Source organism: Diadema antillarum, unplaced genomic scaffold (assembly GCF_040938485.1).
Source record: "Diadema antillarum isolate AM-2024a unplaced genomic scaffold, OU_Dant_1.0 seq00000367_RagTag, whole genome shotgun sequence".
NCBI classification, from domain to species: Eukaryota; Metazoa; Echinodermata; class Echinoidea; order Diadematoida; family Diadematidae; genus Diadema; species Diadema antillarum.
In genome coordinates, this window is record NW_027271368.1 from 1,045,494 (window position 1) to 1,106,441 (window position 60,948).

Sequence of the window (60,948 nt, forward strand, 5' to 3'; positions counted from 1 at the left end):
GTGATCCTAACAGTCGAACTCGGTCTCGGTATGTGCATTATCGCAACATTCTTACATCATCCATACGTTTAGCCAAACGAATGTATTTTTCAAAGCAATTTATCAAGCATAAAAATGACATCAAGAGTACGTGGAAGGTGATAAATGAAGCGCTGAACACTAAAAATAACATCGAACCACCTAGGCATATTATTAATAATGATAAGTACATTGGAGATGAAGCTGATGTGGCAGAAGTATTCAATGAATACTTTGTAAGCATAGGACCTAATCTTGCCAGCAGTATTCCGCATTCAAATACTGATTTTTATTACTTTCTAAAAGACCAGAATCAGCAGTCTCTTTTTTTCGAACCTGTCATTGAAGAAGAAATCAAAGATATCGTGCAAAACTTGAACACTAAGAAAAGCTCTGGATGTGATGGAATCACCAATTTTCTCCTTAAAAACATCATTAATGAAATAGTTATACCATTAACACACATTTTTAATTTATCGTTATCTACTGGCATAGTTCCACAAAAAATGAAAATAGCTAAAGTAGTACCAATTTTTAAAAAAGGACAAAAAGAATCTGTGACAAATTATCGCCCTATATCTTTGTTAACTTCATTTTCAAAACTTCTCGAAAGGTTGGTATATACGCGCACACACAAATTTCTCGAAAAGTGTTAAGTTTTTTGTAACTCCCAGTTTGGTTTTAGGGAAAACCACAGTATACGACCCATGCCTTACTCACTTTTATCCATAAAGTTGCTCATGCTATAGATGATGTCTCCCACACTATTGGAGTTTTTCTTGATTTTTCGAAGGCCTTCGACACAATTGACCACGATATTTTGATTTACAAGCTACGACATTATGGTATACGTGGGAAGGCTTTGGACTGGTTTCGAGATTATTTATCAAACAGAAAACAATTTGTGAGTATAAATGGCCGTGATTCTCAGTTAAAGTTAATTTCATGTGGTGTTCCACAGGGCTCCTTACTAGGCCCACTATTGTTCATTTTGTACATTAACGATCTTCCTAGTTCCTCGCCAGTTCTTTCCTTTATATGTTTTGCTGACGACTCCAATTTGTTTTTTACACACAGAGATCCTTATACTCTTGTTAACACAGTGAATAAAGAACTTAAATCTGTGCAATCTTGGATATACGCCAACAAATTGTCACTTAATATTGATAAAACTCATTGTATGCTTTTTAGCAATAGTCTTAAAACCCTTCCTTTTCATATTAAGTTTAATGAAACTGAATTAAATCAAGTCAATAGTATAAAATTTTTAGGGCTTTTTATTGATAGTGATTTATCTTGGAAATCCCACGTTAGTTATTTAAGTAATATTCTTTCTAAAAATACGGGTGTTCTTAATAAACTTAAGAGTGTTTTTCCAAGTCAAATTCTGCTTAATCTTTATTCTACTTTGATTACTCCGTACCTTATATATTATGGTATTCTTGTGTGGGGGAATGCAACTAGAAATCTTCTTGATATACTGTTCCGTATTCAAAAACGTGCCATCAGAAATATCAACCATGTCGGATATTTGTCCCACACGAATGATTTATTTTTGAAAAATAAAATACTGAAAATATCAGATCTGTTCAGTTACAACGTCGGCATATTCATGTACAAATTTTCTGCCAACGAGTTACCGGATGTTTTTACTAGCATGTTCAGAAAAAACTATTTGATTCATAATTATCCTACCCGCCAAAGTGACGCATTTCACCTTCCACGTACTCGAACAATTTTCGCTAAAAAAAACACAATAATCTATACGGGCCCTAGATACTGGAATGACCTCTCCCCCGAAACAACAAGCTGCTCGTCTTTATATTCCTTTAAACGTAAATTAAAAGAGTTTTTATTGAGTGCATATTTTGCAGACACTGAACAGTCGTAATGTCTTATGTAATACTGTGGTATGTTATTGTCCAATCAAACATTTTGTCAACACGTTGCAGATTCCTTTTAGGGTCTTGCCATCGGGCTCTCTGAATTCATCATTAGCAATTCCACATTCTACTTCGTTTCCCTCTCTTCCTCTTTCCCTCTACCCCTCTCTAACCTTCTACGCAGAGCTTGACGGCAGGCACCAAATGGCTTAATAGTTGTACATGTTACTTTTTGTGTCTTACTGATCATATCCTGGTGAAAGTTTTAATGCAACAATAGTTTATAGTAGATATACAAAAGTAGGCTGTATAATAACGATGGCTCGGTCACAGTAAGTTCATATTAATGTATAGTTTGTTTGTTTTTCTTCTTCTTTTTCTTCTTCTTTTTTATTACATAAAATTTGGCAACCTTACATCATCATTCTGGTCTTATCTTCCATCCGTTCTCCGTTTCTTTTTCACAAACACTGATTACTCGGGGCTTACAGCCAAACAAGCTAGCTTTCATGTAGGTCCCGTCATACTTCTCTTTGATCATATCATATTGTCATATCATGACAATATCCTTCAACAATTGAGCGTTTTGTGTTACTGGACTAAGCATTCAAATGCGTAGAATTGAGGAGGAAAACATAGTAAAATGTCCTAGAGGAATTCCAAGGCATATAGCTGAAAACGTCAAATGAGCAGTGGAATGAAAGGCTCCGGGGAAAATCCCCAGTAGTTACTAACGATGTTGGCAATGGCAAGGGAGCTGTCTCAATCCAGCGAAGGAGCCCCGTTCACTCTTGACAAACTTGGACTTAATCTCTAAGCAAAAATAAAGGAGGCTTTGTGTTGTGATGACGTGCTGGACTCGCTGATTCTCAAGTTGGGCACCTGCATCGAGTCCAAAACTCCTGCGCAACGCTTATCTGTAACAAACCCAGGTTCTCAAGAAGTATTCCTCTTCTGAGAGACCTACACTGGCTTCTGATTTGTAAACGAATATTGTTAAAGGTTTTGCTGTAATCGTATATAAGTCACTTATCAGCCAAGCCCGCAATTGTTATATTTTGAGATTTTGACATAAAATGCATTTTTTTCACACCAATAATGATATCTGGTGGAAATGATATGCCATTCATGTTATGAGTAATAAAATTCCCTATCCATTCCCGTTTGAATTATGAAAATCCGTAAAATACTTTTTGAGATATATCCAAAAATGTTAGGGGGAACTTACTTTTTTTGCTGAGTGTATATCTGAATTATTAGTTGTTAAATCTCATAGATATACTCATTATTTGCGCAGTTTCATGGACATTCTTCTCTTACAAATTCAAACAAAAGTAACATTGGGAGACAGAGCAGTTGCCCTTGCCTGTGCAGCTCCCAAACTCTGGAATGATCTACCATTAGAAGTCCGGATATCCCCAACTGTGGCACTTTTTAAACCACGACTCCAAACACTTTCTTTTCAATAAACTGTTCATTATCATTAAGTACATCAGAAGCTTTTGCGGCGCAGAAGAATATAGCTATATGTCCATTGGTTTTGCGCTTTATAAATATATTATTATCAAATGTATTGTATTATCAAAAGGACTGGATTTGGAAACAGCTCCATTTTACATCGGATGAAACCCCCACGTATCCTGATTCTTCAGTCAGCAAATCGCCAGTTGTCCATATGGAGTGCCTATTATCTATGCTTGATATGCTTCTTGAACAAATTCAAACTTCGAAACAATTATGCCAAGGTCTGAAAATAATTCATTTCAACTGCTTGTCACTTACAAAGAATATAGATGAATTGCGTCACATTATGATGACAGATTTCGACATTATTAACGGTATGTGAAGCTCATTTCAATGACACCATAATGATAAATTGACGATAACGAATTGAATATTGATTCATAAAACTTTCTTAGGAATGATAGAAACCGCTCAGGCATATGTCAGATGTCAGAGTACCTGTGTATCTAAAATGTAATATTGTTTTTAAAGAACATCTGATTTAAAGAGGAAGATCTTGAAATCATTGTTGCTCTAAATGTTAAGCCATTGTTTAAAGTAGTATATTTGGTATTACCACCCATAAAACGACCTCCGCGGATTTTCAGCTTTTTGAGGCATTTTTACAGAAAATATGTCATACTGGTACGGATTACCTTATATTAAGTGATATGAATTATTGTGATATGCTTAGTACCCAGTCATGGCACACGAGAAGATTTTGTGACATAACACAAAATGTCGGTCTTGTGCGATGTGTAAAAACACCAACAAAAGTAACTTCAGTGACAAGTACCTTGGTAGATGTAACATTAACAAGTAATATAGATAGCATAAAACATGTAACAGTGTTATCAGTGCGAACATTATTTGATCAAATCATCGTTTCCTTTATTTTCAATATCCTCTAATCAGCTGCTAATGTTTTAAGGGTATATGATAATGCCAGCATTGTCTGCGTTTAATGACGTACGACACTAAAGCCCCTTTTACACTTTCACGGATTGCTTCACGGATGACCACGAGTTCGTCATCCGTATGGTGTTCCGGTATGCAAAATATCGATTTTCTAATCAATGCCAGTGTTAATACGAGCCCAACTGGGTGTCTACTCGGACAAGTATACGAAGTCTACGCGGCCAAGTACGTTACCTATACACGGACAGACAAGGAATGAACGCGCACCACAGCGGAAACGATACGGAACTAACACGGATATCAAGGATTGAGCACGGATGCAACTAGGTGTCTTCGCGGTCTTTACACGGATATCCCCAAAATGTTGACAGATGACATTTGCTTTTGCTTTTGATACTTTATCATTCTTGGATGACATGCTTCCAGAGCTAAGTACAGTATAAAAGGTACTCCAGAAAATCTACAGCAGCCTACATACGCCTCTAGTTGTCGACATCATAAAGGCAAATCTCTTTGTCACGTTTGTTGCAAACTCTCATTTTACGGGAACATCATGACATAAACAAAATGAAACAAAACAAAACAAATCAGACACACACATAAAAAAAAAAACAGCGAGGAGATGTGTGTGGGTCACTGGCGCTTCTCAGGCGACCACTATACGAATAGTATGAGGGGATGATGGCTGTACTGATTGGGAAAGATCTGAGCAAATTTCATGAACTTTATAAGCTCGTATGGCAAAATACACGAATTTTTCATCCCGGATGGAGCCGATGCTAATACGGACGTCCCGATGTCTTCACGGACTGTCCCGGAATGAGTACGGCGGCAACACGGAATAGTCGGTGCCTACAAGGAAGGAATACGGAGGCTACACGGGGTAGACGGTGTCAACAAGGAAGAGTTCGTATTGATTTCCATCCGTGATATCCGTGATGAAAAATTAAGCAAGCTTAATTTTTTCCGCGGACATGCCGGATGATCAAGGATAATGCCGGATGACTTCACGGAGTCAACACGGCCATGCCGGAAACAGTACGGATGATCCCGGATCGACGATCCGTGGTCATGAAATTTAAGCTGAATTATGTATTTATTTTGGAGCAAGCGCCATGAGCGCCTGACTTGGCGGATACCGGCGCTATACAAGACTTCATCATCATCATCATCATCATCCGTGATGCGATCCGTGAAAGTGTAAAAGGGGCTTAGGACAGCATGGGAGGTCATTCATTCTTATTGAGCCGTATCCGTATCCGAGCCGTATCCGGGCAATCACCCCAAGAGGGCAATTACCCCTCGGCTAAATACTGGTTGGTGGTAAGGTTAGAGTAAAGATTAGGGTTAGGGTTAGGTTTAGGGTTAGGAGTTTGAGTTAGGGTTAGGGTTGGATTCAGGATTAGGGCCACGGGAAGGGTCGATCTGATCCGGGGTAATTGCCATGGGGTATAAATTGCCAAATTCCAAAACAACAACAGTCGACCCCTGTGGCATCCGGACTAAACAAGTTATGGGGTAACAGATTCAACACCATAATAAAAAAAATAGTGCCTGATCACGTAAGTAGCTTCCAAACCATTTACAAGTGTGATCGTCTAGCCCATTCAGTTGTATAAAGCATCGAGAGGTAAACCGTGTCAATCGCTTTTTGAAAGTCGATTGTAACCATATCAAATACTAACATTGATTATGTCGTCATGCAAAACAAAAACATTAATTTATACAATTGACTGAAAATTAGTAATAAGATGAACACCATCATAGATATGAGAAGGTCATTAAAAACTTAAAGAGAAGCTTATTAAAAGCTGAAAGAGAAGAAGAAAATAAGGCCAAATAAGGGTATTGAGTTTTATTAGTAATTCACGTGAATTTGATATTAAGACTAACTTTAAAATAAGAGAATACAATTTCATCATGATAGAATCAAGTTGAAGATATCAGTAGTAGATTTGACTCTTGGAATTACTGTAAGGAAGTATATCTATCATTTTGGGCAATTTTACAATCATACAACTTTACATGCATTGTTCAAAGTGTTGAGGCAAATGAGGCATAGGATAACGGACTTGAAAAAGCGCTTTGAGGACTAGTCAACCGAAATCACGAATCTGCTCAAATCTCTTGACAAGGAACGTAATCTCGTTCAGAGCATTCAGCGAGGTGTCTGCGCACAAGAGCAATACTCAATACGTTATTGTCTGAGATTCTATGGCGTGGAGGAGTCAAAAGGCGAGAACACCGATGATCAAGTTTGCCACATTGTGAACGAGATCCTCAGAATACCTGTCACAAAGAATGACATCGAAAGATCTTACCGCATCGGATCCCCTATAGCGATAGTAAAAGCCCGTACGAATCTATGAGCTGAGTACTCAGTATGTGCAAACAGCATCAGTAATGTGTGTGCCCTCTCAAAAATTCCTCATGATTTATGTGCAGTTTGCCTCGATCGATCGGGTCACACACGCTAGGCATGATGGGATCGCATTAATTTCTCGAGTCGTTTTCACATCATCAAATAGCGCGCTACTACCCCGCTATTTCAGAAATTTCCCGAGTTGGACTCGAGAAATTTTCTCGATCAGAGCGATACAATTAGCGCGCTTATTTGTGTTCACATCATCAAATAGCGCGCTATTTCGTGATTGGGTTAATTTCCCAAGTCAGAAAACAGCGCGCTATTTCGAAACATCGGGCTGATGTGAAAACGCCTATTAGTCTAGCGGATATAGAGCACATATAGGGTGAATCATGCACATTATGGTAAAAGCACCATATTTGGTACACGTGTACATGGTGCCAATACAAGTCATTTCTGATATGGAAGCCACTCTGATTCTCCCTTTGGCGGCCGTGGCCGCCATTTTTCAAAATGGCCGCCATGTGATATAGCAATGCTGTGTATTTTGGAAACTATAAGTCCGATTGTCGTGATTCTTGTAACAAAGTATAGGTTTTGAGGGTCAAGGATTCCAAAAGAATAATTTTTGAGAGGATAAAACCATAGCAGCCTACTTATTGGCGGCCATTTTGAAAAAAATATGGCCACCACGCTAGATATAACATATCCTTAAATCGTATGGACAAAGGGTCATGACTCTGGTACCAACTTATATTTTTTGGCGTCAAGGATTCCGTTAAATTCAACTGTAAGTGAATATGAATCGATTCATCCTACATTTTGGCGGCCATTTTAATAGATATGGCTGCCATACAGCAGATAATGAATATTGTATATCTTCGAACTCAAAAGATATATAATCACGATTCAAGTGTAAAAGTATAGTTTTGGGGTGAAGGTTTGCAATATAATGATGTTACATCCTTTGTTTTGGCGGCCATTTAATAAATATGGCCTCCCTCCAGTAAAACATGGCTACCGCTCTAAATTCTATTCATATATCTTTAAAACCAATGGATGCATCTTCATGATTCTGATACAATACATATTTTTGAAGTTCAATTATTTAAATGGATACATCTTTTCGTGTATACAACCATCACATCCTATGTTTTGGCTGCCATTTTAGAACATAAATAGCCACCACAATATATACTATACTGTACGTCTTTGAAAGTAATTGGGGTCAATGATTTTAAACAAGCATTTGTTGGTGAATAGAACTAACATACTTCATTTTTATGTCCATTTTGATAAATATAACTGCCGCACTACATAGAGTATGCACACACACACACACACACACACACACATTATATACAGTGTGGCCTAGAATTAACGGAAACGCGAGATTTCGCAAATATATGCACATTTGCATTACTTTGATGCCAAAATGAATGACATAGAGTTGTAGAGAATTTATCTAGAAGAAGAATGACATCACAACCATCCGATTTGGTTGAGTAGTTTTCATTCTACAGAATCTGTTTTTGTAAAGACGGGTCGAGCGTAAATTTCTTAGCTCAATTCAACAAATTTCAGCATCGAACAAAAGCCACTGCCTTGGGAGACTAACAAAGAATTTAGGCCGCACATCACAATGTGGAATGCTTGAATAGGATTATTGCCGAAAATCGACCTTCAATTGTTGGGTAGTCTCCGTTGCTGAGCTCTGATAAAATAAAGTAAGAAATTAATGATTAACAAAAACATGTCTAGACAGAAAAGTACTCAACCAAATTGGACAATTTCGTTTTGATTTTGGAAAAATATTCGTTTCCATTTTCTGAGGGGCCACCCTGTATATACACCCTCACTTGCCATATGTATTGTCCCATTGACAAGAATCGTTCACCTATTATTGGTAAATCAACCTCCTCTGTTGTTGCGGCGTTTAGTTCTTTGTTGTTCATTGATTGTTGTTGATTGACCATACATCTATCACATTCACTATTCAAGTAGGTATTGAACATCACATAAGTACAATTGTTGCATACCTGGAATACTAAAGATAATTGTGTTGAATATCAAAGGTAGAATAAAATGGTGAGAATGGAATAGAAGTCTTCCCCCCCCCCCCCCCGATTTTGGATGCATAGACAGGAGAGTACAATTAGTGTACTGTCATAGTTTCCAGCAACAAAGACATGATTATTGCAGTCTTATTAGACCTACTGATTTCTAAAGTTTGTTTTCAGTTCTTGTTCATTATTTCATAGTATGACCTTGTCAAAACTGTTACACAAAATGATAAGAATCATAATTTTATGAAGGAATCGAATTAGCTCTGACAATCCAAAACAATTATTGTTCCTGATCATCCATTGATGAGCGGTGATGAACATGAATGCATATATAGACGCAGGTGCGCTTTAGAGAACGTCTTCAGTATTTTCTACTGGTGCCGGTAAGTAAGATCGATTTACTAAATATTTTGTTCTGCAGTTTTATCTTCCAATAATTATGAACCTAAAAATTTGTATTTCTTTGAGGTTTTCTTTAAATTCATAAATTAGCATAATTTTCTTGAAGTTTATACTTTGCTAGTAGAATCATGTGGAGTTGCAAATGACAATTAGATGTAAACCTATAAATATGTATTGTATAATACCTATTATATTTGCTGGAGACATGATGAACTACAACACCTAACCGCCTTAGGGGTTCCGCTCCGGATTTGGATAAGGTTTACTCCCCAGCCTTTGATTAACCAAAAAACTGCCCGCAAGGCAGCGGGAGACTCGTGGAGGGCGGGGACGTCTCTCTACCCGTAAAGGATCAGAAGGACCTGCCCACTGCCACTATTTACTTTATCGTTTGATGTATAAGATTCAGTGTAGTTATAAGTATCAGAACAGTCTGGTCAATCATGGATTTTTATAGACATACATATAGTGTGTTTACATTTGATGTAAGTGACCCAAGAAGTTTTAGAAGTTTTCTCACACTTTAATAGTGTCATGTTTCCAAAGAAAACAGATGTACTATATTGGTTGGAAACTATGATTTTCATTCCATAGTCCAGGGACCAGAGAAAGCGAGAGTCTATATTTCTAGAAAATGTATAATCTTGCAGACATGAAATTGTAAAGATCATGATTTTCACATACACTGTACACACAGAAATCCTATTAAGGAAGTTGAGCATATTTTCCAAAATGCTTCTACAAAGTTAACTGTGCCCCGATGTTCCACATTAGAATACTAAAAATGAGTGAACAAGTAATTGTTGACCCCTAAAACAAACGTTAACACCAGAATCAATCCACAATGGGCATCCCGCTTTCATAACACTCGTACGCTATTTATTAAATGGCCGCCAAAACAAAGGATGTGATGAACCTATTCACTTTGACAAAACATTATTGAAAACCTTCACCCAAAAACTATAGTTTTACACTTGAATCGCGATTATATATCTTTTGAGTTTGAAGATATGCAATATTCATTATCTGTTGTATGGCAGCCATATTTATTAAAATGGCTGCCAAAACGTAGGATGAAACGATTCATATTCACTTACAGTTGAATTTATCAGAATCCTTGACCCCAAAAACAAAAACAAGTTGGTACCAGAGTCATGACCCTTTGTCCATACGTTTTAAGGATATGTTATATCTAGCGTGGTGGCCATATTTTTTTCAAAATAGCCGCCAATAAGTATGTTGTCATGGTTTTATCCTCTCAAAAATTATTTTATTGGAATCTGTGACCCTCAAAACCTATACTTTGGTACAAGAATCACGACAATCGGACTTGTAGTTTCCAAAATACACAGCATTCCTATATCACATGGCGGCCATTTTGAAAAATGGCGGCCACGGCCGCCAAAGGGAGAATCAGAGAGACTTCCATATCAAAAATGACTTGTATTGGCATCATGTACACGTGTACCAAATATGGTGCTTTTACCATAAAGTGCATGATTTTTTCTATATCCGCTGGACTAAATAGGCAAAACCAAAGCGTGCCGCAAGGTGCTCTCAGCTTGGACTTCTGATGGAAGAGTGGTTGCCCTGATCCATGGTACTAGCGGGAAAACTATCAAGCGTGTGATAAATTCTGAAAGTGACTTCGATTTGATATGACTCTTTGAATTGACACTATCGTTATGCCAGTTTACATCAGCCCACTCTATTGAAACAGAGTTTGCTTCTCAATGTTACTGATTATGATGCATTCTCAACTCTGTTCTATTTACTCATTCAATTGAATGTTTGTGTTTCTTTTTTTTTCAAATCTTGCGTAACCTCAATCTTTTTTATTTATTTTTTCTTATTCTTATTTCAATCAGATTTCTTAATTCATATATCTTTGCTACATTACTGTGCAATACCCTTGTGTTGTACTTATAAGGCAGTTATAAGCAACCAAAGGAAATTACAATGCACCCAGTGCTCAGCCTGGTCGCATACGGCATGTGCAGGAGTAAGAAAATGAACAATATGGATGTGCAATAAGAATTTTTGGACTGGATGTATAAAAAATGCATTTTTCAATACACCCTTTTTTGCTTATTGTATACCCGATGAGTCAAACACCTCCAGTGAGCTCGAGTTTCGGTAATGAGTATAATAGTTCTGATGTATATCGAACACTTCAAAAATAGCAGCTTTTAAATGTACTCACCTAACTGCTCGTAGTTTATATCATAATGTTGGAGAATAAAGCAAAATGTTTTTATATAATAATGATATTCATGTTTTAGCCTTGAATGAATCACTTTTGGATGATTCTATAAGTGATAATGAAATATGTATTCACTATAACGATATGATTCGTAAACATCAGATTTGTAATGGTGGAGGTGTCGATATTCATATGGATATTCGTAGCTCAATTCCTTATAAAGTGATACATTATGATGTAATTGACTCGCTTGAACTTATTTTGATCAGAGTCCTACCAAAATCTTTTATACCTTTTCTGTATGTGCCCTGGTATTGCCCTCCTGACAGCAAAATTGAAATTATGAAAACATATTGAAATGTTTTAGCTTTTGTTGATACTTTAAGATCAAATATTATTGTGATGGGAGATTAAGTCGAATGTCTTGAAGCGTTTTGAAGAATTAATACATTATTTTCATTGCAGCAAAAAATACCACGCAGTTCACCCGAGTCACGCATAGTACTTGGAGATTAATATGGTGACAAATGCGATTGATTATAGTAAACAATTCATTGAGCAATCAGTGTTGGACTGAGTGATCACATTTTATATTATTTGATTTCGATTTTTTAATCTATGCAAAGTCCTAGGATTATAAGTTATCGAAATCTCACAAATGTGGATTTGGAAGTTTTTCATATTCATCTGTCTAATCATCCTTGGCATGGAATACCTGCAGCCACTAATATTAATGAAGCAATTGATCTTTTGGAAACATATTTACTGGAATCGATTGAAAATGTGCCCTTATTAAAAGGAAACGCGTTTGAAAACACACTGCCCCTTGGATGAACGCAAACATTAAAACGTTTATGAAAAAGAGAGATGATCTCAAACGAGAGGCCTCAAAATGTAACAGGGGCCGCGGAACCGGGGGGGGGGGGGCAGCACCCCCTCCCCCCCCCCACACACACTCTTTGGGTTCGTGAAAAAAAAGAAAAGAAAAGAAAAAAAGAAAGAAAGGGGAAAAATCGGGGAGAAAATCACACTACCCGAATTTCTCACAAAAAGTGTGCTTCAGATCGCTCCATCTTGATTTTGAAAACGAAATAAAAAACGTAAATCGGGGAGAAAATCACACTACCCGAATTTCTCACAAAAAGTGTGCTTCAGATCGCTCCATCTTGATTTTGAAAACGAAATAAAAAACGTAAATCGGGGAGAAAATCACACTACCCGAATTTCTCACAAAAAGTGTGCTTCAGATCGCTCCATCTTGATTTTGAAAACGAAATTAAAAAAAAAACCGTCGAGCGTTAGGGGGATGCCCCCTTTTACCTCATTAGACTTTGTAAGACATACACATAGCTGATGCACACGCGGAATAAGCGCTAAATGCCGTCATTTTGCTATTAACACTTTCCTGAAAAAGAGTCCAAATTATTTCCATTAATATCTTTTTTTTGGGGGGGGGGAGGGTGGGGAGTGGGGGAGCTAGAAAAAAATTCCAAGTATTGCACCAAAAGTTTGAAACAAATCTCTGAATTTCAGGTCTGAAAATGAAAAATCACCTTCGTGTGGGAGGAGAAACATCCCTTATGTAGGCCTACATCCTCGTATGCATACCTTTTGTGTTTGATTGCTTGACAAACAGCATTCATGAAATTCATTGTAACAATAATACAAGAAGTTTATTTACATGCTACCACTTTATAGGCAACTAATATTGTTCATTAACATCCACATCAAAATATCCTGCTACAAGTGGGGCCGTTTCAAGTCGATAAAAGACGCAAAAACATGCATCAATTCGCACCATTCACAGCATCAAAATGCAAAAGGTTCTCACCGTGGGAGGGGGAACACCCCTCTCCCACACCCTTCCCCCCTCCCGTTTCCTCCGCTCGCTCGGGCTCGGTCGCTTCGCTCCCTCGCATAGTAACCGCCGCCCTCCCAATATCACAAGATCATTATCCAGGCTACACCGATGCGTCTAAGCGGGGCATGGGGGGGGGGGGGCGTTTCAAGTCGATAAGAGACGCAAAAATATGCATCAAATTGCACCATTTACAACATCAACATGCAAAAAGTTCTCACGTGGGGGGGGGGGGGGGGGGAACTCCCCCCTCCCGTTCCCTCCGCTCGCTTGGGCTCGGTCGCTTCGCTCCCTCACATGGATACCGCCGCCGCCCTCCCAAGATCACAAGATCATTATTCAGGCTACGCCGGTGCGTCTAAGCGGGGGGGGGGGGGGGGGGGGGGGGAATCGTCGGATCAGATCGTCATACAGATATAATACCCCCCCCCCCCCCCTCCACACATACACACACACACACACACACACTGCAAAATCGTTCCGCGGCCCCGGTGTAATGATGAAAATGTCATGGATATGTATCAGAAAATCAGAAACTTAGTGGCAAAAAAAAAAAATCGTCGAATACAGGGAGTACACTTTTTAGTTCATCAACATCAGTGGAAGCCAATATGGACTACGGTGTTCCGCAAGGTTCGATTTTGGGACCGTTCTTGTTCGTCATTATAATTATTGACAGCATAAAGTTAAACAAGTACATTTTTGTTCAATTCATCTATACGCTGACGATACTGTAATTTATTTCTCACATATAGACATCACTATGATCAAGTCTGTTTTTAATTCTGAGCTACAAAATATTTTCAGTTGGTTGTGCACATCTAATGTTGAGCCTTAATCAAGATAAAACTGTTTGTATGTATTCAGCTCTCATACCTATAGTCTTAAACATGTAATAAGATGCATCTAATGGTAGATGATATCATTCGTCAGGTATAACCTACGAATTATCTTTGCATGATCTTAGATCCAAATTGACAAAATGTGCACTCGAATAAGTAATTTGTCACTGTTGTTATCCCGATCGCGGCATGTTTATCCAATGTAAAACTTGTTTATAATGCAAGTATTCTTCCTATTTCTTATTATGGAGATATCATGGGGCAACAGGTGCTAAACGTACGTGATCACAGAAACTTCAAAACAGAGCATGTCGAATCTATTACATTAGGCGTTTTCACATCAGCCCGATAAAAATCCAAACTCGAGATATTTTTTAATTTCCCAAGTCAGAAAATAGCGCGCTATTTCGAAACATCTGGCTGATGTGAAAACGCCTATTGTATTAGGAATAAGTCCGTATAGACATAGGTCGGTCAGAGAGCTGCATGCACGTCTAGGCTGGAAGTCATTAGCAGCTCGGCGTTGTTGCCACTTGAACACCATTGTTTTTAAGGCATTAAATGACTTTGCACCTCCATATCTAAAAGAACAATTTCCATATTGTTATTCAAATTATTCACTCGGGTCAACCGGTAACTTTACCATTACCTTTAGCATTACCAAAACCTAGGACAGTATTATCATAAAATGACTTTTTATTCAAGTGGTGTTGTGAAAAAGAACAATCTCCCTCCTAATTTAAAGGTTGTCATATACTTTTACTCTACTCTTCTTTGCATGAATTAATAGTGAACAAACAATTAATAGAATAAAATGAAATCAAATAGATGAATATCAGTAGATTGAATTAGTGAAGAAGATTGGAAAGCGGAGACCGGCTTTGAAAAGCAGAACAGAGAAGAATGTACTGTCATTAAACCACATGTAAACCAATCCTAAACTCATGAAAATGTCGGTACTATAGCATAAAGGGATAATCAGTGTTGAATTGGGGTGACAGTCAATTGAGCAAGTCCAAATTAACCTTTCAGTTATTCCGATATTCAAAACTATAATTACTAAAGTGTTATGATATTATTCGTGTTGATGTTAACTCACTCATACTAATAGTCAGTGCGTGCGAGACACCGAGACATGTTCCGAGTGCACCTGGCGTCATATTTAGGTCCCGAATGATGTGAAGCTGGAGCACGGACAGAGATTTTAAGGTACCAACTTCTAGGAAAGTCAGCGTAAATGCTGCTGCAGACATTATCCACTTATTCCTATGCATTTTGAATGGCCTGCAAACAAAAAATTACAATGGACTTCAAAGATTCAGGACGACTCGTGTACAACCACAAACTTCTCATATAGCCGGATAGGATCCGTCGATGCTGGAATACTTGTCTCGTCATTCTCCTGCTGTCACAGTCATCTCATCTTGCATGCTATCCAATAGTGATATTAATTGTTTCCAACGATTTCACGCTGTATGCCAGGCGCCCTGCATGGGCGGCGAGGTGTACAACCAGTTCTGAGACAACCGGTAGTCTTCGTTACTGTCGACACTCAACAGCAGCTCTCCTTGAATAATTGTATGTCTATACCTATAGACACAAAACGGGGCCGTACAACCAGTTCTGAGACAACCTGTATTCTTCGTTACTAGACAGTGACACTCTACTCTCCTAGAATAATTGTATGTGCATCACCTATCTTCAACGAAAACACCAGACACACTGGGAAATTTGAGATTCAATCTGGGCTTTAAAACAATGAACAAAAAAAAAGCTGAGCTGCGTTTGGCGATAATGCGTATTGAAAGAATAAAGCTAATCCGTTGTCTAACGAAGCAAGGTAAACACACACACACACACATAAAAATGGTTACGTCTGGCAAAGACGAAGGCCAGCAGATTTCGCGGCCGAAACGTAGTAATCATTTTCGTGTTTACCTCGCTTTAGTCAAGGCGCTAATTCCTGTATGAGGCTTAATTAAGGAGTTCGTTCAACCCACCCCGCAGAAAAGGTTTGACCAGACAAGGTGGTAGATGGGACCTCTATGAACATCCCCAGGTAGTATGTGGTTCCAAATTGTGGTGTCAGTAGAATATTACTGGCCACTTTTCATCATGATTTGTTGGAACAAACGTAAAAGAGTCTGCGCACGCCAAGACTATTACACGCACCACTAGCACTGCTACAGGCGCCAGTGCCAGTGCTGCGTGTAGTAGTCTTAGCGCGCATATACTTTTTCTTCGATAAACAAGGGTTTTGCCTGCAAACTAACTTTTCACGCCAAGCTGGGTTCGGTGTAGTGTAGTTTCTAGCCGTTTTTATTTCGTCTTTTTTTCAAGAGTTCAAGCAAGCCGAGTGAGCGCGCATACCCGGTGATTGTGACGACCGAATCGCAATCACTGGGTGTGTGCTCTCACTCCACTTAGCGCAATATATACAGCGGGCTTCTGCATAATACACAAGCTGCAACTCAGAGAAATAATGACGAAAAAACGGCTAGAAATTAAGACTAGGGTCGGTAAATGCTTGTCGCTATTTGGGGCACTGAAAACGACAAACTCACACAGTTTTTGCATTTATTTCATGAAGAATTCATCAAAACTGCCTAAAACTATATATGTACATGTTGCTAGAGATGTCATCCATACGGTGGGATTCATTGTAAGTTATAATATTGTGCATGGTTACCATGGTAACCGGATGGCTAAAGGTGACTGGTAACCCCCAAAATGCCTCCTGCTGCTGCAAACATTGGTGTTTTTTTTTAAATCTTATAGATGCAATAAAAAAAACACACACACTTTTTTATTGATTTTCATTAAAAAAGTTTTCCCTGTTGCCATGGCAACCAGCATTATCCAATCAGAATTTAGTTGGCAATAGCTCAAAAACTAAAGCCAATAATTTCAAAAAGCTCAATAAGCATGTCCTTCCTTCTGCATAAAGTGTACGACATATATGTGAAGAATATTTTGAAGCATTCTCAAGTTACAGCAAAATTTGTAAGCAAAGGCATAATAAACGGCCATTGAAAGAAAAATATCATTTTCGAATAATAAAATGCATGAAAAAGTTGCATCCGTCGTACTTTCAACACAAATTTGACTTCAAAGCATAGGCAAATGTATATAGTTTTTAATAATGTATGGACACAAATTTCCCTTAAAAATAAGATGAATACAGAAAGCAAAGCCAATATTCTATAGTAGCTCTTTCGAGTATTTACAGAGCGATGGTTATTCAAAACAATCCTGGAAAAGAGCAGAGGAAAGCAATTGATTGTTTATGTTCTGAAAGGAAGTTTATTCAAGAATACCGATAAATTCCTTTCTAAAGAAGGAATATACACGTGCGCTGGATTATCCATCAAAGAATTAAGCGTACTTTTGTGTTCGTTAGCTATTGTAAAATATATATATATATATATATATATATATATATATATATCATTCTATGTATATATGTATATAGAATGAAATGAAATATCATGATATGTAAATTTTATTCAAAACGTGCAGTAATGAATTAATGCTGAGGAGAGAATGAGGGAAAAATCTTGGGCGTCTTTTCCCTTTTTATCCAGACTAATTTTAGAGTGTAGAGCTCATCTTCAATGAGTGATGTGCACGAAAGGCAAAAGAAACAAACCTGTCTAAATTCCAGATATATTTGGGAGTTACCAATCACCTGTAGGCATCCGGTTACCATGGTAACCATGCACAATATTATACCTTACAATGTATCCCATTGTATTGCTGACATCTCTTGCAACATGCTCATATATAGTTTTAAGGCGTTTCGATGAATCCTTCGTGAAATAAATGCAAAAACTGTGATAATTTTGTCATTTTCAGTGCCCCAATAGCAACAAGCGTTACCGACCCTAGTCTTAATTTCTAGCTGTTTTTATTTCGCCTTTATTTCTCTGAGTTACAGCTTGTGTATTGTGCAGAAGCTCGCTGTATTGCGCTAAGCCGAGTGAGGGTGCATGCTCAATGATTGCCACAAAAAACGGTTCGGGCGTCACAATCGCTGGGTATGCACTCTCACTTGGCTTGCTTCAACTAGGAGAAATAAAGACGAAATAAAAATGTCTGGAAACTACACTACACCGACCCCAGCTTAGCGTGAAGAGTTAGTTTGCAGGCAAAAACCGATGTTTGTCGCGGAAAAAGTCTTTGTACGCTAAGACTATAACACGCACCACTGGCATTGGCGCCTGTAGCAGTGCTAGTGGTACGTGTAGTAGTCTTAGTGTGCGCAGACGCTTCCTCGAAGAATATGGTCATGTCGCAACTAAAATGGCCTGTAAAATTTCATTGATACCACAATTTGATATCACATACTACCTAGGGGTGTTCCAGGGGGTCCAACCGACCACCCCATGCAGTCAAACCTTTTCTGCGGGGTGGGTTGAACGAAGTCATTTTTTCTGGGTCGCTGCGCCTGGACTACTTAGTGAGACAACTGATAAGCTTTATTCTTACAGTTAATATAAGATGATGACTATCTTCCGTAGGCCTACTAATGAGTATTCTCATTGTGCATTACCTCGAGCGTAATAGTCCATGGGCCAAGACCCGAAAAATTGGTTCTTGGTACCACCTGAGGTGGCAAAACCTTTTTGATGTCATTTTGTTTGTCGGACATAGATACGCTTATCAAGCTATGATAGCATTTCCAAATGAGTAGCTTAGTCATAATAAATGAATTTTTAACCAATTTGGTCTCGTTTTTATATCCCTATACTTCTGAATCGAAACTAACCGCTATGCAAAGACGAGCACTGCCTTCTGTATGTCCACAGGTGTTCTGTTGTAAACGCGGTGCGCTTAGTCTTTATTGAAGGCAGCGAAGGGAATATCCAAAGGGTTATGATGTCCACAGCTGTCACGCGGTGCGCTTAGTCTTTATCTAGAACAATGTACCGTAATAATATCTAAAGTTTCTGATAAAAGGGGTTATCTATACTGTTTTAATACCACCCTCTCAACAAATACATCAGTTTTAAACAAAAATCACTCTGTTCATTTACAACATTATTAGTTATAATGTATTGTAGTGTACCGGTACATTGTTTTTGCATAATCTTTCATTGTTGGATGGAAATAAAGCGACATTGGCGTGGAATTAACGTTTTCACAGTAGCGTTTTCACCGGAAAATGATAAATAATTGAAAAATACAGTAAAATTCACTAGGAATTGCTTTTTTGTTGTTGTTTTTAGATAAAGGGATATACACTGTATTATAAGCTTTGGATATTCCCTTCGCCGTCTTGAATATTAGACTAAGCGCTGTGGACATCATAACCCTTGTATATTCCCTTCGCTGCCTTAAATAAAGACTAAGCGCACCGCGTTTACAACAGAACACCTGTGGACATACAGAAAACAGTGCTCTTCTTTGTAAAGCGGTTGGTCTCTATTCAGAAGTACAGGGATATAACAACGAGACCAAATTGGTTTAAAATTCATTTATTATGACTAAGCTACTCATTTGGAAATGCTATCATAGCTTGATAAGCATATCTATGCCCGACAAACAAAATGACACCAAAAAGGTATTGCCACCTCAGGTGGTACCAATATCTGGCCTGGCCCATGGACTAAGTTTATAATTGGGTCTTTAAGAAAAAACAAAACACAAGTTCTTTTGAAGTGGTCTATTTGTGTAACAATATGAAACCTCAAGTTTCGTGAAGCCATATCATGACCGCTTCCCGAATTTTGTTGTAGGCCTATTTCATCATCTTTGCGACAGATGGCTAATTTACATCAATTTATTCATTCATCAAGTCTTATTCTTTACGTAACATGTGGTAGGGTGATTACATTCACAAAACAGAGACATGCTTTCCAGATTATCCCTGTTAATTTTCATCCTAGTTTATCGGGGGGAGGAGGAGATATCTCTCCTTTTTTCCTTTTTTCTAAAAATATATATGAATATGAATTAAAGGTTTATAATAATGGGGTGTCCCCACTCGGGGCTGGGCTTTTTCAGGGTCGCTTCGGTTTCCCGGGGCGGAGTCGTCCCATGCGATATTGATTTATGTAATTTATTGTTATTGTTATGTTAATGGGGCGCGGAATGAATGACCGTGTCTCATTGTGAATGATTTATGCATGCGGAAACGCCGCACTTCATTATATATTGGATTCACTGGAATATAAATTAATGCAAATGTCTGTTAATATTCAATAGGTATGCTAAATGCCGTCAAGAGAAAAGTGTGTCATTTTTGAAGTATGTACTACACTTGTCCTAGTTTTCTTCTTCTTCATGCTATTTTACTTTTCTGCTTTTTCTTTCTTAGTTTCCATTTTCTCTACTCTTAATCTTTCTGTTCTCATTTCTTATCCTTTTGCCTGCTTATACAATATTTTTCACACCTTGAATATGTGTAGGATTCTGTCAAAGTTATGTGCATTTATATTCGTAAATCTTCTGTAACATTGTGTGATATTTATGTATATGCCCTGCTTATTCTGTTTATCCAGTTATGTCCTGGGCTTTTATGTTTTGTATTTATGTATTCCTTTGTTCGATTTGTATATCAATAAAGTGATGAAATATAAATGAAATATTGCAAATTATTCATCATCGATTTTATGCGAACAAAAAGAGAATTAAGAAATTGCCAATAGGCTAGGTCGATGAAGTCACGAAACGAAATTATGCAAGAACATACGACATACTAGATTTACAAAAATAGATCAACAATCATCAACAGGTGTAATATTTGTAGACAGAAAATCAATATATTGTTTGTCATTATGATACACTGATATTAGATTTGCTGATCGAATTTGATCTTTAAACCTTTCGAGACAGAAGTTAGAATGAAACTTGCAAAGGTAACTAGCAAAATAAGAAAACACACGTTTGTTTATTTGTGTATTTTTTTTTTTGGGGGGGGGGGGTTGTGTTTGATATTCGGGGACGAATAATGGAGAAAGGGCATTATCTTGTTTCGTATGTGACTTGACGCCCATTAGTCACGAGGAATGAGGAGCTAATCCGTCGAAAACTTAAAATACTGCGCTATGCAGCATTGATATTTGATGCTTTCTTGTATATTTTGGCACATTAATTTTGACGAATCTTGAATTAATCTGTTAAAATAAGAAGGAGAAAATTGTCTGCCTTCAGTAACAGTCACGCAGATATGTTTAGAAATCATTGTGGTTTGACCAAGTTGCTCTTGGGGCATGAGCCCTGAGTAGTACAACAGTTCTGGACAGCATTGTAAGAAGATGCAAAGACAATTCAACATATCATTTTCACTTTTTAGCATAATAATAGAGTTCTGACTTATCTCTTTCAAAAAGCAGAGGTATAATGTAACATCTAATATCATGTCATTGATAGGTCATTGGAATGAGTACTTGCCATCAAAAAAAAATGTAGAATCATCCTTGTATTTTCTTCAATTTATAGTCATCCAGCATTGACAGCAAGAAAACTGTAAAATTCATCATTTTCTGAAAAGATAGTCCAAGTTCCTCAAAGGTTCACCGATCTGTTCTACTGATATTGCTTTCTCTCAATCTACGATAGTTGAGAATTGGATACCATATTCATCTCTTCATCAGATTTTCACGCTGAGCAATTAAGTCTGATATTTGTGTCCAGAATTGCTTCTAATCATTGGACTGTGGTTCGGAACGTCAACTTCAGAAATCAAGTGCACAGAAAGGTCAAAAGATTCATTTTTATTTTGCTGGCAGCATACCTTCTGACATTGTGAAAGTTGAGACAAAGTTGAAAATGAAAAAGCATTGACAGTAAAAATGAATGCCCTTCTCAGAAAATGTTAGGAGAGTACAATTATTTGAGCTGTGCTGTAACCCCGCATTGGATATTTTTCAGTCACATTAACATATTCCATCCCATTTACAAGCACTTATCGTTCCAAGTATGTTCACAATCCCATTTTATATAATCCCCTCCTTCCCTTCTGTTCTTGTCATCATTGCTATCATCTCAATCATCAAGGTTAATCACCGTTGTCATTATACTTCAAGAAGCTGATTATACCAATATAAACAGTCATAATTTATCGTTGTTGGTATAGGCCTTCAACTCTTCAATCAGGAGCACAAGCAGAACTTGGAGGAGTTCTTCCACTTCCATGGTTTAACAGGTCTCGTATACCAGGCACAGACAGTAATGCATCTATAGCTGTCCCATTTTCATTTAGATCGTCGATAAAGAAGAGACAATGACTTGGCTCACTCCTATTGGAGACAAAGGAACTTGTATGAGAGGTGCTGGTCCACAATGGTAGTGAGAAGTCATTTTAAATGAAATACCTGTATAGATAGTAAAATGTGGTCTTACCATCAAGAATAACACAAATAATGCACTCCCGTTCCAACACGCTTTTAACGAAATTCCGGTTACAGCGAAGTAACAATTCAGGCTCCACATTATCGGCTCTATGGGTGGGGGGTATTCAGATTTTCACCTTGAGCAATAAAGTCTGATATTTGTTTCCAGAATTGCTTTTGATCATTGGATTGTGGTGCGGAATATCGATTTCAGACATCAAGTGCCCATGAAGGCACAGGGTCCATTATATTTTGCTGGCAGCATATATTCTGTCATTGTAAAATTGCGACAGAGTTCAAAAGAGAATAAAAAGCATTGCCAATAAAGTTCCAGTTACAGCGAAGTAAAAATCCAGGCCCAATATATAGATCGATAGGCGTTATTCTGAATTTCTTCCTAGGAAGACTTTCTTCTTATAGGTCAGGATCTTTTACTATATACGTGCGGGCATAAGTTCCGATCTAATTTTCTTTCTATTTTTTCCTATTTATACTTATGAAGAAAGTTAAAAGTCAAATGTGCAAATGAGGAGGAATCAATAATAGGATACGCACATTTCTGACTTAGGAAGAAGTTGGTAATCTAGTGTGCACTCAGGAAAGAATTTTAGGAACATTATTAGGAAAGCCCCAACCCGGTCCTAAAAAAAAAAAAAAAAAAACAAAAAAACAAAAAAAAAAAAAAAAAAAAAAAACGTTGTTGAGATGAACTAGGATACAAAACCTAGTGGCACATCCGCTTCTTAGAATGTCGCCGAGACTTCCAACGGGAAAGATTGTGCGTGGTGAATGTTAAAGAAATTGTAGACCCACCGCCTCCGTTCAGATACTTGAAAGGCTTTGGAGCTGTGCTATACGTATCGATCAACTTATCATGTAAGTTGAACTTCTAGTATAAGGAAGCCAGGATTATTCTCTTAGCGAGAATGTATTATCATAAGCCGTATACTGTTGAATAACAAATACCATACGATACATTACTTTGACAATAAAATGAGACATGACGGTCAATATAAAATCAAAGCAGTAGATTCATAAAGAAATCATCGAACTATTACAAAGTAAGGTCCGTGCTTAGGTGTTTGGTTGAATGTAGAGTTTGAGCAAAGATAATGATTCCAAGCTTCGATGTAATAACTTCAACAGCTTAAATATCCCATACGCCACCAAACGATGAAAAAAACCACTTAAGATAACCAGAGAAATATCTTGTGTAACAAGGACAGTTCATCTTATTTTTGGTTTGCCCAAGTTCCTTCACTCGAATTCCTTCAAGGGATCCTACTCGAAGGTTGTCATCAAAACGGCTGAGTACCAAAATAGTCTGCTCAGCTCACATCACGCATACCAAGGGCGGACCCAAGAATTCCGTAAAGGCGAGGCGCCTTTACAAAATTAAAGGGGGCCCCGTTTTTTTCTTTTGTTTAAACAAAAAATGAAGATGGGGCAAGCGCACCCGGTGACCTCCCCTCTGGAGATTCACCACTGCATACAATTCAAACTTATTGTTAATTTTAGAAAAGCACCTGTACAGCACATGATACAACTGACGAATTAGCAAAAAAAGCAGGTTCTTTTTCACATGAATTATTCGTGTGAGAGGGCGCAACCTCTGTCTCTATGGCAATATTACATTGAAGAAGTAAATACAATGGAAAATGCAACGTGTATTTTTTTTCTCTTTCTCTCTCTCGAATGAGCTAGTGTATAACACTGTTTATAGTGCATTTAGACTGGCTGTATGCACGGCGCGTTTATTCGCGCTCAGAGCCATAATCCAGGCAAAGAATATTGCAGTCATATAGAAGTTCCCCTGGTAACACATGTAGTGATGTAAAATATTGTACGATGAAAGTAGAAGAAAACCACTGACAATGAGCTAAGAAAGGATTTCAGTAGCTTTTAACAGTTGTCAGTGTAAATCACTGACAAAGAGCTTCATGAAACGGTCCCCAGGTTGTGTCAGACATGTCGGGCCGTGATCCGATGAGGGAAGATCGTCCGATGAGGATCACGCGCGATGTGTCTGACACTGACCTGATAGTCGACCAACACAAGTCGGATTTATCAGCCTGTGATGCGATACGCTTCGATGGGTGGCCGGAAGCACAAACTTTGCTTTCGACGAACGGAGTAACCAGTGAGAATTTGACTGAAAAAACAGGTCGCAACAGACGAACACATCAAATGATTCTATTTGTTACATCTGACACCCATGAGAGCATTTTGATCAAACTTTACCAATCTATGAAATGAAATGCATGGAAATATCCGACTCATTGGAAAAAATCATGCATGTAGTAAGGTGTTATTTCTTTGTCATCAGTTCTAGAGCTTTTCAAGATCTTTGATTGATCTGATTTTTACCTTCTTGTCATCCCTGGTCAGTACTGAGATTCGTCCATCGGTAGTCCACACTCTCTTCACCTTCTCATGCTTCCTCGCCATGTAGACCAGGTTGCTCCTCTCTTGTGTGAGATCTTCGTGGATGTACACATTGGAGCCTTTGAGTTTCTGTCTTCCCGTGTACATTTGACGCACGTTAAACCTGGCAAACTTGACGATGATTGGCTTCGGAGCAGGAATTTCGTCGTTTGTGATGCCGTGTTCAGAATGTCGTGGTCTTTCTCTTCGGTCATACGCACGAAGCGGGATACGATGAGATCGATCCAAGTCCGCCGGCCGGATGGCGACGTCCAGTTTCTCGCGAATGATCTTGATGATGACATCGTCAGTTTGTTCTTCGCCGTACATGCCTATGGAAAGTCGTTTCCTTTAATTTTCAAGAAATGTTGTATAAATGATAGACGAGACATTGCTCTACAATTTCTAAATAGTCAAAGGGGCGCACGATTTAAAGACAACCGAGTGGGTTAAAACTTGTGCTAAAAAATCACCCCCACCCCACAGCAATATAGAAAACACGAAATATCACATAAGGCAAATACCTGTATACAGTGTATGTTCCATGGTTCATGCCTTCAGAAAGTCATTCCGGTCGTATAGTAATGACACTTTTTTTCATGAAATGCAATGGAAATAATAGAGGAGACTTTGCCCTACAATATCCATAGTCAAAAGGGTTAAAATAATCCCATCACAAAACCAACAGAAAGTCGCCACACACGGATTTTCAATCAAGGCCATATTCTAAAAGAGCAGACTCTAAGCTATAAAATAATGTATAACTCAGGATATGGATTTACAAACCTAATGGAAAGGATGCAAGCACTCTGTAAAAGTGTCCACTGCAAAAAAAAAAAAAAGACAAAAAAGGGGGAAAAGGCTTTGAAGGTAAGGGTTCGTTTACCAAGCGCATATCTCACAAAGCTGTGCTCTGTGCACAAACAAAAGCAGGAAGTAAAATTCCACAGCAACCACAATGAAAGGATTATCAGATTAAGCTAAAATGTAGCACACTTTAATGTAATCTATTTACAACTTACTAGTACATTGTAAAGGCCCCACTAACTTTCACAACAGCTATGTACAGCACCATCCTACCAATTTGCTTATCGTATGGCGTCTTATAAAAACCTAATGATGGTTGTAAGGTTGATCATAATTATGTTCTTTTATTTTTACTATTCCGTTTTGTGTTATTTAATTTTTCTTTTTTTTTCATTTTTTGTTTCATGATTTTCCTCTTGTTTTTGTCGCTCATAGGTAATCTGATTTGTCTACAGAGTAACGATATCATCAAAATCTCGATACCTCCTAGTAGTTTAACCTCTCGCGTATCAGCATTAGCTTACAAATTTGCATAATGCTTTTTCACTTCTGTTTAATCGTTGACTGCCCTGGGGAGGAGATGGGGTGAGATGTGTATCTGATAATAGGGAGCTTTAGATTTTAGACGCGCGGACGTTCAAAGGGGAAAAAAATGATCTGAGCGTGCGCAGAAGCGCGGGTCAAGTTGACGTGCGCTACTGCGCACGCTCAGATCATGTTTTTTCCCTCTGAACGTCCGCGCGTCTAAAATCTAAAGCTCCCTATTCTTGTAACTATAGACCGATTCTGTGACGCGCTATGTGTATTTTTGGCATGGGCAGCGCCATTAACGAGGTGTCTCAGCCGACCCCCCCCCCCCTCCTCTTCCCCACCTCCTTCCGCGCGCGGAATGAAAAATTGATGCATGGTCGTTTTAGCCAATAGGCGTCTCGTACTGAGTGCGCGAACGCTTGCTTAGTGCGCGAACCTTTGTTGCAAGTGCGTGATAAACATGTTGCCCGGGGGTGGGGGAGAGCAGGGGGGTCGGCTGAGACACCCACTATGGCTGTTTCCAGTGGCACAAATTGTCTGCTGCCCTCAACGAACCCGAATCGGTCTATACATATATGAGAACACCATTTTCCGTTTGTCCCCTGTAAATGCAAAAAAATAAACATAAATAAATAAATAAATAAATAAATAAAATAAAACATAGACAAGATAGTGCAGTGTTATTTGTATGGGAAGTCCAAATGTGCATATTCTTCCTTTTTACAGTAACAACAAATTTGCATTTTATGCAAATTATATTTTTTGTATGACCAATTCGAATAGGCATCCATCGTGTTTGATGACCTCGCAAAGTTTGAATATTTATACCCTGTTCAAATCGAAGCCGAGATTTATGAATTTTCTCTCATGATATGTGCTAATTTGCATATTATGCAAATGCAAATTTGCAAATGCTGAATTTTGGAGGACTTTTAGTATAGTGTACAGTGACACAAACACTTGCACTGCAGTTGAATTCCTACTGTCGCATTTAGTGGAGGGCTGTTAGCTCCTAACATTGGAAGATTGACTGAACTACAGTACTTGATTTATATTCTGGGAAAATAGTTTAGGAATTTAGAGTGATGGGATAAGGAAGAAGACTTTTTCAAAATTCAGAACAAATCACAATGAACAGGGATGACATGGCAGCTTCCCTATAAGAATGCATGAGAGGGGGCTCAAGGAAGCAGAAAAAGAGAAGAAAGCATGCACAAAGTCCACACAGGTTACCTCATTGTTAAGCAAGCAAGGTACTGTAACGATTGCATTGCTAATACATGAACATTTCTTATATCATAATGTGAACCTGATACTCGTGCATTCTCATGGTGAAGCTGCTACCTTTTTCAATGTTGTAATTTGTTATTTTTATTATTATTATTGTCATTGTTATCATAGTTGTCATCATTATTATCTTTATTATCATTGTTATTATTATCATTTTTACAATTATTATCATCATTAGTATTATCATTTCGACATTTGCAAGACAACACAAGTGAATGATTCAACAGCAGACAAACAAACAAAACAAGTGTAATACAAGGGTACAAGATGTCATGCTTTCTCTGATGTACTTCCCTTATATAGTTGTCGGGTAAGAAAAAAAACAACAACAATCAAAATCACTCTGGCCCTCGGGTCTCCCCAACTACTGTAACTGAAAGAAGCACATCAGGGAAAAGCTAAAGCACACACAATATGTTTAGGGTTTTCTGAGTATTGTTTTCTCTGCTCAAAGACCACAATTAATTCCACGGATCTCACTTCGAGCTGTCAATTTATGCACTACATGATGTGAAATTAGAAGATTCGTCTGGAATGCCCTTTCATAATGATGTGTGTCAAACTAGTTGGTCCTCAAGGTATGTCCTACATACTCCAATCATCGCGTGGGTATTTCAGGTGCATGTACACATCGCACATTTAGTTATCTCTATTGGGATTGATTTAAAGTCAACTGTGCTTTTAGCATACTTTTATTCCTTTTTGTCATTTTTTTTTCAGTCGAATTACGTCAGGGAATGATCTCATTAATAGATCACTCTAAATCACCTGTGCACAGACAAGTTCACATTAGGCGTTTTCACATCAGCCCGATAAAAATCCAAGCTCGAGATATTTTTTAATTTCCCAAGTCAGAAAATAGCGCGCTATTTCGAAACATCGGGCCGATGTGAAAACGCCTATTGTTAAAGGAAACTCAAAACCCAAAGAGAAATGTAGATTGAGTGAAAGCAGCACATTAGTGGAACATATCAGTGAAAGTTTAAGGAAAATCGGACAATCGATGCAAAAGTGAGGAATTTTTAAAATTTTGGTGTTGGAACAGCTAGACGAGGAGACTACTAGAGATTATGACGTATGGAGCTGATTAATGTCTTTTTTATTTTCATTACGAATCTCATGAAAGACAAATCAGAAGATGAAATCCGTCTTCTAATCAAAACAGCAGCCGGTAAACTTCTTGGACAAGACAGCTATGATGTTGAGGAAACTTGCTAGGTTTTATATGTCGGTCTTCCTCGTTCTCCAAGTGAATGCTCAGGAGATGAGTGGACACGGACAAGACCTAATACATATTTTTAAGCACAAGTAAAACTGATACTGTACATGTATTTTGATATGACGTGTACAGGAGACCTGGGGCCCGTTTCATAAAACTTACCATTGAATTTCAATGGTTACTGTACCGTCAAAATTAGGCGTCACAGCCAATCAGCATCAAGGATTATAAAATTTACCGCTGATTTGAAGACTTACTGCTAGAAAGGAGCGGTAAGTCCAGCGGTAAGGATTTTATGCAACAGGGCTCTGGTTTAGTGATGATAATGTTGTGCAGATTCGAAATTATATTTGCTTGTTTGTTTAAAAATCGAACAACACAAATCAGAGGAGGATGTTGTTTCTACTGTACATGATTTGGTATAATGTACTATGATTACAAAGGCTCCGAGAATGAATTTGAAATGCTATAGGGTTAGGGTTAGTGATTGATTTTTTTTTTTTTTTTTTGGTAAGTCTTTTCTTACTGTAGGCAATTACTAGAACCCATGAAAAGAGATAAGCCGAGATAAGGTAGATTTAATAATACGTAAAGATAAAGATTCTGCCAAATTGTTGATTGTAAGTGATTTTAATGCTCATAATCCTCTTTCGGGCAGAGATAAAATGGATAGAAAATGGTAAAGTGAATGAGCAATTTGTTTTACAGAATGATTTAGTCATATGACGGATCTGAGACTTGACCCCCATTCAGGAAAAATATCCTGTTTGGATCCGTCTTTGATTTCATCTCAGTTACCACCCAAGTAAGTGCACTTGGAACGTCAAGCCATATAGGCAGTGAAGGCATTTTCCTATTTGCATTGAGTTGTTAGTGCAGGGAGGAAAGTTCATACGAGGAACGAGCAATGTAAACAATAGATGGAATTTAAAGAGTATGAACTGGCAAAACTTTGCTCAGCTATGTGAAAACGTCATAAACATAGATGATATAAATATGGACACAAACATATTTTATGAGATTTTTATGCCACAGATTGCAGAGGTACTTGAAGACACAGAAGGAGTAAAAGAAGGAAAAATAGACATCGAAAACCACAGTCTTGGTGGACAAAGGAATGTTCTTTACAAATTAAAGAAAGAAACAAACTGAAAAATAAACTTACTCGATGTTCGTCTGAAGAAAACTTGCCCAGGTATAAAATGAAGAAAGCAGAAACGAAGAGAACGATAAGGCAGGCAAGAACTAGATTTTGACAAGCCTTTTGTGCAAGTTTTAATCGATCTACGTCTGTCTCGGCGATGTGGGATTTTTTTAAGAGTATAAACGGTATTTCTCGTAATAAAACCCGTAATATTTCTGTGTTATAAGTGGGTGAAAGTATTATTGTTGATGATAAAGACAAAGCTAATGAATTTGGTAAATATTTTAAGTCTATAGAGAAAGAGAATGTGAAAAGTAAAAACAAAGAGATAGAGGAAGAATTTGATGTTATTCAGGTTCAGCCAGAGGAAGGCTTACAATTAGTCATAAACGAGCCTTTTTTGATGAGTGAATTGGAAAGAGTTTTACAAGATAAAAAGGCTTCAATACTGGGAGAAGATAAGATAGGATACGAAGTACACAAATATTTACCAGAGTCAGAAAAGAAGACATCACTGAAATTGTACAACCAAACTGGAGATATTCCAGATCCATGCAAACACTCGATTTTGATTCCTGTGCTCAAGCATGATGGTAAGGACCCCCACCATTTGTGCTCTTCTCGCCCAATAGCGTTGACATCATGTTTCATGAAAATAATGGAAACTCTGGTGAAATTACATTACAATATTTTATAGAAAAACATGACCTGCTTGCAAATTTTCAGCATAGTTTTAGAAAAGGCCATTGCACACTTGATAATATTGTACATTTGGAAAGTGAAATACAGAAGAATCTGGAAACTGGTGTGAAGTCCTTAGCAGTGTTCATTGACCTGGAGAAGGCCTATGATACACTCTGGACAAAAGGACTCATACTAAAACTCAGTCGTTTAGGTTTAAGAGGAAATACTTTACAGTTCACACAGAACTCCCTATTACATCGCACTTGCCAGGTCAAAATAGGACATGGAAAATCGGATCTTTTTCATATGGAAAATGGTCTTCCGCAGGGCAGTAGTTTGAGTCCAATATTGTTCAATTTGATGATTTGTGATGTACCTGTAAACAGGTCGAACAATGTTTATAATTTGTTATATGCGGATGATTGCGTTATGTGGACAGGAGGAAATGACATTACAGAGAATGAGTCTCCAAATTCGAACATATTTAGATGTCTTGAATAAATGGTTCACTTTATGGGGACTACAAATATCTCCGTTTAAGACAACTCCAGTTCTTTTCTCTCGTAGAAAAAAAAAGATGAACATGTTGGCCTATTTGGGGGGGGGGAATGAGCTATTGACATGATTGAGGACAACTCCAGTTCTTTTCTTTCGTGAAAAAAAAAAAGATGAACATGTTGGTTTATTTGGGGGAAAAATTAGCTGAAACTTGCTCCTCAGCATAGATACACCTGTATTCAGGATTGATATTTGAAAGAAGGATGACTTGGAGACCACACATGCAAAACGTAGTTCTGCGATGTAAGAAAAGGTTAAATACACTGTATATTGAAAGCCATAGCCCATACATTTTTTTTTTCGAAACATAGAAGAATTGTTGAGCGTATACAGATCTTTAATACGCTCAATGATACATTGTGCTTGTGAGGCTTATGATTCCGCTATTACTAGTGCTAAGAATGCGTTAAACTCTATACAATATCAGGCGTATCCGGGCACTTACCCCCTGGGCAACTACCCTCCGGATAACTACCACCCGGATAATTACCCCCCAGGTCTATTCCCCCTTAGGGCAACAACCCCCCGGACAACTACCCTCCTAGGGCAATCACCCTCCAGGGCCATTACCCCCTAGGACAACTACCACCCGGTCATCTACCCTCCTAGGGCAACTACCCCCAAGGGCAATTACCCTTAGGACATCTACCCCCCGGATAACTACCCCCTGGGTAACTACCCCCTGGATGACTACCCCCCGGATAACTACCCCCCCCCCCCCAGATAACTACCACCCGGATAACTACCCCCTGGATAACTACCCCCCGGAGAACTACCCCATGGGTAACTACCCCCCGGATAACTACCCCCAGGATAACTACCACCCGGATAACTACCCCCCGGATAACTACCACCCGGATTACTACCCCCCCCCCCCCATAACCATACCCCGACCCCCCCCCCCCTCCTGATACTTACCTACTAGACAACCCTCCCTCCCCGCCCCCCGAAAGAAGTACCACCCTTTGTAATTTTTCCATAAGTTCATAACACCATATCAGAAGATGCACCTTTCTCTTACACTGTCATCATTTACTCCTTTGGCTTGTCATTTCTACCGTTATAACACATTAGAAGATAAACATAAGAAAAGGAGAGTTGATTTCACTGCAATTCATATTTCCTTAACATTGGCGAGGGACCCTTCGATATAAAGCCATCATTTCTGATAGGATCCGGGCACGGTTTTATGAAGTCAGTCCTGACAAGCTGTCAGTTCCACACAATTACCAATCGTTGTAGGTCGATCAAAGCAGGTCCATGGTAACAAGTCGGTGACTCGAGCTTATCAATCAAGCAGAACCCATGGTTTTATTGAAATTATTAGAGACTAACAAGATGTCATAACTGGCAACTTTTATCAAACGGTGCCCTAATCTGTCATAAGAGTAAGATTACAGCTTGTTTTACGTACAAGTAGAATTGTGCTAGTTTTCAAATTAAATGTTCTCGACACTTTAAGGGGAAATCCAGTTCAAATATAAGTTAGTCTGATTAAAAAGAGTAAAATATTACGAGTTTAACGGTATTTTTTTTTTACAAAACACCCCTAGTTGTTAACGAAGTCTTTTGTCCTGCACCCTCTTTTTTAATAGATCTATAGAGAGTTGTAGTTGACAGAATCCTTTTTACATTATAGGGCTGCTCTGTTTTATCCCGGCCATTTCAAGAGTATTTTTTTTTCACAAAAACTTGAATCCTTCTTGGAATAACATGATCTTTAATATTTCGTAAGGGGTTTCTAATTTTCTCACCCAAAAGCTGTTTAAAACCTGAAGTTAGGTCTCGACCAAAACCAGACGATATGTAGTGAAAAAATGTTTTTTTTTTTTTTTCAATTCAAATAGCAAACGTTGTTCGAAAATAACAATGAGAAACGTAATTTTCTGGGGGAGAGTTATTGTAAGAGGGGTGACTGTTTGGAGCCTAATTTTAATAAGGAGTAATTGTCAAGGGAGGTAATGCTCTGCGGTGATCATACCAAGGAGGTGACAATCTCTTCCCACATTCTTGATATACTAGTTGTTAACGCCCAATGATGCAGTAGGGCAATTCTGAAATGAGCGTTAACGGTATAACAGTAAAATAGTTACAAAATTGATGAAACAATGCAAAGAGAGGAAATTAAGACAGAGACGAAGAACACAAATAAAGATACAGTGCACTCCCGTTACAACGAACACGGTTATAACGAAATTTCGTTATAATGAAGCAAAACTTCTGGTCCCAAAATTATCGCCATTAAAGTCTATGGTACAAAGTTTGCTTATAACGACGACGGTTAGAACAAAATTTTCGTTATCACGAAGTATTTTCTGAGCACCACTGACAAAGAAAAATAAAGGAAATGTGTTCCGTTATAACGAAATGCGGATCGCATTCGAAAATGCGTAGCGGAACAAGCATTTTTAAAGCGTCTCTGCATGAGCGAACGCATCATTGAATGTTCACTCCGTGTATCACGCACAGTTTCCGAGGGGAACTTGCATTATTGTAATACAATAATCTGAATTCAGATAAGGTTTGTTTCATTGTTAGGAAGTCCTTTAATACAAAACACACATATTCTGATACAACTAAATGTCCGTAATAGTTCGGAAAAGAAATATTAAGCACATTTTCGCGTTATTCCATAACAAAGGTTCGTTAATTAGATAATAAAATATGGTCCTTATTCTCATTCTTATACGGTTCGTTAGTCCGAACATGATAGGAATTCAAAACGTTCGTTAATCGGAACATTACAAAAATATCGTTAATCCATGGTGAAAAAAGGAGAGTACACTAACAAAACTTAAGAACTGCAATCCTTATAATCGTCTTAAGATAAATAAATCTTCGAAATAACTAACCTTTCTCATTTTTTTTTCATTAACAAAATTTCTTCGGAATAACGAACCTTATTTCATTTTCGGATGAAAAAGCCTTCGGAACAACGGACTTTCTGAATAGTGAACCTTTCTCACTTGTTGATTTATAAACCTTCAAAATGACGAATCTCGTTTCATTTTCAGATCAACGAACCTTCGGAAAATGAACAATATATTATTTTGATCTAAATCATGAACTTTCGGAATAATGATTCTTCAGAAATGCGAACCTTCAGATAAACAAACCATCGGAATCCCGGGAATGGCGAAACTTCGGAATAAGGAGCCTTCGGAGTAACGTACTTTAGTAAGAAAAGAACCTTTGGAATAGCGAACTGTAGCCAAATCCTACACCGTCATTTTCTAGACATGTGTGACAACACAAACAACTTTATGCTCTTTTTAAAATGTAATATTTAAACGAAATTAAAAAGGTATTTTCCCATCTCACATAGCTTTCCAGCGTATGATGAGGATTCAACAAATAAAATTTTTACGCGTGGTTTCCTTCTTTTCCTTAAACATTGCATATTATATTTGTTCGGTTATAATGAAATTTCGTTAAAACAAAAAAACAAAAAACTGCCGGTCCTGAGCATTTCGTTTTAACGGGAGTGCATTGCACATGAACACACACGAGATAAATTCCTTGTAATGAGAGAAAGAGGACAGGTGAGTACTAGTAATGAATGACAGGAATAGACTACCTGCACGGTGGACAGAGAAAAGCGAGAGGGAAGAGGAAGATGATGGGTCAAAACCAGGGCACGTGAGGCATGAGATATAAGCTCCTCAAAATAAAGAAGTGTTACATGGACTTGTGGTAAATGATAGACGATTGTAGTTAAAAAAATATTGCAAAAAGTATAACTCATTCTGAAGTGTAACATACTGGATTACCGGGTAGGATATATGAAGGGACAGCTTCGTGTTTTATGAGCATAGAGTCAAAATACAGAGGGAGAAATTAAGCTTGTACATAAATTGTCCTAAATGCAAACGATACAAATCGTAAATCCTTAAGATGTTGTTTTCATAAGATGATGTCTAAGTATGGCATCTCCGTGATTCCTGGCAAATAATACAAAGAACTTCGTTTTCTGTAGTAATGATATCCTTTTTATTAAAAGTAAGAGTCGGGGGGGGGGGGGGGGGGGGGAGTGGGGGCAGTGACCCGGGAGGTAGTTACCCAGGGAGTAATTGACGTGGTGCACTGTCCTGGGGGTAATTTTCCTCTTGATAGTTATAAGGGAGGGGAAGTTGTAGGCCTACTTATCCGGGGTAATCATCCATGGGGAGTTATCGGAGGGGTAGTTATCGGGTGGAAGTTATCTGGGGTCTAGTTATCGGACGAGGAGGTAATCAACCTGGGGATAATTATCCTGGTGGTAATTATCGGGGGGGGGGGGGTAGTTATCCGGAGGGTAATTATCCGGGGGGTAATTATCCGGGGGGTAGTTATCCGAGGGGTAGTTATCCGGGGGGTAGTTATCCTGGGGGTAGTTACCCAGGGGGTAGTTCTCCTGGGGTAGTTACCCAGGGGGTAGTTTTCCGGGGGGTAGTTATCCAGGGGGTAGTTTTCCGGGGGGTAATTATCCAGGGGGTACTTATCCGTGGGGGTAGTTATCCAGGGGTAGTTATCCGAGGGGTAGTTATCCAGGGGGTAGATTTCCTAAGGGGGAATTGCCCTGGGGGTGATTGCCCTAGGAGGGTAGTTGTCCGGGGGGTAGTTGTCCTAGGGGGTAATTACCCTGGAGGGTAATTGCCCTTGGAGGGTAGTTGTCCGGGGGGTAGTTGCCCTAGGGGTGAATTGTCCTGGGGGGTAATTATCCGGGTGGTAGTTATCCGGAGGGTGGTTTTCCAGGGGGTACTGTTTCTAGACCCAATATCAGGCTTTCACTATTTGTGCAACCGCAAAGAAAGGGACAAAGGAAAAAGGAATTCTGAGAAATGTCCTTGGTCGGGAGATGCTCTCGGCTAGACTGAAAGCACGTATTGAGAATACCCCAAATCATCCCATGAAAGAAGGGCTTAAAGGGGATGGCTAGTAACCGATCAGTGGGAATCAGTGGGAGTGCTGGGGGATGATTGTTCCAATCCTTGTGGGATTTATTTAAGAGTACATTGTATCTACTGTTGTGTGAAAATTATTTGCTTCAGAACGGTCTCATATTCAAGTAATGTGCAGTTTCATGTTTCCATGTTAGCATGCCTGGTCAGTGACGGGGCATTAATCTGCACATTACTTGAATATCAGACCGTTCTGAAGCAAATAATTTTCACACAACAGTAAATATATAATGTACTCTTAAATGAATCCCAAAAGGATTTGAATAATCATTCCTCAGCATTCCCACTGATTCCCACTGATCAGTTACTAGTCATCCCCTTTAAGAGTTGCTGGCAAATTGAATTATGTAAAAACACCGCCTCAAAAGAACCATTCGGACCAAGGACTCAAAACTCTTTCGACCTTCTAGATTCACAATTGGAACTGTGTGTAAAACCTCCTAACATGTCATTCTGGATGTGGAAGCCTCCGTGTGTATCGACACAATTAATTGAGTGTATATCAAAGACCGGCAACACAGCCTTTCAAAAACAGGCAACTGTTGAAGTGATGTATACCAAATGGCAAAACTATTTGCACAATATACAGATAGCTCTAAATCACTCGAAGGCAAGGCAGCCCCTTCATTTTATGTGCCAGCGTATGAATATGTTCATAATAAAAGAATGCAGACCCAAGCATCTGTTTATAGAGCCGATTTGGCGGCTATCATGTTAGCTCTGTACAACTACTTGATTAATAAATTACCAGAACTTCAAACAGGAGTAGTTAATTTCAGTAACTCATCACTCAGTGCCCTTCAAGCCATGCGATCTCAAAGAGAAGAAAGTTTTGTTACAGAAACATTAAGTTTCTGCCCTAATTTATACTATAAGGGAATATTAATTAGGCAGTTTGGAATGGATTCCTGGACACTAGAATAACAGGGAATGAAGTGGCAGATAAAACCTGTATAATACGACATACATTATGCAGGGCTCGACACTAACGGTGGCCCGGGGCCACCAAAAACGCACGTCGGGCCACCAAACTTTCAGAAATGAAGAATTTGGTGGCCTGATCGGGCCACCAAAAAAGGTCGGATGTTTGCCTTTGGGCCACCAGAAACAAAAGTTAGTGTGGAGCCCAGGATGTGGTTCACATAAAAACGAAGCTGTATTCCTACGCTTTCCACACATTTCACTTAAACAAGAGATTAACAAGTAGAGGTAAGGGAGATGCGTCATGCATCACGTATTGCTCAGTTCAACCTTCTTACCCTCATGCATAAAACGTCACATTCTTATAAAATGGGATACACGCCTACATCGAACAAACACGCATGGAAATTGTGTGGTGTGTAAATTTAACTTATCATATTTAAAGTAGTCGTTCTTTATTCTCACCGAGTGCATATACAACCACTAGCTACTGAACAACAAAATACAGGTTTAGATCATACACAATCACGAAAGAATATAAATCTTTTGGTTTAGATGTGAGTTGTAGAGGGAGACAAATTGAAGAAACTCACATCTGAACCTTCACCCCTCTGAATAATATCTTTCTTTCATTTCTAATATAAATTTTGTCAGTGACTAAGTATACATGTAAATAGGCCTACATTCAAATATTCGCTATTTCATTCACAAACTGCATTGATAGGCCTACATAATAATTTAAATAATCCCAAACTTTGACTGTAATACTGAACACAAAACATGGAGACTGATATTTACCTACAATACAAGCAGCTAGGCTAGTAATATGGACAAATCTACACTTCTTTATCATGAAAATAAAAAATGCATACCCAAGACAAAGCAATCAAGTGAGAGGTTGCTGGTAAATCACGCAACTGTTGATCAATGTTCGTTCAAAATTGTTACCCACCCTCCTTTCACAACTCCCTCCCCCCCCCCTTTCTGTGTGTCTGTCTGTCTGTCTTACTCTCTCTCTCAAATGCACACACACACACACAGACACAAACACACACACACAATTTAGAAATAAGCACCCTCATTATGGTCAAATACATGAGCATTGCAGAGTGAACAAAAATTTAACAAAAATGACCCATCTGTATTACCAAGCTAAACGCCCGCATTCACTGCCTCAACACACGCGCACAGGCACATCCACATACACGCACACACACACACACACACGCCAAATCAACCTCTCATATGTTCTTATTGCACGATTTATTGGCAAATTCTGTCTTCCAAAAGCGTGCTTCTGATTAAATCAGCCAAGGATCACGTGCCAGTGTCTGGGGCAACTGTAAGTTTAGGAGCCTACAGTCTTGCTGAACTGATCGACTTTTATTACTCCAAAATGATACCTATGAGATGTGAAGCAGCTGAAAGCTTCATAAAGCACTCAATTCTTTTCTTAGAGCACTCTTTATGGGTTATCAAAATCTGAAGATGTGTTTGGATTACCAGTAACCCCAAATTGCATATAGACACATTATTAAATGTAATCTAAAGGTTATTATTCAAAACATATTTAACATGTACTTCTGGCTAATGGAAACTGAAACATACAGTGAATATTAAGACTTATTTATAGTGCTCGTTATGGGTAACCTCCATGTAACAAAAAATGCAAGAATTACACGTCCAGGACTGAATGCCAAAGTGGCTGATGTTGAAAAAGAACCCACGATATTGCAAACTACAGCGAATAAATACTACAACACAACTTTAAGTCCTATAACTTGACCAATTTCAAAACCTGTCACACTGTTCAGTTGGTAAAGCTCATATACAAATGAACCTAGATCAATACATGCTGAATCGCATAAATAGGCAGCATGACTGTCACCATGTAATCACACTTATTAAGACATTTATTTTCAAACTTGACTCTCTCACTCTGTAAACTAGAAATGTCGCTACAGCGACTGGTTATACCCCCGCCAAACAACATTTCATAAGCTTTGGTCAAAAAACTGAGGAAGTAGTTAAATCCGCAAGATCTTCCTTGATCTTCTGCCATTAATATGCCGTTACCATGGCAGCGTACTTGCGGGTACTGTCGAAAAATGCGTCTTGCACATCTACAACCAAAGGCACACATCTGTACCAAATTTCATGGAAATTGGGCAAAAACTGAGGAAGTAGTTTGCAACACAAAATTTTCCATCATTTTGGCTCATAATATGTGAGCTGTTACCATGGCAACATACTTTTTGTCACTGTCAAGAAATGTGTCATGCTGACCTATATCCTAAGACAAACATTCAATATGAATTCCATGAGAATTGGAAGAACACTGATGAAGCAGTTTTGCCATGAAGCATTTTGCCCGATATTTTACCAATAACATGCCATTACCATGGCAACGCACTTTTTGCCACTGTGGAAATATGTGTCTTGCACATTAACATATTCAGATGAACATCTGTACCTAATTTCATAAAAATTGATCAAAAACTGTGGGAGGAATTCGCGACGCAAGATTTGTACCCATTTTTGCCCATAATATGCCGTTACCATGGCAACGTACTTTTGGGTACTGTCAAAAAATACGTCTTGCACATCTACAACCCAAGGCACACATCTGTGCCAAGTTTTATGGGAATCGGTTGAAAACTGAGGAAGTAGTTCGCGACGCAAGATTTGCAACGGACCGACCGCCCGACCGCCCGACCGACCGTCCGCTGATTCCTATATACCCCCTTCAAACTTCGTTTGGCGGGGGTATAAAAAGCAGATGGCATATTTCAGACTTTTCTCAGAAAGCTCCTAGCATGCTGCTAACACTGACTTGGCCTTGAAAGAAGCTGGGAGATAAATCATGTATCATGTCATGAAAAATAACGTTTCACACTTGGAGATAATGCACGATTGGGCCTATCAACATTCATAGAATCTTATACAATCATGTTCTTTATGAAAAACATTACCAGTATGTATGCAAAATTGGCCTGATACAAAAACTTGTCAGTTTGCCCTAGAAAACGTTTCCTTATGTATTCACCAAAAATATTGACATTACTAACAGGATGAAATTCATGGCCACAACGAACAGGATAATTACCCATAACTAGCCAGGTGTTAATGAATCCACCACCCTTCACATTCCCCTCCAACTACATCTAGAAGTTGAAAACTATTTGATGGTTGACATCTAACAATACAAGTGAAAGTGTTAGTGCACCTTAACTGTTGGTGGAGGATACAATGTATTTTTATTTGTCATTTATTTTCCTTTTATGGTTTTGTTTCTGTTTTTAGCAGTGAGTGTTAGTATTGATTTTTTTTTTTCAAAATCCAAATTCCCAATTCCATATAGTGCTCATAAAATGTTGATGCTTCAAGAAGCAGATGTCTCTCATAGTCTTAGGCAGGCCAATTTCAATTTCCTCTGCATGCATGGAATCATCACGAAGCTAAAGTCGGAGATCCATCTGGGGCTACGATGGGCCAGGAAGAGGTGAGCAGCTTACAGGCTTGTAGTAAATGTCAGTTTCCTGCTGGTCTTGAGACATCAAACGATACTGGAATTCAGACCTTCACGACGAGAAAGAAAAAAATTGGAACAGAGGTTTTAAAAACACAGTCTAGGTCAGACAGTTGGCATAGATAGGCACATGTGACCGTGCATTACAAAACAAACAAAAAGTTGCACGCACTGATTTTGTGTGAGAGCTGAAAATATGTGAAATAGGTCAACCTAGCCAATCTTGACTTGTTCATATTTTCTGAAAGAGCAAGTCATCTTCTACATTATACTAAAGTTTGGGATCATAAAACGATAAGGAAATTGGGTTTTAAGCAGTTTTTCTGGAACACTTTTTTGGTAGAATAGTGTGATTAGGTGTTTCTCAAAGAGTCCTGTTTTCATTTCTTAAAAACCCTGTCCATGCTCATCACTTTCAACTCCAATATTTTTAGAAGGGATAACGCTGCTGCTTTGAAAGTTGGCATTGATCATCAACAGAATGTTAAAGATTTTCATGTTTTACAAGTAGAATTTGGTATTGATATTAATGATTATCTGAGGTTACAAGGTATTTGGTCGGCTGTTAAAAAAGAACACAGAAATACAGGTTTTATCAGTTGGTGCAGAATTTCAGCAAGTCGTAAAAGACATTGTCGTTCTTCCGGAACGCTTACGTCTGAGTGCCCGATTAAAGAGCAGACATTTTTTTTATGATTTATTAGTAGAACTTAAATATGAAACGCCTGTTAGTACTTTTAGAATGCAGTCTAATTTTCATATGACAGAGCGGGATATAGGTAAAGCACGTAAACTTATAGTGCAAGCGTCAATTGATGCAAGAAGCAGAGAATTTCAGTTTAAGATACTTAATAAAATTACCATTGAATTATAAGTTGTTTAAAATGAAGTTAGTATATTCCCCTTTGTGTTCATTTGGATGTACTGAGAATGAAACGATTGAACACATTATGTGGAACTGTAAGGTGTCACAAACATTTTGGAGGGAAATAACATCTTTTCTTACGATTATAGATTTGTCATCCCTTAATGTGAAGACTGTATTAATTGGAGTTATAGAGATTGATATAAACAAAACACTGGTAAACCATATTTTACTTATAGGAAAAAGATGTATTTATGCAAGCAAATGTAACAATACTTTTCCCAGTTTGTCCTCTTTTAAGGCTATGTTATCAAAATCATAGCGTGAAGAGTGTTATATTGCAAAGAGACAAGGAAAGATTAATGTGCGTATTAAACCGGAAATGGGATCCACTCAGCGGTTAATCGAGCTTTAGTTATTTTTTCACTGAACGTTTACGCCATGGCGTTTTCATGTTGCATTTTTTTTTTCTCTCTCTCTCTGTCGATATGGCATAGATTTCAAATAATTAGATTGTGTACATGCGCCTACCACTCTACATGTCGTTGGCAACCTTCCGGCTATGTCAGCTTTATCATTCCTTTCCATTATAAACCCACACAGACAACAAAATTTAAGAGAAAAATGTGCATGTATAATTAAGAAACTGAAAAAAATGTATTCTTTGTCATATATCTCTCAGCTGTGATTGCTTCAAAAATGTTATATGATGAGTACCAAATAAAACATCACTTGGATATAAAAAAAAAAAAAAATCAACAGAATGTGTTAATAAAGCATATACAAATTCAGCTTTATCTGATAATCCTTTCATTGTTGTTGCTCTGGTGGTTTATCATCCCGTTATTTGTTCCATTCATCGCACAGCTAGCACAGCTTGGTAAAGATTAAGCGCTTGAATAGACCCTGTTCTTCAGAGCTTCTTTTCTCAGTTCACACTTATCAAGAGTGTGTACTTTCTTTCCAATATTTAGATAGGTTAGGAGAGTCCATTTGGATTGAGTTATATATCATTTTAAAGCTTAGAGTCTGCTCTTTCAGAATCTGACCTTAACTAAAAATCCATGTCTGGCAACTTTTTGTTCGTTTAGTGGTGCAGGGTCACATATACAGTGCATTCTATGTAATTCAGTGCAAGAAAGGAGAAAGAAAACAACACACTACATACTGCACTAATGATTTTTAATATTGTTCATTCGAATCTTAACCCGTTCCTTACGGGAACCTGGTTTACCAGGTTCACAAAATGAAGACAAGGGTGCCTGCTTCAGTGGCCTAAATTCATGTTTCTTTGTGTTAAAATGCTCAGAAAAGTGGGTTTGATAAAAAGATCAGAGTTTATTCTATCAGGATTTGTTCTCCTGCTGTTTAAAAAAGGGGGTTTTACAGTATTATGTACCTTTTCCTGATTTAGTTTTTTGCTTGTTCTGCTGTAAACTCGTACGAACATGTACATAATGATCAAGGCTGAGATCAGTTAGAAATGCGGGTTCGCTGACCCCAGTCACCTCATTCAGGTACCTGGTTTTGTGTAGAACAAAAGATTCTGAGAGCTCATCAGCGCACGCTCTATTCATACCTCGCACCCTCTATTCATACCTCGCACCCGATCGATATTTCCATTGTTCACGGGCACATGTAGTTGACCGTAGAAAGGGGGACACAATGAACCGCTTGGCTGCCTTCACACAGCTGGATTTCCAACCTGTGTGCCTCTCTGTCGACGGGCGAAAAGAATCTCGTTTGGGGGCATTAAAGGCACTCAGAGAATTGCGGAAGGAACGGGTTAATGTGACAAATCTTCAATATAATTCACAGCTACACCATTTTCTTTGTTGAAACGAAAATTCCACAATTAGCAAAAGTCTGCAACATTTGATCTTGCAGGATTTTGCTGAAAAAAAATAATAATCAGGGCATCTGACCCTTCAAGTACGTAGCTTACTTGCATCATGTGTACCCCTCCCCCCGGAAAAAAAAAAATCCTTCGTACATATTTTTTGGAATCATGATGAGATTTGGGACAGATGAATGGACAACCTAAAAACATAATTCTTCAGGCCTCTTTTGGGGTGGAGGCCTGAAAATTTCAGCATATCCATACTCACGTGAACTGCATGTAGATCAAATGACTTGGTGTTGCTGTTCCAACACAGTGCGATCTGTAAGAAGAAAGACAAGAATGAACACAACTTTAACAAACTTGATCCTAGCCCATAAACGCTTTATGTGCTGTGATGGAAACCCCTTGGGTACCACATCATTCTGAGTCAATAACGTAGCCATAAATGAAAGGTAGCTTGAAATACTTTGAGAAAACATTCTGTTTTTCAAATCTATGTGACTTTTATAGATTTCTAAACTTGACATGTAGTGAGCAAAGTTGTAAAAAACACGCCAAGTTTTGCTTTCATGGAAATTGTAGGTATGTTTTTCTTTCAAATGACCAGTAGCTACATTACAGCAAAACATGACATCTGTACATGAAATAGTGACAGAAACTTAGAATTTACACACAAATCCAGTAGGGGACACCACTTGCTAGTCTATCACCACATAAAAAGCAAGTTACATATGAGAGGAACGGAATCACATGAAACACTTTCATTGTACTGTGGTATTTGGCGATTTATTGATCGGTTTGGGTGAATTTGTGCGTTTGAGCAGAATATGCGAAGTTGGCACACTGTTAATTGAGTCGGGCATGCGAACGTGGCATATAAAGAGTTAAGAACTAGTTATTTTTATTATACCACACATTTAACATACATACCCGCCAGCAAATACCACGGACTAGTCTTAAATGAGTGAAAAAAAAAGAACAACAACAATCCACGGTAGATGCGAAAAGATTCACAGTGGTTACTGTGCAGTTGGCTATGGCTGATGAAGTGGTAATTACCCACAATAGAATTCTATCTATTTTTTGCTTCTCTAGAACTCATCAGGCATTGTCAAAGGTAGCCTCATGTATAAACATTATTTAAATGAAATAAAACTGGAGTTTGTAAATTCCATAAAACATCAATGGAATAAAAGTCAATGTTTTACATTCCTTCATTTATGGATGCTTAAAGTTAACAATTCATAAGTTTCATCATGGAAATAATTTTGAGATTTTTACTCCTTATATTTTCTGATCTAGACTTGATATTCTCTGTTATGCTCTGTGGGTTCAAGAAACAAAAACAGATTTATATCCCACGATATGATATGCACCTTGATGACACACTCACATAAAGCAGACAAAAATAATGTTTTGGGGAGAGGAATATAGAAGGAAAGACATGCTATTGGGCTAGTGTTCTCCCGATAAGTTCATGCTATGCGCTCTGTCATAGCACACACGTACTGACTTCTAAAGGATAGTTGGATGATTCTTATTAGAACAACATAGCTCAACTATATGATGAAGTCAGGGTGCTGCATAACTTTTTTCTCTTTTTTTTCAACCACTTGACCAGATGGGCGAGTAGATTATCAAATTGTTGCAAAACGCTTGCCTGAACATGAATTTTACTTTCCCAAAATGTCCAAATGTACAGGAAATGATGAAGAAAATCACTTGTAAGTCAAGGACTTAATAAAACCCAATCATTTGAATAAACAGCCCAAGATGATTCACACAATTACAGACACTGGAGTAACAAACTTGATTTGATCAAGTACAGTATTGGGTATTGCACTGCATTGGGGCTTTTTCAAAAAATTGTTGTGATATTTGCTGAAATGAAATTAAAGTGCATTGCATCACTAAACAGTCATTAAGCGCTTAAGCTGCACCTTGATAAAATGTTTCAGAAGAGAGCAATTTGATGCACACAAGCTCTATTTGTCATCCACTGACATTGCAATTGTGCATATCATGTGAGTCGGTGAGGGGCATCATTGACTCTTATGAACTAGTGGTGCCATGCGCACCCAGCAGAGCCCCTGAAAACAGAAAATGGCACTTGATCAAGTTTCAGAGGAAAGTCCCAAGTTCCTGTATGCCCCTCATATCTCTGTTGACCCAACCTATGACATGCTCTTGGGCAATGACACTCTGATGTGCTGGTCATTTAAGGGTTAATCTTGAGAGTTCTTGGAGGGACTTGATTGGACTGTGAAGTTAAGTTTGTGCAAGGTTAGCTGACATGCATACACCTGTAGCACTGCCAGTGGCAGCTTTAAAGAGAGCAGACGTACATGGTGCACAAAATGTATTATGCTTTAAAATGAATTTCTCGACCAACACTTCTAGATATTGATACCGTCACACAGCAAGTGTCTGTATTGAGTGCATGCTACATTTTCTTTGAAAACATCAAGGTATTAGCGGTCATGAGGAATACTGGAAAACCATACATTTTTGCATGCATAAAATTTTTGAGATTTTCACAATGAGCCAAGATTCGTGAAAGCAAAATGCATACAAAAGTTTTTGTCCACACTATCGTATGCATTGAATGCCAGTGACAATTTGCAAAAATTTCATGCCATGAAAAAGGTCACTGGCTCTAATTCACAACAAGGCAAGTGCCAAATTGTGTCTCGCCCATTTGCATATAAGAAATTAATGTTTTCTAATTCCCCGAAGTTCATTGACCCGCCTATGACCTTTGACCTTGTGGTGACCTTCAACTCCCTAAGGGACATTTACCATCCAGGTTTGGTCACTAACGGACATAGGGATCAAAAGTTATCATTCATAATCGAAACGCGCCATAAAAACTTAGCATTGGGCCCTAAAAGTTTGTTGACCCCTGCCTGTGACCTTTGACCTTGTGATGGCATTCAACTCCCCAAGGGAAATCTACCATCCAAGTTTGGTCACTAAAGGACATAGGGATCAAAAGTTATCATTCATAATCGAAACGCGCCGTAAAAACTTAACATTGGGCCCTAAAAGTTTGTTGTCCCCTGTCTGTGACCTTTGACCTTGTGGTAACCTTCAACTCCCCAAGGGACATCTACCATCCAAGTTTGGTCACAAACGGACATAGGGATCAAAAGTTATGAACCATAATCGAAACGCGCCATAAAAACTTAACAATGGACCCTTAAAGTTCGTTGACCCCTGTCTGTGACCTTTGACCTTATGGTGACCTTTAACTTCCCAAGGGACATGTACCATCTGAGTTTGGTCACAAACGGACATATACATCAAAATTTATGAGCCATAATAGAAATGTGCCGTAAAAACTTAACATTGGGCCCTAAAGTCCATTGACCTCTGCCTGTAACCTTTGACCTTGAGGTGACCTTCATGTTTGGTACAATGTGTAACTTTGTATAACCACTCTTCCCTCCAAGTTTGATTGAAATTGATATCCTCAGTAGAGAGTTATTCAAGTTTTTGTAGCGTCACGGACAGATGACGGACGGACGAAGGACGGACAGACGCCGCAGGCTATCCCTTAGTCTCCGCACACCTTCGGTGGGCTCGACAAAAATCTAATGTTGTGAATATTTCTGGTTTTACAGTAATCCATCTTAAAGCCCATCGAAGACAAAATATACTCTGATACTTACACTAAGACACTCTCTGTTATTGTAACTGTCACATTGGCTGAAAACTGTAAGACAAGGGTAGATACAAATGGACAGTTAATTTTATTTTTCAACTGCCGTGACAAATCACAAACCAAATTTATGAAGTGAGACCAAAGTACACAGCAATAACATCAATATAACAAAAGGAATTATCTTTGATACACAAGATTGTTCATCACATTGAAGTCAGTTGCTACTGAAGAAAATTCCCTGATACAATGGGGAGTGCTTTTCACTAAATAGATTTTACATCATTTTCATTCCTGTAACAAAGAAAAAATAAAGATAGAAACAGGACAAATCATATCACTTTACATGAGACAAAACAAATCCTATTATTTGAATGAAAACAATGTTATTCTTCCCTGGCTCAAAAGATGTGGAAATATGGTAGGTTCATTTCTAAATTTCTGATCAAAGGTTGTTGCCTGTATCTTTTTTATGTGAAGAGTTTGGTCAAGATTATGTACATTCACAAGCTACAGGAAAATTATAATATAATAATATAACAAGGTCACCTGGACTACAGATTTTACTGTGCTATAACGGGTGCCATGAAAACGTACTAAAAAGAGAATAGGTAAAAAGAAAAATGGAAAATCAGGGCTGCAAAATACGCTCTGTTGAAAGTGGTACTTCGTAAGCAAACTTGTTAAAACAGGGCTTCCTGTACACGAGAATGACATTTAAAAAAAAAGAAGAAATGACATAAAAACGAAGAAACCAAAGCCACACATACGGAACAGAAAAAAAAAATCCTTTCCTCAAAATTTGATAAGAAATGAGAAAGTTATTGTACACAACAGAACACGAACACACCTTTTGCCAATCTTCTCCTTTCACTGGACTGATACGTTGGCAATTATGGTATGATAGGCGAGGGAATGATGTCATTCTAGCACAAGTCTTGTACATGTGTTGGCTAACACACACTAGAAAACAAATTTATATACATGTATTTAGCAATCCATAATCTTTAGTTGGGGGAGGGGCTTTCCCACCACAATTACACAAAATGTGCCATGTTTCACTGTTCTGTGGGTCTTTATTTGCGCTTTGTTTTCTGTCGAGGTATTAAACTCAACTCTCCCTTCACATGCATGATTTGTTCCTTGAATTAGGTTGCTCCTTCTTCAAGAAGTAAGACCACAGGAAAGACAAGGAGAAGGTGCACAACATACCTGATGACTCTGCCTACCACCGGTGGTGGCGTTCAGCACAGTGACATTTGTTCCAATCGCTTGCTCACTCCATCTGGCCATGATTGACATCGACTGCTCAGTGAGCGAAAAGAAGTTGTAGTTGTACACCTCAAAGTCCGTCTGGTAAACACAAAAATGATCACTTTCATAATTTCATTCAAAACATGTTCTGACTCATTTTCTGTAAACCTTAATGTGTTAATGTGCAAAATTTGCAATTCATCATCTGTCAATACTGCTGTGACTTGGCTTTACAGGCAATTTTCTTCTTTTATGATCTGTCTTTATATGGGTAAGCCAAGGTAAAGCCATATAATGTATGAAAAAAGTAATCATCATTTGTGTGTTTTGGTTTGGGTGTTGTTTTTGTTTGTTTGTTTGTTTGTTGTTGTTTTTTTTTTTGGGGGGGGGGAGGGAGTTTGACAGATATGAGTTTACCAGATGCTAAGTTCCAAATCGCCACATAACTTGCCATACTTTATTGAAGGCAAATAACCCCAAAAGAAGTTAGAAAGATGTGCAAGTTTATTGCCAAAATTGTCAGCTTTCCATGCTTTTTCTTTTTTATGATCTAACACTTTATGCAGGTAATGTGATGATGCAATGTGTTGCATCACACAACACATTCCCATCCTCCCACACCTACTGCTGACCTGGTACTGGTCCTAGTCACATACCCTGTATTGGACAAAGATCTATTCTTGAAGCTGGGCATTCACAACTACATACATCTACCTCCGCCAAGGAAGGAGGTTATGTGATCATTGACGTTGGTTTGTCTGTTTGCAAAATAATTCAAAAAGTTGTGAACGGATTCGAGTGAAACTTGCACGAAAAGTTGATAATGACACAAGGAATAGATGATTAAATTTTGGTAGTGATCTAGATATTTTTATGGATTTTTTAAAGGATTTTTTAATCTTTTGGCATATAAGGTCAATGAACTTGGGGGTTCACACTGCACACACTGGAGGTTTAGATACGCGCACTACTAAAAGTGCATGCTCGGGAGCCGTGCAGCTGGAAGCTGATGATGTAAACAAACAGCTTCTATATTTTGTGAAATTGCATGCGTGTATGGACGGAAATGAGTTGCTGGCTTGGCAGAGGTCTGAGCTCTCCAAGTGTCTTAACCCTAAAAAGACTGGGGGGGGGGCCTAAAAGGCCCCCCCCCTCGACATTTCGCGCGATATCTCTGCAACACGCAATGCTCTCGCCGCGATGCTTTATGACTTTTTTCTTTCAAGTTTCCCGCACATTTTGACACCAAATTTGTGACGCCCGGGGGTACGGTTCTGAAGTTACATAACATTTTGTACATGCATGTGAGGCCGAAAATGGCTCAAAAATGTGATTTTGTGCACAAAGTCAATGCAAATTGAGTTTTTTCACATGGTTCATATAAATATGCTTATTTTTACTCTCAATGGCTAAAATTAATTTGTTTTAGGAGTATTATGCTTCAAAAAGTGTCCGCCACAAATTTTGTTAAAAAAAACAACAAAAACAAAAGGTCGAAAAAACAAAGAAATACATAAGAAATTCATGAAACAATAAAATAAATAAGAAATTAATTTTGATACCGAATTTTTTTTCAAGTGCATTTGCTAAGAATGCCACAAAGAATAATTAGACCAAAAATGAGCACTTTTGGAGCTTTGTTTACTGATTTAGATCAAAGAGTGTGATTTCTCGCATAAATTAGCATATTTAATCAAAATAAAATAAAAGAAGACTATTTTGGAAAATTTAAATATACGATCTTGTAGACTACATCGCACGCTACCATTGTGCAAATTTTCGCGGCGATCGCGCGATCCACGGCCGAGATCATAAGGGGGGGCCCTTTAGGCCCCCCCCCCCCCCCCCCCAGTCTTTCGAGCTACCAAAATAGCCCAGTCTTTTTAGGGTTAATAGTTAGATCCCCTATTAATAGTACAGCATGTTGCACAATGCTATTAAAAGTTTTCATCGTTTGATCAATCCAAGTTGCAGAGAGTTTGGGGATTATACTGAACAGCACTCTGAGGAAATTTGAATAAGGACATTCATTTTACGATGAATCTGCATCTTGAAAGTACAATAGCAGGTAATTATCCTTTCACCACAATTTGAAGTAATCTCGCTTATGTGCTACAGGAACTGGTACACGCATCTATGTATAGGTATGTGACTTTGCAACACATATCAGATACATGTAGTACATGGGTTCCCCTAACACTATGACAAGTACAAAACAAATCGAAATTTAAAATTAATTTGTACTTGACATGCTTATGAACTCATGCTCAGGTAATCATACTACTATCATCAAAACAGATATAAAATGAATTAATAAAAAGTCATGTACTATGCTTCTGCAAACATGTATGTTTGTGTCCATGAATGCAAACACAAAAAGATGTATAATTTATAAATTTTCCAGTGCGTGTGTGTGTGTGTGTGTGTATGTGTATGTGTGCATTCACAGGAAGGGTGGGGCAGATGCAGGATAGGAGAAAGGGGACTAGAGGATAGAAAATAGGACATTTTATATTTTGGATCAAAAATCTATCCTCTGGTGATTGGTTGAAAGAGCTTCACGTGATTACAGGTATTTTCAGCTATGTCAGAAAGTTGACACTCCATAAAGTACTATTTGCAAAATTACATCACTTCTATGTCGACATTTTGCAAATAGTATACTATTTGCAAAATGATGTCACAAAGCAATTCTGAAATTGTGCACAGCTTTGTACCCGTCACTCTCTAAAATGTAACAATTTCTATTAAAACAATTGTGACGTCACAAAGCAATTTTGACATTGCGCACTGCTCGTATCGTCACTCTGTGAAATGTATCAATTTCTAACAAAACAATTGTGATGCAACAAAAACAATTCTGACATTGCACATCGCTTCACACCGTGCGTCACAATTAAAATGTAACATTTTTAACTAATATCACAAAGCATGCAGTTCTGACATCGTGTGCTGCTGCATGCTTCTTATGGTCAATGTAGGATCCCTTCACAACATTGCACCCACCATACAACTTCTCGTTTTGCATTTCCCCCCATTTCCCCTTCTTTTGTTTGAATTTTTGATCCAAAATATAAAACAAATATACTTTGCCTAATTTCGAGTTTCTTGTTCAAACTATAGGCCTCGGTGCACCTATCCTATAGTTTTTAACAAGAAACCCTCAAGGCAAAGTATATTTGTGTATTAAATTATGTTGGGAAGGTGGCTGTAGGAAGTTAATTTAGGTTTATGGGTTAAACGTTATCTAAGGTTCAGACGAGAGCAGGGGGAAACTTGCCATGGGGAGAGGGGAAAGGGGTATGGGCTTGTTAGGTTTTCCATTTTGATAAGAAGGTTCCTTTTGTCTTTACTTTGTTTTTTATAATTTTGGTGGGTTTTTTTTTTTGTGACAGCAGTACAAAATTCAAAGAAACAAAGTTTTTTAATTTTCTTCTTCTTTTTTCCTTTGCTATGTTATGGTAATAATTAAATTCTGTATAATTGTTACCATGCTCAGTACAACCTGATGCAGAGACTCCAACCCAAAGCACCTTCTGATCTGGAGATTCTCCCGCCTGAAACCCCTAGCAGACGGGAGATTCCAAGTGATGGGTGCGAAGCGCGAAATTCCCAGGTTCTAGATGCTCTCTAGTGCTAGCTAAGGCTTATTTTTTCAACATATGATAGCAATAAGTAAGAAATCCTTTCCAACGGGAGACACAGAGCCAGGGCGGGAGAAATTAAATCATAACCGGGAGAACGGGAGATTTTGCAAAAATGGGTTTTCGGCGGGAGATCTACCGTCAAAAACGGGAGAGTTGGAGTCTCTGCTGATGATGTTACTATTCTATGTAATCATTGCCTGGAACTTTACCAAAAAAAAAAGAAAAAAAGAAAAAAAGTGGTGTACAAGTGCACATTACTCTACCTGCAGAGTGAGCTTCATTTCAGGTTTGGAGGTGTTGTACCAGGTGGCCACTGTCTGGACGTCCCCAAGCTGCTGTAGAAGAATCGGCCGGGGTATGAGGAAGGCTACGAGGATGCCAGCAACCACAGCACAGGCAAGTATGGAGAGGAAGACATACAGCCACCTGCATAGGGAAAACACACAGGGTGCATTCGAGTGCTCTACAGCAAACCAAAGCATACTGAACTGTACTGTGTCAGACTTGGAGCGTTCGAGCACCTGTGGAGAAAGCATACCTCATGAGTTACTTTTAGAGGGGGTCACAAATTTTTTATCAAGAGGGTCATTCACTTGGTGCGCTTAACTACTTACAGATGTCCCAAACACAGAGAATGAACTCTCTGCATTATGACATACAGTATAATACTTGTATGTGCATGTTACGCACATTCTTCACATACAAACTTTTGGTACCGTACCCTTTTGGAGCACACCAGGAAGTGGTCCACTTTTGGCTTGGTTCAGTTTGGTGTGTTCTTTAGGAGCATTCGAGTGCTCCTCTGGCGTGGATTCAATACGATTCAGTTCGCTTGAGGAGAGTGCTCAAATCTTCGCACCCACAGTCACACAAGACAATACGCTTATTTCACGCTTATTTCAGACCATCCATGGTCTTAATTTCTACAATGGTCTAAGTTTAAACCACCTTTGTGAAATCGGGCCTTTTAGTTCCCCTATGACTTTCTTCAGTACTTATCTGTTGTTCTGTTACGATTTCATTCAATCCCCCATCACCTTTGCACAAAACTGATAAGGCACGTATGTGTATTTATCTTTATGTATAATATAAATATATCTCATATGAATCTTGAATTGCACTGATGCACTACCTCTGTTGTTAATGGTGTTGATATTCTTAGTTTGTTTGTTTGTTTGTTTGTTTGTTTGCATTTTGTTTGAACACATAAATATAATGCTTCATTTCCCTGGCAAGAATGCTTTGGAGGCAAAGCAATTCTGCTGTGAACGATGCACCAAACATACAGTGAACATGTTTGTGTACTGGAGCACTGGCATCCACCTGGTAGAATGTATGACAAGTTAAGATCCACAAGTAGGAAGAAGACTGTTCTATACGTATGATAAGATCTGCCTCACTCACAGCACAAGTGTGTTTCTCTTTCTCCTACTCAAAAGTGACCTTTACACGTACAATAAAATCTTAAGCCATCAAAAGTACATTGTATGTGAAACTAGTCACATTATATTTACGTGCCAATCTATGGAACTCTCCCCGACTCACGTTCTCCTCGGTTTCAATCTGTCATCAGTGAATGGAATCAAGGCTACCAGGTCGTCTTCTCTTCCTGATGTATGGAGAAACATGGACAGAGAGTGATAGGAGAACCATTACCTCAATTTATCACAGAAATACAGAACAGTCACGAGTGTGTTAAGGCAACAGAGCACATTATGCATGGTGATAAGAGAACCATTACCTCCATTCAACACAGATATAAACTTAAGAACAGTTATGAGTGTGCTACTTAAGGAAACAGAGCACACCATGCAAGGGTAGTTACAGGTAAGTGTTTTGCATCAGTACTTACATCACAGGTAACAATTCAAATTGTCCATGATTTTATTCAGAACACAGTTCAGTCAGGGTGAAACACATCTGACACTAGTAACCATGGTCAACAAGATATTTCATCCCAAACTTGTAAACCAATTTTCCTTAACTTCACCTAGATGTGTTCTACTAATATTGCTGCATTCACTCAATCCACATACATTTTGGCATCATTCCCCCTTTAAATGCAAGAGAGATAGCGATGAATAAATGGTGATTACAAAGGCCTTTCTCTTCTGCTTCAATATGAACTCAGGGCACAGGAACAGGCATATAAACACAATACAATCTTGTAACAATTGGCTGAACAGAGCTGCAGAGAGAATTCATTGCAAAAAAAAAAAATGCAATGAAACCACTGCAATAAATCTGTTACAAATCCATTAAATCCTTAAATAAAAAAAAATATATGGATGCATGAATACTGTTTATGACTACCTTGCTTTCCATGGGCCCCTTGAAAATTGGCTGAGTTTAACTGAGATGTGACTTTTTGAGAATTGTCATTCATTACGCTAGAGAAATGTCACAATTGGCACACTTACTTATGTAACCTTATCAGGTGATGTTTATTCCAAAGGTTTGTTAATCTTAAAAGGAATAAGGTTTGTCATTCTAAGCATTTGTGCCATTATGCCACAGATTCAATATTCGACGGTTCCTACTTCCAAAGATGAAATAAAGTTTGTTATTCCGAAAGTCTGTCAATCCGAAAAGGAAATAAGGTTTGTTGAGCACTCTGAAGGTTCATCATTTAAAAACACACAAATTCCCAATACCTCGAGGTTTGTGAATCCGAAAATGAAAAAAAAAAAAAGGGTTTCTTAAATTAAACATTTGTGCCGTATTCTGCAGGTTTGTAATTCCAAAGGTTCACACTTCCAGAGATGAAATAAGATTTGTTACTCCAGAGGTTTGTCAATTGGAAAAATGAAATAAAGTTTGTTGGTCTTTAGGTTTGTTATTCTAAAAAAAAAATCAGGTTCATTGTTCTGAAAGTTCATTTATCAAAAAAATGAAACAAGGTTTGTTAATCAGAAAATATACTGTGCAAACTAACAAACCTTCAGAATTCTGAACCTTGTTTCGCTTTTGGATTAAATGTTTAAAAGATATGTTCTAGATGTTAAATGAGCTGCTCAAAATAAAAACCCTATTGCACTTTAACCACTTACTCTAAGGAGTTGTTACAAAGATTACACTTTCCAGCAACAATAAAATAGAACAATTTTCAAGCCAGCCATGTCACGGTTAGGTAACCAACAGATAATTTTTTACAGGGCTGCCAACACTGGAAACTAGTTGAGAGTGAGACTCCCATAGGCCAATGCTGTAATTTAGAAGTCAAAATGAGTGAGATCAATAGAAATGCATGCAAATGAAATAAAGTTTAGAGTGAGAAAGGACCAAAAGGAGTGAGTCTCACTCTCAATGAGTGAGAGTTGGCAGCCCTGTTTTTAGCTAAAGGACAGTATCTTCACTCAAAGTTTTGTTCTTTTCCCATTGTTTCTCCCTATCAAATTTTTTAAATCTATTGTTTGATATCACTAATTTCAGGCAGGGGAACCTTCCTTCTGAAGATTAAAGGTATTTACCAAAATCAGAAAAAACAAGCCAAAGAAAATAAATATGTGGGGGCAAATGCAGGTAAAACAAGAAAACAACTTCCATACAAATTATAATCATTTGTAACAATAAATTATAATAACACTATAATAACTATGTTAATATAGATATTATAGAGAAGATAATGTATTTGAAGATGAATGATAAGTTGTAAATGAAGGAAAATAATGTTGATTAGAAGTGGGAGATTTGTTGAAAGTTGAATTTTTTATGATAATTATAACAATTATGGAATTTATTTAAATTGATTAATTGAATGAAATATTAATATAATATGCATTATGAATTATATAACGGTTATTATCTTTATTTTCTGCAACAAGTATTGCAAAACATTTTTCATGTTATTCGTAATTTGTGACGCATATATATGTTCTTCTTTTGAAAATTGTTATCTGTTTGTATCTCTTGTATGTACTGTATCGCTGGTGGAAGGCGCATTTCCACCTTCACATTGTGGACAATAAAACAATCAATTCAATTCAATTCAATTCAATTCAATTCAATTAAAAACAACAGAGCACCCTTAATAGTTTCTACTGGAGCAGGAAGTACAAAGTACACTATATTTCACATGACTTCACAGTACTTTGATGAACATCATCTGATAAATCCTGGGGCAAACAGGGTTTATTTTGATGGTAGATCCTATATTTTCACCATGAATCAATACCATCAGATGGCAAATGACATCACATACCATTCTAGAAAGTTCTTCCTCTTCTTCTTCTTTTTCTTTTTTCTTTTCTTCTTTTTCTTCTTCTTCTTCTATGATACTGTCAAACACCCCTAAGTAGGGGCCAACCGGACAGGGGGTGCGCTGGTGTTTATTGCGCGGACAGAGAGGTTTAGAAACTAGTTGCTTTGCTCTTGGATGTAATGAAGGATTACTGCTTTGAATGAGTCTTTGTTTGTGATGCCTGTGACTGTCGGTGGGAGCGCGTTCCAATCTGTGATAGTTCCTGGGATGAATGAGTACTTAGCAGTTTTTGTTTGTGGCGATTGGGATATAACTTGTAGATGATGACTTCTGGAGAACCCTTTTGATCGGACGCAGGGCTTTACAAACTGGGATAGATAGGCGACCCGCAGGCGCTTTAAGGAATGTGTTGATGCATCCTACTCTGCGTCGGTGTTTCAGCAGTTCCCAGCCAAGCTCATGCTTCATATTTGTTATGCTACTGTGCCTAGAGTAGTCACCTCTACCAAATCGTGCTGCTCTGTTTTGCACAGTTTCCAACCTCTACAAATACACTTGCCTGACACTCAAATTACAATCCATATTTTTTCAACATTGGTGGTATATTTGAATACCTGGGGCATACAATGCATTGCAACCAAGGTATTTGTGTTCTAACGCTATTCTGGAATAGTTGGTACCAGTATCAACTTTATTATCTCAAAGTATGCCCTCTGATGGATACAGGAGATTCCTCCTTGACACCTGGTCCCTGATTTGAGTTAGCATGAGAACTATATCAAGCCAAACATTGAACCTAAGTTGAGACAGATTCAGATCAGATGTAATTGAAAAGGACGGTGACACAATGCTTGCTCCTGTGACAATTGCTATGGTTTTATTTTCTCCCAGGACTTAGGGTTAGAGTTAGGGTTGTGATATGGTTTTAGGTTTAGTTTGATGTGAGGATTAAGCTTAAGGTTAGGGTTTATATTTATATTGGATAGAATTTTAATATGTTTAGCTTAGCATTCATATGAAGAGTTTATTCGTAAAAACCGATAAGTCCATTTTTGAAGATTTTGAAGTATGGTCTCTGTCATAAAGTACAAAATAATACCTTTTAAATGATATATTGGTCACTACATATAAAGGTACATTTTTGAAGTTATGGTCAAAAGAAGCAAAAAAATTCTTATTATTCTCTTTATTTTTCTTGACCTTTAATCGCAAATATCTCCATTTGGCAAATATGGACTTATCGGTTTTTGCGAACAAACTCTTCATATATTTCATTGGAGCAATTGTCGCAGGAGCAAATGTCATGGAGCCAAGAAGGACACACAGACATTCAAAACATATTCTACAAAATGGCATAGCAGTCCTGAGCAAAATATTCTTGCTCCCAAATAGCTTATAAAAGTGAAACAGTTCCTATGAAATCTAGAAAGTATGAGGACTGACAGATCCAACAGTTGTCTCTAGGATCAGTTGAACTGAATTTGGTGTAGGATTGATTTTAGAGCTTCTTAAAGGGAACATAAACCCCGAGAGCAATGTGGGTTGAGTGAAAGCAGTAACATTAGTAAAACACATCAGTGAAAGTTTGAGGAAAATCGAGCAATCGATGCAAAAGTTATGAATTTTTAAAGTTTTGGTGTTGGAACTGCTGGGTAAGGAGACTACTAGAGGTTATGACGTATGAGTGGACTACAATATAAAGAAAATATAAAGGGAATGTAATAAAAATTCATTTTTCATGAAAATTACACAGTCCATCAACTTGATACTGACATACTATATGTTAGGGGTAGCAATTATTCTCCCTGCTTTCTGGAAGCGGTTTGTCAAGTACTCTTTCATTTTGCTAGAAAAGTTAATTTTTGTGGAATTCCTTTTATATTTTCTTTATATTGTTGTCCACTCATACGTCATAGCCTCTAGTAGTCTCCTCATCCAGCGGTTCCAACACCAAAATGTTAAAAATTCATAACTCCTGCATCGATCGTCCGATTTTCCTCAAACTTTCACTGATGTGTTCTACTAATGTTAATGCTTTTACTCAATCCACATTGCTCTTTGGGTTTGCGTTCCCTTTAAGTGAAACAGCCCCCTGGACAGGGCAGAACCAGGTCATGATCTCACCTCTGGGAATCTTTCCCGTCCCTTCGCAGGTTGGACAGGTCATGCCATTGCTCAACTCCTCATAGGTGAAGTTTGAAGTGCTGTTGGTGGAGGTAGACCCCCGTTTAAAGTCCTTGTCCGCAGATGCAGGGTCCATGGTGGCCTTGGGGGGTTACTCCGCCTGACCCAGTCAACTCAAGAGTGATGTCCAGTCATCTGTCCATAAATCGTGGACTACTGCAACATCTGCATTAATTGATTTCAGCATCAACTAAAGTTTGCAAACCAAATTTCTAATTTTCAACAAGGTTTTCATCAGGACATTGATGTAATCAATTCAAATTGGTTTTTGGTAGAACTTTCTACAAAGCAATTAGAAACCATGTTCTAGCTGATTGTTAATAAACCTGTCCTGAAGATGACAATAAATATATGGGAAGGGTTGGATGTTTTCAAAGCCTAGACATGGTTCTCAATATGTAATAGTTTACTTGTCTAACAAAACAATAATTAACTTGCCTATCTTTTAATTTTATGATCGCACATAAGATAGAATACAAAAGATATCCATCTTTTTTAGTTTTATTTTACCTTTTTCCCCGTTTTGTTTCCGTTTAGTTTTTTCTCTAATTAAATCATACTTAACTCTTAACATGCCATGGTCGGCGACCTTAGTCCTGACGTGCCATGGTCGCCGATCGGCGACTAAGAAGAGCGCGAAAAACATCGGTCATTTAAGTTCTTGTGGTACCATAATTTGTTACACCACGAAACTGCCACTGATATGCACTGGTAGCTGATTAGCATAGCCATTGTTTCCGCAAAAAATATGAGTATACTTACATAGGAAAATTTTGAGTAAATACGTGTTTTTTCAGCTAGATGTATTTTTTTTTCGCGTCGGGAAAATCCGCAGTGAGTGCACCCTCTGCGAGCTGTGTATAGATCTAAATTCTCATTGATAAACCATGCGTGTGTATGCTACTTAATCTGCGTGTGTCGTCTATGCATTTCCACTCGCATTGTTCTGCTTGGGTGCTCTCCTGCGGGAGCAGCTTTCATTTTGTCCCTCAAAGTGGGTCTAGCTTTCGTTCGTCGGTCAAGTCTTTCATCCTTTTGTCTTGGTGAACTTCACTAATCGTCCCCATGCTAGCATATACGAAGGAAGAACACGCTTTTGTTCTTGTCTATGCACATGTATAGTAGACGGAAAGTAGACCTGTAAACAAATGCCTGCCGATTTCAATAGAGTGCACCCACCCGCAGTCGGCATAGACAAAAGAAGGATTAGTCAGTGCTTCCTTCTCAAGTAGACAAAAGACACCATTCCAGGACCCGGGATTTACTTTAGTTTCAAAGACAAGATCTGGGACTAAAGGACTCGGATTGGGGAATGAATTACCGAGGCAAAAAAAGCAATTGAAAAGACAAATTGAACTGCCAATATTTGTGTAATTATACAACTCTAGAAGACAATTTTGTTATCATTCGAAAGAGGAGATGTAGCTCTAAAACTTTCTCACAGAGTCAAGGGAGCGTTCTATTGAAGAAAAACCACGAATGACTCTTTCTTTCCATACTACACGAAAATTTCTAACAATATTTTTGATGATATCAATTATTTCTGCAATATTTCAGGTTGAGATAGATATTACAGCAAACTGACTGCATGGCACGAAAGACCAATTATTTCTTGATATATGTTGTGAATTGTGTAGACCTCAATTCAAAACAGTCAATAGTTTCAAAGATATAGCAGTTTTAAATTAGATGTTACATTGCCACTAAAGTTCGCGAACTTTCTGGCGTTGGGTAAAAACGTCTGGCACGTTAGGGGTTTTGGGTCTAGCACAGTAAGAGTTAATAAAATTACCATCAGTACCACAGTTAGGTATTAATAAGATTTGACCCTGTAGGCTGTACCCGCAGAATTCTGAAATCTTGAATCACTTTGCGCACTTGCAGCATGCAGAGGACCACAGCCACAATATAAACAGACACACTTTGCAATACCCGGGACTACACAAAGTGTGTGGGTTCTCCAGCCTACGTAATGGTGTAAATTTTATCTAGACCTAGTAGTAGAACCCTAATTTAGAAATCCTTCTTAACTTGCTGTCGCGAAGAGATGATACGCCGTGCTACTCGCTGCCAGTTCAGTATTTCATAAGTTGCATGAATTATAACTTTTAACCTTACTGCTTGTCATGTCACACGAGGATCCGTTCACATCTCTGTCGTCTGATTACAAACCATGTAACGACAAGTGTCACATCAGGGAGGTGAGAGGAACCTGTCTCACCTCCCTGGTCACATCGTGATAAGATCACGTCACAAGATTCAGCTTACCCAGTATTGGCAGGTGCAGCACAATACAGCCTGTATGCGCCTGGGGAGCGATTTTCCGTACCGAAATAGATAAACACTAGCTGGAATGGAAATGAAGACCAATTATTCTCCTGCGATCGTCTGCCTCACCAAAATACGAGAGTCACATAAGATCACAATCGCAATGACATGACCATAGCTGGCTGTCCATTAGGGTACTTCTAAACATATTATACTTTGAATGGTGGTCAATCCGATACTAGATTTTAAAACCCAAAGTAGATCACTCAAACTCGAGGAGGTACTGCTTACTGCGAGATCAGTTCTCATTATTGAACAAATATATAGACCTACATACGATCTTTTCAACTATTGTTTTCCAGTACAGTCATAGTATAGCATGTACGTTGCGCGAAGACGTCACGTGACAATTACTACTTGCGGTTTCGAGCTCCCTCTTGGGGTTTTCTGTCACAAATCTTGAGCAGTATCATATACGACGATGTGATAATTACAGGTAACCTAATCAGAAGAGACTAGAGGTAGAAGGGTTTATATTTCAAACTAAACCAAAACATATTCCCTTCAATCACGATCGAAGCAGG

At 38.2% G+C, this 60,948-nt stretch overlaps 1 protein-coding gene across 2 annotated transcripts; it reads right to left on the bottom strand.

The window, feature by feature from the left end:
* Positions 1-40,363: 40,363 nt before the first annotated feature.
* LOC139731226 (transmembrane protein 106B-like) lies at positions 40,364-60,679 on the bottom strand. Of its 2 annotated transcripts, none has more exons than XM_071642111.1 (8): positions 60,365-60,679; positions 58,037-58,261; positions 53,257-53,320; positions 51,975-52,137; positions 48,023-48,163; positions 46,821-46,864; positions 43,415-43,468; positions 40,364-40,491 (listed from the first exon to the last, which is right to left on the bottom strand). In XM_071642111.1, the coding sequence occupies exons 2-8, from the start codon at positions 58,170-58,172 to the stop codon at positions 40,395-40,397; spliced, it is 699 nt and encodes a 232-aa protein (XP_071498212.1). In that variant the 5' UTR covers positions 58,173-58,261; positions 60,365-60,679; the 3' UTR covers positions 40,364-40,394. The 2 variants fall into 2 exon arrangements, with proteins under 2 accessions (XP_071498212.1, XP_071498211.1); XM_071642110.1 differs by lacking the exon at positions 60,365-60,679 and adding an exon at positions 60,215-60,308.
* Between the last annotated feature and the right edge of the window lie 269 nt (positions 60,680-60,948).

Excerpts from the sequence above, each read along its gene's own strand:
- LOC139731226 (XM_071642111.1), bottom strand. The coding sequence starts at position 58,172 with ATGGACCCTGCATCTGCGGACAAGGACTTTAAACGGGGGTCTACCTCC. Across the intron at positions 53,321-58,036 it reads GACGGGAAAGATTCCCAGAG|GAAGAGAAGACGACCTGGTA; the intron begins GTGAGATCATGA and ends TCCATACATCAG. Across the intron at positions 46,865-48,022 it reads GTGGTAGGCAGAGTCATCAG|TTTTCAGCCAATGTGACAGT; the intron begins GTATGTTGTGCA and ends CTTGTCTTACAG.